General features: G+C 43.3%; 1 protein-coding gene across 3 annotated transcripts; it reads right to left on the reverse strand.

Annotated features, from left to right (window-relative positions):
• Positions 1-2044: 2044 nt before the first annotated feature.
• On the reverse strand, positions 2045-30512 carry runx3 (RUNX family transcription factor 3). 3 transcript variants are annotated; one of them, XM_053335261.1, is made up of 6 exons: positions 29745-30512; positions 28865-29021; positions 27142-27246; positions 13788-13934; positions 7639-7716; positions 2045-2538 (listed from the first exon to the last, which is right to left on the reverse strand). In XM_053335261.1, exons 1-6 carry the CDS (start codon positions 30000-30002, stop codon positions 2057-2059), a joined length of 1227 nt encoding a protein of 408 aa, XP_053191236.1. In that variant the 5' UTR covers positions 30003-30512; the 3' UTR covers positions 2045-2056. The 3 variants fall into 3 exon arrangements, with proteins under 3 accessions (XP_053191236.1, XP_053191237.1, XP_053191238.1); XM_053335262.1 differs by lacking the exon at positions 7639-7716; XM_053335263.1 differs by lacking the exons at positions 7639-7716; positions 13788-13934.
• Between the last annotated feature and the right edge of the window lie 41577 nt (positions 30513-72089).

The raw sequence follows: 72089 nt of genomic DNA on the forward strand, positions 1-72089 counted from the left end.
ACAGTTTCCTGGTAGACGTTAGACACCTGATGCATGCCATAAATGCCTTAGTGAGACTCATACCAGGATGATCTGTGCACACGTATGAAATATTGGCAGAGCTGTGAGCCCCTGGCACTGCTGATCCGTAAATTAGACCAGAACAGACAGAACCAAGGCCATAAAAGCTTCAAAGCACTTACTGATTAAACAGAACAAAGGCAAAATGGGTTTTTTTTTTTTGGTTTTTTGGAATTGCCCTTGGTGTTGGTAAGAAGATACCACTCTGACCCCACCTCTACCCTCTATCCCTTCATCCTTACTCTCTTCTTCCACCAGGGATAGAGGGATCACATGTGTAAATGCAGGGGAAAGGCCCTTAGGATGGGGGGGGAATGTGCACACACACCTGTGGTGCAGGAATGTGTGTGTGTGTGTTTAATCATGAAATTATTAATTACGAGATGAATCATTTATGTGTGTGTGTATGTGTGTGTGTGTGTTTGTATGTGTGTGTTTAAGGACAAGGACACTTGATGTGTGTTCAGCAAATACATGTGCAGGAATAGGTAATATTTAGGTCTACAGACTTTCAGATATTTGTAAATACATAACTGAAAATGAGAAATGAAAGTTCAAACATAGTGCAAAAATAAAGCGAATGGCTTTTTTAGCGCAGGAAGGCAATTTGGAAGTTGTTTTAAAAGATTGCGGCTCTAGATACACCATCTCACTAACAGAATCTGTTGGGCGTGTCTTATGTAATAAAGGTTTTTAGTGCATCAAAGCTACATTGGAAGACAAAATAATTACATTAAAGGTTTTGGTTTTTTTTATAATTTAGTAGCAATATATTACACAAATTCCAAATTTTACTTAACAACAAAACATGGTATATATACTGTATATATATATTTATATATATATATATATAAAAGGAAAGGAAGAGAGAAATGCTTATGGATTTTTTGGGTATATGCGTACATTTCCTCAAAATTTGGCTCAAATAAATATCAAAAGTAAACCATGTCATCCAGTTAAAAAACACCAGAGTAGGACATTTGTTTTTCAGAAAAGGGCTTGAATAAGAAATTGAAGGGAAAAAAAGGTCAAGAGTAGACACAACAGGACTTAACTATTCCTGCAGAAAAAGAAATCAATAAACACCCCTCTGCTTTAGTCTTTAGTACATTCTTCAAAATATCAGCCATTGTCCTGTTAAAACTTGATACACTGATGAGACAGCAGAGGAGATCAAATGTTTTTCTCTCAAAGATGAAGAGTTAAAAACATCCGCTGCTTACTGTAGCACCAAAGGCTGTCCATTCGGATAATAAATTAGGCAATAAGGTACTGCATAATTACTGTGAGCACATAAAACAGCCCTGGATGCAACTGAGGATGTTTTCACAACTTGTTTTTTTTTTTTTGTTGCAATATTAAAATTCAATAGAAATTAAAGCTTAAAAGGACCGATTGCTACAGCAGTGCAGCCAAGCCTTGGAAGAATGTCCGAGTCACTCGCGGAGCAAACATTCTGGCTGCTATTCTCCGCCTACCAAGTGAGTTGGATCAGTCTGAAGAGTCTGTTTGTCGAATGTCTGTTGTGGTTTTTACAGTTCATCAGCTGCACTGATTGAGCTTTTTGTCCTTTTGTCATCGATGAGAACCTGTTTACACCACACAAAGGATCAAGGAAACATCACTTATGGCTTCTCTGGTTTTTGCCTTCACTTCTATTTACAGTTTCAGCTGAACATCATCTCAACTTATATGGCTTTTATAGGCTAGTCCTTAAAGAGTACATGTCTTAGAACAGTGCAGGAGTTCACTCAAAATGTACAAAATACATGGAAGTCTTCAGAGAGATGGTAAAACGCTGAAAGTCTTTTAAGCGAGTGCTCGGGAAATTAAAGACAAACATGCAGCATTTCTCTTTTTTTTTTTGCTAGTTTTTTTTCTCCTTTTGTTTCAGTGTTCAGCTTTTTTGTTCATTATCCTCTTCACCTCCCCCACTCCAACCTCACCCCCTCCCTCACTTCTCTCCCACCCCTCTGATTGTCTAGCTGTCTGTCAGTCAGTAAGGCCTCCAGACGGACTCATCCAAACGGCCCGAGGCGCTCATGGCCGTGGGGGAGTTGCTGTGGCTGCCGTCGGCCTCCACGCCGTCGCTCTGGGTATTCAGGCCCGGGTTCATCAGGCTGTTGGTCCCTCCGGTGCCCGCAGCACCCGAGCAGGACAGCAGGCGGGTGGGAGAGCGTTCGCCCCCGGTGTTCCCCGGTGCCACCATGGAGAACTGGTAGGATCCAGAGCCTGTGCCGTAATACAGGTAGGAGTTGGACTGGAAGTTCTGGGTCTGGTTGTTTGAGTAGGGTGGTGGCAGGTAGGTGTGGTATCTAGAAGAGGCTGACATGCTGAGGCCGCTGATGCCAGTGCTGGAAGTATTGGCGGAGTAAGGAAAGGCCCCAGGGTAGTGCATGCGGGGGTCCGAGAAACGAGGGTCAGTCAGCGGCGACAGAGACGGGAAGGTGGTCCTCTGCTGGAAGAGATCTGTAGTCCCTGTCAGCAGAAACAAAAGATTGGCAAGAGTCAACAAACATTCGTCCATGAATGAAAACTGCTGTTGTGATTATGAAACAAGGGACTCAGAGAATTCTCATTTGCTATTATTTAAAAAAAAAAAACAACCCACATCTCTAGAGCTGCAGACCTTCCCAAACCCCCAATTCTCAGCTCAGATTTCTCGCGATATGCCTGTCTATGGAAATGTTTTCGCAAAGTAATGAACTGAGACATTTTTTGCTTAATAACAGTCATCAAGCACTGACAGCACATCATCCCACAGCCCCATGCACAAGACTGAAGTTATGAAAGCCCCCCCCCCCCTCCCCTCGCCACAGCCCTCCTACTATTCCTTCAAAAAGGAGAGCAATATACAGTATCTATCTTTCTCAGAGCAATGAAAAGAGGCATTGTCAGCGCTGAGGGGTGCTTTGTATAAGCAGCGACGGCTTGTTGCGATGTTGTGCAACTCATCATAAATCATACTTAAGTGACAGAGGCAGACGGTCACAATCAGACACAGACAGAGAGGAAAATGAAAGGGGATAAAAGGGAAGGAAGAAGAAGGAAAGTTTGCTTTTTTTGTGTGAATGTCCTCTAAACTAATGTGTATCACAGTCCAGGCCCTGTGGGGGGGGGGGGGGGCGGGGGGGGGGTCAACTGCAAAGTGTAATCTCACAGGTAACAGAGCACAGTGAAGCCAGCTGTTAGGACTTCAATTTCACTGAACACTTTCTAATTTATTCAGCTGACAAGAGGGAAATAGAAATATCGCTAGAGGGTTTGACTTGGCGAGTTTGCTTCTCTGAGATTTGGGGCCGTTACTGTCACCAACGTAGGGCCTTAAGTAAAACACCATATTGCCCCTCTCACTTAACTGAGGGGTATTATTGGCTGATTTTACATCCTGAGCTTTATATATGAACCCGTTCACAGTCGTGTAGGACTACTGAACGCTGCCTCCTGCCACCTGCTGTAGTATTTGAACCCTGGTAGAGGGGCCATTTTATTCTATATATACATATTATATATACATAGCATCAGTAGATTAAGTCATTCATCATTGTGTGGGTGACTTCTGCTTAGGAAACCTCTGTGTCTGAAAAGCCAAACGCTGCATTACAGTGCTCATTTAGAAGTGTGAAAAATTAAATCTTGTCTGACAAGTTCAACATGTCTAGTCTTTGTGCTACATGATACTGACATATTTTGGAAAAAAGGCAAGGTGGCCAAGGTTCTCTGGAACTGTAAACGCCCTTTACCTAATTTGACACAATGATGAGGGTGAGTTCCTCATACCTGATGTCCATGTACACTACGTTCACACCTGATACATGTAAACACACACACACATATACACACAAACGCTCAAACACCTCAACCCGTGGAAATTTGTTTGTCCGCATGTGGCGTTCATGGGTCCAATGTGCCCACATGACTGAGAGTGTAAAATGTGGATTTGGATGGCAGAGAAAAGAGAGCTTGTATTTGTGAAATAGCAAGCGCTTGCACGCCACAGCCCTGAGGGGGGAGAATGCCAAACTTGCGTGCCACAGTCTTGTTGAAATGTCTTTTCCCTATGTCTGAAGAACTGGGTCCATTTTCAGCTACAAAAAATCTGTTCCTTTGCAATTTCCATGGCCCCTGCTAGACTTTTTTTTTTTTTTTCAACAACACATTTCTGCAGTTGAATTTCCTCTTCTTTTTGGGATGAGGGAGTTTGGTGGTGGTGGGGGGGCTGTTTCTTTTTCCAGAGTCTACCAGGCACCGGAGTCGGGCTCCATATCTGATTTCACGCGAGGAAAATCCAAGCCTTCAGCTGCTGTTGATTCGGGTGAAGTGGAGTCGGCCCACTAATTCCTACCGGACTCCCAAAAAGCCTGTGCTCTCTCGCTCTCGCTCTCTCTCTCGCTCTCTCTCTCTCTCGTGCTCTCTCTCTCTCTCTCTCCCTCTGCCCCTTCATCTCTCTCTCTGTCTGTGCTAAATTTAGGCTTCAGGGTGAAACTGGGTAGGGGATCTGTGGCGTGGGGACATGATGGCTCTGACTGCTGCGGCCCAACCAGCTCATGATCTCCATTTAATTGGGCTGGGTGGAAACGTGTTGGCTAAACTGCGGTGGGGATCGACTCCTGTGTTCTGTCAGGGGAAACTGGACTGGACACTTATCACAACACCTTAATGGGCTTGTGCAGTATCAACCTCTTGGCTGTGATCCAGGTGGAGCCTGCCACCACCTTAAACTCTCTACAGTACAGTAGCTCCCTCTGGAGGAGAGGGCTAAATAAACTCTTTTGTAATTGAGAAGCAAAGTTTTGCAGTCTGCTTTTTCTCCCACTTAACCATGTTGCATACCTTACTGCATCCCCACCCTCCCCCACCCAGTATAAGTACAGGCCTTGCTGTTGTGGCTGTGGTAACAGTGGTGTATCTTTGGCAGAGAGGGTCTTCCTAACTGAGACGAGTAGTAGCTGCCTGTAACCTCTGCGGCCCAAAACCACACATGATCTCCATTAGGCTCATCTGAAACGTGTTGACTAAATTGCAGGGACAGGAGAGGGGATGGACCCCAGAGGGCTAGCTGGCACAGTCTACCGTCTGTGATGTTCCCAGTCTATGAAGCGAGTAGCTGGGAATCAGGGGTTTTATAGAGAACATAGTGTTCCAGCGCTCTTTTTCCTCCTCTTGCTCTGAAGCATAGCACCATGCATTTATTTAATTCTGCAACACCAAGGGTGGAGTCCTCCTCCTCCTTTTTGCTTAGCTCAAGAAGTCCACTAGTCCACAGTCAAGCGTGTAACCCAGATATGACAGGAGGTTTGCCTCATTTGCTTATGGGCGAAACTGATTTTGGTTGTCAACATAAGAGCAAGTTGGAGGCGGTCATGTTTGTGTGTCTAATTGTGCGCAGGTTATGTGTGTGTGCGCATGTGTGTGTCCGCATGTGGTGGCTAGCGATGGGGAGATGCAAATCCAAGCGCTCACCTGTGAAATGTTTACTCAGGCTTGATGCAAACTGTGACGGCCAGCGCCTAGGGAATGGTGTCTCAGGCAAATAAGTGGAGGGAAGGAAAGGGGAGAGAGAAAACCACAGATTCCCCCAGCTACATGTAAAGACACCATGTGCTGTGCAGGGAGATGGTTTTCTAATCTTTCTCCTCATATCTCCCCCAAAGAGACACTACTGCACTTTATTTTGGATCTTATCAATAAAGGATTTAACTCCCATCAGAGGTAATGAGGTTCTCTTTGATTTACTGACTGCTTTAGGTGGTGGTGGATGCCATAAGGATGAGCAGTCACTGTTGATAACAGGGTGATGATGACAAGGCAACATAATGCCAGGGCAGAGCAGCTGCTGCTGCGCAGGTCAACGAATAGGAGACCCAAATGAACACAAATGATCTCCAGGTGTTTATATAAGCACTTAGGCTTTGGGACCAGAGCATCATGTCGAATGCAAATGATAATCACCTCTGTTCTGTGGCACCATGGTCAATAGCCCCAAAGCCTCATCTACGTTAGGCACTTTATCATATGAGCGCAGAGGATTTTGCATGTTCCCAACTTGTGATATGCAATACAAGCAAAGCAATATGAAGTTTGTGATTACAAAAAACCTGAGATTTTCCTAATGTATCAACAAACGTGATTTATATGTTTTTGTTAAGTAAATCCTTATCTGTGAAAGCTTGTTGCTTGGCAGCTGTAGTCCAGTGATATGATTTGTAGTTTTGCTGACCTGAGATCACGTAAAGTGTTACTGTAACAATTAAGTTATATGGCTGTAGGTAGTATCACTTTCTTCCATCTCTTTCACATTTTTTGTACTTTTGACTGGAATCTCAAATGTAGGCTTTAAGATCTCAAACATTTGTTTTTGTAACCATCACAATTAATCACATTTTTAGAACCACTATGGATGTTTTGCTCTGAAGTGAATCTCTAGCTAAAAAAAATTCTTGCACAGCCAGTAATGTACTGTTTGTAAATATGTAATCCCATTCCAGTTTGTATTTCTGTTTTTCGTCCTCAGGCATTGAATCATATCTGATTAATTGTAGAGAAAAAAAAGCCAGATCACTGAGCCAAATCTAAAAGTCGTTTCATTCTTTCTTCTGTGTGTGTGTGTGTGTGTGTGTGTGTGTGTGTGTATGTGTCTGAATGTGTGTGTGTATGTGTCTGAATGTGTGTGTGTGTGTGTGTGTGTGTGTGTGTGTGTGTGTGTGTGTGTGTGTGTGTGTGTGTGTGTGTGTGTGCTTGTGTGTGTGTGTGTGTGTGTGTCTGAATGTGTGTCCTCATCACAGTGCGAGTGGATGACTCAGCACGTCTGGTGTGGTGTGGTGGTTTCTGTGTAGGGGATGGATAGGAGGGTAGGAGACTGAGGGGGCTGTTAGACAGCAAGCAGCAAAGATCCAAATCGCCAAGAAACAAATGAAAGAAAGAGGGAGTGGGAGGAAAAGAAGAAGAGGCAGAAGAAGGCAGGGTGGTGGCGTTTTAGGAATGTTCTGGGATGTAGTAGAGCCCTACGGGCAAAACGAAACAGACTCCAAAATTGTCACAACGAATGGCACGCCCTGTTTTATGCCCGCCTTTCCAGCTTCTCCACTTCAGTATTGTTTATGTCAATTTGAAACGCTGTCACACTATTATTTAAAATAAATTAGTTTGAAAATCCCTAGTTTGCTCCGAGGTGTTGTTAAGTACCATTTGAAAGGTGTGAACTGTTTTTGGCAGTCTAAAGTCCTGCAATTACCGCCTGTGTTTTTTTCAAGCCTGTTTGCTGACACTTAGTAATTAAAAGCCATTTCTTGCTGCTGACCTCATCTCACATGTTGACTGGACCTTACGTTATGATTAACTTACAAACACAACTATTATCTCATCAGCATACGCACATGCATGCACATACACGCTTTCTTAAAAGTCACAAAAAATTTGGGGTCAACTCAGGGAAAGTCTTGTTTGTGCATATATCCTGAGTTTATACCGAGCTATTTGTGTGAGGAAAAGTGAAAGAAATGCTTAAAGGAGTGACCAACAGCAGGGTTACACTGAGCACAGTGAACAGAAGTAGTAGAGGGCATGGCAGTGTTTTACCTGGCCATGGTCTTAGGTCTTCTTCCACCTTGCATGTCTTCAGAGCAGGGGTGTCCATTTGCTCTTGCCACAGGGCTGCTGTAACACACAATATGAACAATAGGTGAACACTAGGATCTGCTTATTAGAAGTAATCAGTGGAGGAACTGTGTTCATGCAGGAATGTAAAATCTCAATATTTTCTGGAATGCAGAGAAACTTTGTATATGTGCACAGCGCCGTAGAAATCTAAAGCACGATCCAAAAAACCCCTTCATGACAGACTTGTCAAAACTGTCTTGACATCTGGCGGTTTGGAGATGTGTCTTCCTGTCACAGGTTGGCCTCTGCTGACTGAGCAGTGAAGACTGGGAAGAGGAGGGGTGGTTTTCTCACCAGAGTGAGAGCAGGCTTGGAAAAACATGCTTGATGGGTGCATGGGAGATATTTTTGGGTCTTTCAGGCGAGACATTGGAGGGGCAGCGGAGACCTGTGAAGCGCAGGACACTCACTAGCCTGTCCGGCCAAGCTGTCACGAAGCGAAGGAGGGTCGAGGACCTAACTGGCCCAACGCGTGGGACCCTGCTTCACACTCAACGGACACACCGCAAGAGGGCTGAAACAAACAGGGGCTGTTTGCTCTAGGTCTGAGACGGTGCAGTTGTTACAAGACAACTTGCACGGAGCACTGTGAACATGGCCAGTCACAACACCTGAGTTGTACAGAAGTCTAGTGTACACGCCTCTGAACACTTTTGAAAATCTAAAATTAAAATATTTTCATCACACGGACAGAAACACGCAGTGTCTTTATACAACCTATTTATTCTCCACTCTAATCTTAATGACAACGCCAGTCAACCATGTGGTATCACTATGACTCTGCCCTCCGCGGTTGAGATACCGCAATATAGTAAACTCCTAACCTCCTGTAGTGGCAATTAGGATGGAGAAGGATTCCAGAAGCAGAGAGGGGGGTGGGGGTGGGGGTGTGATGCTGGGCTGTTCACCTATAGCCGCACTGGGCTCAGCATGTGTAAGATCTGTGCTTCCCCTGAGTCTCTCCACTTCCTTTGCAAAGGCCCAAATCAGCACTCAGTCACCGAGAGGTCCTGCACTATGCCTCACAATGGCAAATTCTTACACATAAATGGCCTTATTCAGAAAGGCTTGCAAGCAGCTGGTGCGATTCGCTCAAGAAAATAAACATTTCCTTCAAATATTTTGATTGGCCAGCAGACAACGTCAATACCAGAGGCACAGATTACCCCTGTTAATAAGAGGACCAACCCCTGGGCGGAGCTGAGGAGTAGGGAAGGCAGGGGCCGAAATGGGAAGAAGCAGCGACTGCGTCACTAATAAGTAGCTTTGGGGTGGTGCCAGTGAAGTTTTGGGGAGGACACAAATAAACACATGCGCTGCATTTGAAGTGCATGTTTAGATGAAAGGGGCAGCTGAGAAGATGTTTGAGCCAAAATGGCGTCCATCCTCGTGACTCCGGATCCAGCAACGCCTCTGAGACATGTAATGCGCCTGCCGTAATGAAGCGTGTCATTGAGACACAGTGAATGCCGGTCCTTGTGCTGGCTTCCTGTTTCGCTTAGGCCCTAGGCGTCGCAACGGGGAGAGAATGTGAGAGAGCAAGCAAGAGAGAAAGAAAGACGCCAGCGAAGGAAGGAGAGAGAAAGAGAGCGTGTTAGAGAGGGGAGGAACACGGCCTTGGCTCAGCTATGTGGGACATTTGATATGTCTTTTGAGCCCTCACTTATAACGTGAGCAAAAACAAACACATGGGCTGAAAAATCCTATGTTCTCTCTGAGAGCTCCCCCCTCACCCCCCACCCTCGCCCTTCCCCTCTCCCCAGACTCAATAGAGACTGTTCATGGCACACATGTAGTTTCTGTAATTGCTGAAATGTAAAACTCAGCCCGACTCTGATGTGAAATTATAACTTACACAAACAGTAGAGTCTGGTAAAAAACAACTCGCTCTCACTTCTCTTTTTCTTTCTTCTTTTTTTTCTCTTAACCAAGGAGGCGGCATCAAAAGATTCTCTTTTTTGTGTCAAAGAACAGAAACATTTTCAGTTTGAATTATTCATCTCAGGGTCACAAAAAGAGAGTAACCACAAGTGAAGCTTTCAGGCACCATAACAAATAAACTCTGTGGCGGCCATTGACATATTATGTAAATAGTGGAGTGCAGAAGTAAAACAGAGTGTCTAAAGGACTGGTCCAGATTCCTGCTAGTTTTGGTTGTATTGGCCTCAGAGGGCCAGCTTCCTGCTTGGGTTTGGCAGAAATCAGCATGAAACCCAACTAGTGTGACGGCTATACTCTAAAGTCCACACCACAGCTACCTGACGGTGCTAATTTCCTGTCTCGCTCTTGCTTCTAATTGGCTGATCATGTCATTCTGGATGTGTGAATTAGTGTGAGCCTCTCTGCTGCGGCAGTAGCGGAGTGCCGCCTCGAACCTGGGGGGCCGGCCAGCTTGTTTATGTGGAGTAAACAGTGTGGTCACTGTGGACGAGGCGGGAGGGGCCTGGCTACATTGGGCTGGTCCTTCATCAAACAGGACTTTCTCAAGTAAAGTCCAGTCCAGAGGCCACAACCTGAACATACTGAACTGAAGAAGGCCAAAGCACAGCTGCACCAGATGTGTGCCAGTGGTGCAGGAGGAAGCCAGCGGTACCAACATTTGTGGAAGTGACACTAATAGAGAGGTTTGCTCCTTTTTGAGACAGAATTTGGAGGATTAATGCTGAGTACATTTTAAAAAATGATGTGTGTAATATATTATTTCTGCAAGATTGTACTGACGTTTTTAATAACATCACCACATGAGTCACTCATTCAGACAGACAGGCACACACTTACACTCAAAAAAGACACACACACACACGCACGCACTCACGCACGCACACACACACTTTTGGGCCCTCATCAAAGCACTGAGCACTTGACTTGATGGCGGAACGTTATGCTAGTATCTGATATTCATCTTTAGAGTGGAACACACAGGTGTTGGAACAAATAACATGTTAAATGATACCACCTCAAAAGTGCCAGGACTTTCTTTTTGGATGATTAAATTGCTGCTGTATTTCTTTTTTCCCCCCTCCTCTCTCTCTGTTAAAACACATTTAAGTTAAAAGAGCCGCTTTCGTCTCGGCTGTCTGTTAGAGGCTGTGCCAAGGGCTTGTTGAGTTTTGTCTGCATTTAAAATGGAACAAGGTAAAACGGGAATCTGTTTTCCACTTTGCACTTTGAGGAAAATCTAATTTCGATCAGCTGTTTGCTATTGGTAAAGCTGGCGAGAACTGCGTATGTATTAGAAATGCAATGTCACAGTTAAGATGTTAAACGATGAACTACATTCTGTATCAAAAGGAGCCACACACAGACACATATAGTATACACATGTACCACACCTGAGGTTTTGAAAACCAGAATAACAATTTAGTACTTGATTGTCTGAGTGTCAGATTTACTTGACTGCACTAGTCAACCACACACACACACACACACACACACGCACACATACACATTCCCTCCGCCCTCGCTAAGAATCATTCTACATGTCTAGCAGGCTTACCTGTGGCCACAGAAGAACAAAAACAAGCAGCGTATACAGCGTCTGCCAGCGTGCAGGATTCCTGTCACTGCATGCACTGTAATGAGCTCTTAATTACCCTGTCTGTCTGGGGCACTAGCGGAGAATTTGCAACACTAGCACAGATCTATGTGTGTGTGTGTATGTGCGTGTGTGAATGTGTGTGTTTTGTATTTTCAATGAGCCTATGGTGCAATCGTCTGTGTGTGTGTGTGTGTGTGTGCGTGCGTCTTGTCTGATTTAAGAATCCTGAGTAGTGTTGAGGAGATGTCTGGAGACATGTCCTGTTGACAACAAAACTGAGACAGTATTTCATGCCTCAAACAACAAAATGAAGCAAGGGGGCTTTAGGAGGAGATGACACTGTATTTTCTTATTTAGTCGCCTTCAAGGGAAAATATAAGGTTCCTGCCTGGGATAATGGAAAACATCTTTTGTAACAGCGAGACGGGAATCCATTTAATTATAATGTGGTGATGGGCGATCTATCAGCCAGCAATTCCCAAACAAACAGGCCCCGGGATTAAAAGTATCTGCAAAATACAACAGTGTCTGGCAGAGCTGCCAACAGCACAGACGTGTGCGCTGTTTATATGTAAACACCTCCCTGTTTCTCTGAATGGGATTTATTACAACAAGCCTATTTTAGTTTGAGCTGCGCTTGTAATACTGCAGTGTTGTTGTCTGCGCCTGATTCCTTCACATATGGGAGTGCTCTGTGTGATCTTTGCCGTGACATACATCTCCAGTCTGCCTACTCCAAAGATAGACGAGGAGGTGGGAGGGGAAAGGGCCCTCTGCTCTGTTATTTAATTATTTTACCACTGTTGCCCTGCGGTATGCCGTCATGATGGTAATACCACAGATTAAGGTGTGTGGTTTTAACAGCCCTTCCCCTTCTCCCGTCTCACTCGCAGGCACCTCTTATACGCGGCTTCCAGTCACCGGCAGCTGTAACATGAAGCTCCAGCCCTTCGCTGCCTCTGACAGATCCAACTGATGTTAATGTGTTGTCTCTGCTCATAGTGTATGTACTGTACATGTGTGTGTTGCAACATCGCAGCCCTTTGAAGCCTGATAAATCTATGACGCTCTAATTCCTGCCTTAATCCTATGTTAGGCAGACAAGAGTAGAGCAAAGGACTGTTCCTCATCTGCTGTCTGAACCAAGTCTGTACACCTCTCTCTGCCGACCAGAGCACCCCCCCCCCCCCCCTCTTATTTAAGTCAGCCCTCAAAATCTTAAAGCTCCCTGTATAAGCTTAGCTGCAGGGGGCTTTTTATTGGCAGACGCCCTACAGAGCTCACGCCAAATGCTAAACCATCAAAAAATTATCATCACAGTGGCTGTATTGTGTTGAAGCTCCACACTGTTTATTTTCAGCGTAACCAGTCAGTGGTGTTTCTAAAAGGGCTGACATGTTTTCTGCTCGGTACAGGCTGTGCGAGGGAACAAAATCAATATCAACAGTAAGTAAGGACATGGGGGGAGCAGGGTAAAAGACCCTGTGTTCTCCACAGTCAGCTGTTAGATAGGTGACTCAGCACTGGCTAAGCTAAGTGCAAGGCCAAACTGTGGTGTATGGCTGTGATACACACTGATAGAGTTCCACCCACACACGGCCCAGCGCTCCCAAACAAGCCCTCCTGTACACAGCAACATGCTGATACAAAGGTAATGAGATTCATTAGCTAGCATGAGAACTAGAGCGTGGGCGGGAGAGGAGAGCATACTGTGTGTGTGTGTGTGTGTGTGTGTGTGTGGAGGTGTGTGTGAGCGTGTGTGTGTGTGTGTATGTGTTTAGTCTGCACGCTTCCAGACGTGGCATCCTGTTAAAGAGGTTGTGACAAATGACGGAGAATGAACACTCATCTTCAACTCCAAACTCGAACTGTCACCCACGCAGCTGCTTCACAGTACACACACACACGTAAGCTTGAAACAACCCCCTCCCCGCTATCGCACCACCTCAGTCTGAGCACTCGGCTTCACCCCACCCCCCTCCAGCCCCCACATTCGACCAGTCTGAGAGTGACGTGATTGCCAAGGTAGCGGGCGGCTGTTACATTCCTGAGGCTGTAGTGTGCGGTGTGCGGAGGCCAGCGTCAGCACCCAGGCCAAGCTCGGTTGGCAGCATCCGCCATGCCACCTGGCCACAGACTCAACCCAGCACGCTGTGGGGCCCGGACCCACCAACGCAGGGCATCCGGGGACAGAGCTGACATGAGCTTCCCCTCGAGCAGCCAACACATATAAGAGCTCCCAGATTAGTGGAACCGAACTTGAAAGCCCCCCGTGGAGGAAACGTACATGAAGGGCACTTGGCTTAGTTTAATGTTGGGTGAACAGTACGTACTGTGTTGATGTGTAACAGATTTGTTTTACAGATTACTTACCCTCCAGCCAAATAAAGCAAAATATGTTTGTCTTATTCGAGGAGTTATTTACTTCTAGGAAATAGCGGTCAATGTGAGCGGATTTATTAGCTTTACAGTGTTGTGGTGATTATGGGGATGTTGGTAGGTTGTGATTGTAGGTATCAGCGGTCCTCACCTTGTGTGGAACTGAGGTGGGTTTGGTGGATGGGGCGGGGATTATTGTTCACTGGGCCTATCCGCATAGTCCGCTGGTAGCGCTCGATCTCTGACAGCCTGTCCGAGAACTGCATCTTCTGAGGGTCTTCTATCTTCACTCTGTGCCCTGAAACAACCATATAAAGAGGACAGGTAAGAGAGGAGCGAAGGACTGCCAAGTTTACCTCCTACACAACCAGGAAAATGGCACCAAGTGGACTTTATATTTCCAGAGTTGTACCAAAATAGCAAAAACAATAACACAAGTCCTGTTGGAAAACCTTTCCTTCTCTTCTCCCCAAATTTCTTAATGGAGCCGGGCAGTTTGACATGTCCAGGCAAAACAACATTTCTTCACCTGTCTGAAGTGTAATTAATGTAAAATCACCTTGGACTGTGACCATCAATTTCCTCTATTGTAATTCACACACAGGATAAAGTTATATAAGGGGAGTCGGGGGGAAGATACACTGTTTCCGTGTTTTTAACCTCCAAAACAAAAATATTATTAGAGTGTTAGCAGACCTTGAAATACATTGGCTAGACACTAAGTGTTACCAAAACTGCACCTGCTGCCGCGTCATCAGCAGATAACGATAGCATAAGTGGTTGAAAATAATTGCTGGAGGAATGCTGTTTTTCCCAAAAGTGAAATAAATAATGAACAATGAATGGCTACATCAGGCATTTCCATGAACTGCTTAAGTGAAGTGATTTAAATCTTGCAATCTTGCTTAAAAAACAAGATATAGTGAGTAGATGTGACCCCACTAACTACCACACACACACACACACACACACACACACACACTGACTGACACAGCACTTAGTCAGAAGGAAACACCCAGACAAAGCTACCAGACCATATAGTCATCAGTCTTAAACATAACGGAGAGAAAGAGAAAGACCGAGAGAGAGAGAGCTTTTGTGTGTGTGTGTGTGTGTGTGTGTGTGTGTGTGTGTGTAGGAGGTGAGATTTAACTCTGACTAAGTGAATAAGTGAAGCATATCTTCTGCACTTCTTTTATCCAGACCCGGAAAACTAACCAACACACTTAGCGCTTCTTATCGCTTTGATGTCCCGTTCAGGGAAATGATAAGGAAAAAAAACAGCAACCTCTGATCATGCTTTTTATGAAGACACTCACATGTACGCTTACATGTACAAATACACATGTACACACACACACACACACACACACACACACACACATACACACATACATACGTGCACATGCTCTACATGTGAACACACCTTTAAATGTCAGACGTGAGTCCGGATGAGGGTTATTCCTCTAATGGGAGGAAGACATTTTAATGTAACTATCAATGCACCAAAACTGTGTGTGAACCGGCATGTATACATTCTGTGGTTTTCTCCCTGGCATCTCTACAGAGTAGCCTAATGTGAAGTAATGGCTGGATTTGAATATTTTATCACTATATAAAGGGGGCAAGGCAGACGGACCAATATGGATTTTGCCCGTCCTTTCTCTACACTGACCCATGGGCAATATATCTTCCCTCTGAGGCTGACCCATGGGTAAAGTTTCCTCTCGTTTACCGCTCTGTCCATTTGTTTGTGCCCACCGCCTCCCCTCCATCCTGTCTTTATGAACAATATAGAAATCTAGCTTTGACGCCCCCCAGCTCCACACCACCACCACCACCTCCACCACCACCACACATGGGATCAGACACAGGGTACACAGGCGCGCATGTACAGACACAATGTCTAAGTGCGGCCAGGCATTGAAATCATCTCGGATCTTAAGTCCAAATCCCTGCTGCCCAAATTCAAAACACCTCAGAACTTTTTCAGCAGTTAGCTTGCACTTTACGTGTGTGAGCGTGTGTGAGAAAGAGAACGACTCAGTCATGACTAATCTGTCTGAGCAGAGACAGCAGTTCTGTTGCTGCTCTCCAGCTGTTTGTTTTCCCAAAGAAAAAGACAGTGTGTGTGTGTGTGATTCCACCCACCGTCCCACCAGTTTTGCTCCGTGCCGTTACTCAGGAACATATCCTGGGCGGACTCACGCTCTGTAATATCTTTTTTATTCATGCTCACAGTCTGCCTTCTCTTTAAACAGTGATGGAAGGAATGAAGGCCAGAATTCTCACTCACTCACTCACCCACTCTCACGCACACACACTCACACACACACAGCGCCAGGTCCAGGCTCCATCACCCGCATAGACACTGTGGCTACTGTCTGTTCCAGTCCAGAGCAGGGGCGGCCAGGGGAAGCAGCCCTCCAAATATAGCCCCTATATGTGTCCTTGTGTAGTTATTAAGAGATTTACACCACCTCAAACGGCTGAGGTCAGGGAAATGATACATCCCACCGCTCACTGGTTGGAAAAAAAACACAGACAGGCAGGAAAAAAAAAGATAATTGGTCAGTTTTTCTGTGGCCAATGGTGGTCTAAGATGAATTGGTTGGCTCTTTAGGGATGAAAGTGATCATTCAGCTGCCCACAAACACACTGACACACACACACACACTTGAGTCTAGCTGTGGATCCCGTGGCCCCGTTCCAGCTGGCAGGGACACACACTACGTTTGGCGACACGCTCTACGTAGCTTCCAGTAGGGGGGTTTAGTGGGCTGTGAGAGGGTGATTTTTGGGGAGCAGAGGCTTCATTAGAATAAGGCCTGGAGCTCATTAACCCGAAGCCCACAGTTGCTGTTAACACTACTAATCAACTGGGAGACGGCTGTAAACTTTCTTTCTCCCATTTCTTGCGCTGCTTTTCTCTCATTTGTTGAAACACTCGTTCCTAACTCCACGCCTTTGTTTCTTGGATGCTTTTTTAATCAAGGCAACATGTGGGGAACACACACTCACACCACCTTCCCCTCATCTTTTTAAGACAGTTTGATTTGTATGTGTAGCTACTACAGGAAGGAACTTTTGGCTTTTGTGGCTACAACTACTGCTAGATATTGTGATGAGACTCCTATTTCCTTCTGCTGTTTATGTAGGTAGTATATGTTAGATAAATTAAGAAGCCTGGTATTCTGATTGATTTAAGATGTGAATACTGCTGTGGAGATAGCAATAAAAGGAAACCATTTACTGATTACTGATACTGAACAGCAGAGGAGTTTTGATAGCTGTCTAAATCATTACAGTCTCTGAAATAGAGCACCAGAGAAACTCCACCTGTATCTTCCACTTAAACCTTGTGTTAATACGCTGTCTTTGGCCGGCTGACCCTGGCTTTAGCCGCAGTGCGTTTTTTCCGACCGCCAAACATTTGACTTCGACTCCTGTAGGGCCGAGGGCCAGAGGGGTGCAGGCTCTACACACCAACCCCATTTCAGAGGGGTTTCTGTGGTCAGATGAATATTTAATGTGTCAGGGTGCACTTAGGAGACAATGCCTTATTTTTTTCTCATCATGATATCATAACCACAAGATAGAGCTGGGAGATGGGGGCCAACGCACACATGAGGCCTAAACAGCAGCGCTCAATACGCACCCGGAGCCGAAATGGACGCTAAAGGTTGTAGATTTACTAGCCTCCTCTCAGAGTAGCGGTCACATCATCTGAAAGCATTATGGAAGTCTATGAAGAACAAATAAAATGCTTGATATAAAATGTCTGGTATTAACGATGCACTGAAAGGCAATGGCTGTGTTTTGAAGGAATGGGTGTGCCTTTCTCAGACCTGCTTTGTTTTGTGCGTGCATGTGTGTGTGTGTGTGTGTGTGTGTGTGTGTGTGTTTGTATGTGTGTCTTTTTATTTCCTGATAGTGCTTTATCTTCGCTGCAGAATAACTTGAGATGAAGCATGCTGCTTTGCTCTTTTGCCCCGGTGCTTTGAAGCGCATGGAAATGGGTTGAAGTGGAAGTGATGCAAAAAGTGTGAAGTTGTTTTTCATGAGATTACACCCGGTGCTTTGAGACTAGACTCAGTCGAGCAAACTTGACTCGAGTCTTGCCCAGCCTTCCCTTCACAAAGCCCGTATCAGCTCAAAACAGAGACAGTGTTTGCTCAGTAAGGTGACAGCCAGGCCTTACACACTGACGGCCACAGCTGAACGATCACCCAATACGACCTGTTTCCTGCTTCATCCCCCACTTTTCCCTCTATTTCTACTCTCTTTCTCCTTTTCTCTGTCTGTTTGTCTCTGTCTCCATTGAAAGAAAGAACATATGTTCCCGTCCGAAGGGAGACACATTAAACACAAGCTCTTTTTAGTAAAGGGCTGGGCACTTTTTCAGGGGCAAACTGAAACTCTATCTGGACGGCAAAGGGCAATACGTGCTTTGGCCCTGACCCAAGTCTGCACTGAATATATTTGAAGTGTAAATATTTGTATTCGTCGTATAAATGGACTTGATAGGCCCCTGATAACAGACTAGAATTGATTTGGAGTGCGTGTATTACTCTTAACACTGAAAAGTATGTCTGGACTGTAAAGTCTATGGTAAGTATGGTATAGGATTACATACAAAAAATGTCTGCATGCATTTCAGATTCTAATTTGAAGTCCACAAAATGTCTGCTTAGTGTTATGTTTTTCTACTCAAGGAAGTTATGTTGTATTTGCATGAGCTCATGTAGACTCAAATCAATATTACCACAACTTAAAATGCATCCACCTTTCCTTTGAGGTCAGGGAAGCCCATGCAGTATACACTCATATAATGAAAGCTAAGAGTTGAGAAGACGCGAAACAACAGCAGAATCCTTATGTAGCTTTTGAAACCCTGCAGCACGATGTGGGGTGACAGTTGAACATATGTTGCAGCGAGGCCTACTTGCCTGCGAGCAAACTTCCGTTTGCCCTCAACAGACACTGAGGACGTTTCAACATCTGTTGAGCAAAGTTTTGCACACCTGTCTTCCTCTTCCTCCTCTCTAGCGGACCTGAACCCCTGATGTTCTTGTTCCCACCCTGCTTCTTTCCGACTCCTTTTCTCATACTTCCCTTTTCGTTCTATTAATGTTGGCATTGCACAGCTCAAAAAGCATCAGTGTGTTTGGCACCATGTTTCCCAAGGCCACCAATCACACATTTGGGTATTTAAAGTGGGGCGAATCAAAGTTCTTGTTTTGAGGCTGACCCTGAAGGATGTGGCTTTTACCCTTGGCTGGTGATTGTGGCTGTCTCGTCTGCGCCTAAATGAGTCGATACTAGCCACACACAGACATTACACTGCGTTGCACTCATTTACATAACAGTCTCGTAACACTTTCAGTATGAATGCATTAAATTTTACGATTGCGACATTACTATGCATTGAATCAACAGACTATTTATTTGTCGGGACATAAACTAAGTCTTTGTCATAAACATAGCGAGCACTGTAGACAGTCGAGAGGGGTTTTTTTTTTTGGGGGGGGGGGGGGGGACATGTCCGTCTTAGCTTTTGGAGGGAGATCAGTTTAAGTTTTGGCATGCTTTTATCTGTAGTTCACCCTTACAGGCCACAGCTGGGGGGTTGTCTGGTCCCACAGGCAGATGCATCAGTCTCTCTGGGGACATCAGCAGTGTGAAAATCCCCCTCGCAGGCCTGAAAATAAGCTGCTCACAGCGGAAGTTGCTACATGAGACTGTTTGAGCAAAGAGCACAGCCTTCCTTTTCTGATAAGGGGATAAAGCTCTTTGTGTGTGCGTGTGTGTGTGTGTGTGTGTGTTAGTGTGTGTGTTAGTGTGTGTGTATGTGTGTGTGTGCGCGCGTGGAACAGAAGCAGTGCCACACAAGGACAGCCCTACAGTGAGACAGGTTGAGGCAAGCAACAAGAGTGAAGGGGTGCCAAAATAAGGCCCAGTGCACCCGGATTCCCTAACAACACAATAAGGCCCATAGCACATTTGAGAGCAATCATCCCTCCTTTGTCCTGCCATTCTATAGTGTGTGTGTGTGTGTGTGTGTTACTGTCATCTAGTTGAGAGTTGAGGCGTGTTGGGGGTGATATGAAAGGGGATGTTTTTCAGGCTTTTTGGCTGCTTGCCTGCAGACATCGTATATTTCCCAGTTGTGCTGCTGCTGCTGCTTTAACCTTGTTGAGCACAGAAGGCCTATTTGGCTCCAGTGACAGATCATATTAAAGCAATAAGCTGCTTTGAGTATGTTATTTTAGCTCTAATGGTGAATGGGGTTGCTCTGTGTGTGTGTGTGTGTGTGTGTGGGTGTGGGTGTGGGTGTATGTATGTGTGCGTGTGTATATGTTTGTGTATACGTGGTAGTCAGGTTGTTCGAAGCGCCGAGGTGTCGGGGGGAGAAAGGTGGGGGCCTAGCAAGGCTGTGAGAAAGGAAAGCAAGCTGCTGCTGTCACATACATCAATGCAACGCCAGCAGATGTGTCAAACGGCTTCACGTTCACACCTCAGTGCATACTAGCTCGCACACAATAATGTGCATTTGCCCCCAAATGCGCACAGTTTTCCAAGAATGACAATTGATATTCCATGTGGCTCAAACTAAATGTGTGAAAATGTGAAATGTGTGAATGTTCCACTGTGTAGGCATGCAGATATTTCACTTTGAATACTTTGTCAAAGGTTATCGTGCTATTTGTGGATTGCCGCAGTAGTGACGAGGCTGCCGAGAGTGACCTCTCCTTCTTCTGTGATGTTTCCAGCCCATTTTGAAGAGGAGAGCCAAGGCTTCCCTCTGTGTTTACCCAAAGGATTACAACCTTCTCTGCTGCTGGAAGCAAAAGAAAGATCTTGCTACACCTATTATTTTCTTGCTGTTCCTAACCATTAAGGCCTGAAGAAATAAATATTCAAACCGCAGGGTGGTGGTACACAGCGTCTTTTCCAGTAACCAGCAGGTGCCTTCTTCCCACAAACCGCCCCACTCCACCCCCGTCCCCAATGCCCCAACACAGAAAACGGTTTATTGTCATAATGCAGCGGGGGAGAAAATATTCCTCCACTCATGGGCCATTTATTTTTCTAAATGCAGATCGGAACTTTTATTGAATTACGGCTGAAAGGTCGTAATGGCTCCCTCCTGTATGGGTCAGAGTAAATAAGGAAGAGTGAGCACACACAGAGTGGGCATTTTACTTCCCTTCATAGGTAGGTAAACAGGAAAGACGCTTGGTCGGTGAGTTTAGAGGGGAGTGGGTAGTGAGTAGGTGGGGAGACAGAGAGGCGGGGGGGGCGGGGGGGGGGCTGACGTTGGCCGAGCTTTGCAGTGATTCTCAGAAAATGTCTTCTTGCTGCCTCACTTGCATCATCGGAGTGAATTTAAAGTACTGTCTGGGATTGTCTGTGAATAATTTGGTAATTCCTACTGCGTCTGGGTGTTCTATCTGGCGTCAGCAAATATAGGGTGGAAATTTTAGTCTGAGTGGAAAAAGAAAGGGCATTTCACCCCGAGGCTATTGTGTGTCTCGACAGTCATCAACTGGCCTGAGGAGCAGACATCGCGCTGTTTCAAAGTGTTAGACAATGTTCTTCTTTTTTCCTGTTTTTAGCCAAGACTTGTGCATTGACGCTGCAGCAGCATGCCGAAGAGAAAATAGAGGCAGTGAGGAGAGAAAAGAAAAAAAGTGCCAGCAATAGACTAATGGGTATATTTTCTTTGTTTATATCTCTGCTTGGTTGAGGTATTTACACTAATTAGCTCTGCTTTCACAGGAAAGCCTAAGTACAAAAGCCCAAGCAGGATTACCAACAGCTGTGTGTGTGTATGTGTGTGTAGTAGCCCTCAAAGGGAGTTGGCCTCAAAGCTTCTAGATGTGGTTAAGGTGGCAACAGTGGTCAAAAAGCTTCTATCTCAGTCCTTTATTTACCCTCCCACGACAAAATTTGATTATATTACAGATGCTTTCATGTCTGTCTTATTACACTTTATTGACTCTGACAACAACAGTCCCACAGCCATTCATATCTAACATAAAAATGTCAAAAAAGTGATTTATAATGCAGTGTGCAGAGACAGTCTAAGGACAACGTCCTCTTCTGCCACCCATCACAAGCCTCTGACCTCAGAATGTGGTGATTGTTTTGCCCCAGAACACAAGTTGCTCTCTGAAATCAGTCCAGACCTATTCAACATACACTGCTGCATTCCAGTGGATTTATCAGTTGGCCAATATTTGCTCTACTTCTAATCACTGAGGCCAAGTATGACGCGTCTGGAGTGACCCCAGGGATGAGGAACGCCACAGACGCTGGCCTCAAGTCACGGCAGACGCCACAGTGTCATTTCTCCGAACACATAAAATCTTCCCTTAATCTGTTCCCATCTGTCTGTGCGTGGTATTGAGGCAGACTATCTTCTATGAAATCATAGATGAGATGGTCATGAGTTTGATTGTTGAGGCTAGCCACTTTGTGTTTCTGTGTGTGTGTGTGTGTGTGTGTGTGTGTGTGTGTGTGTGTATGTATGCGTGTGTGTGTGTGTGTCTGTATGTATGTGCGTGTGTGTGTGTGTGTGTGTGTGTGTGTGTGTGTGTGTGTGTGTGTGTGTATGTGTGTGTGTGTGTATGTGTGTGTACATGTGTTTGTGTGTGCATAGGCCACTATGTGTCCAGGTTGTAAATGTGGAAGTGATGGTAAGCCACTAGCAGTCAGGAAAGCACCCAGCGTCAGACATGACACTGTTTTTCTCCTCCCCTGGCACTGATACACCTGTAGGCCTTTCTTTCAAAGACACCCATCTCCATTTTCAAACATCAAAGTTTCCTTTGAGAGAGCAATTCGCACCAAGGGTGAACCTTTCATGTGATTTGTGGGGCATGGGCGTGGCCCGCAGGGGCCGACTTAAAGAGATGGACGCACCTGGCAGGTGCGTGAGCTGAGCACCTGCACACGCAAATGCATACGCAGCAACACACATGCATGCTATCCTTTTGTTTACTCTACAGAGAGACTGCAATATCACAGGAAAAATAACACAGCAAATGTCATTGTTTGTCTATTTGCATACTTTGTACAGTCTGTGTGCCAAATGCAAATAGAATCAACCCGCCAACTCCAACATGCGACCCCCCACGCCCGCCATTCTCCTCCTGTAGCTGTGTGAACACACCCTGCCGAATAAATAGAGGCAACAAAACACGACAGCACTTGTGTTATTTCGGTGGATGTGTGGGCCTGTGGGTGGTGTGAGCGACATGCTCTACCTCAGTGTATGCCTGTGTAATATATACACTGTACAACTGAGTTAGCTGTTATGTTGTTTTCATGTATCTTGTGTCATCAGACAAATTGCCACTCTGACCTCACTGAGGCATCCCACATCCTCATCATTTAACAAACTCTCTGCTTCTCTCTACTTCTAGCAAAGTTCTCACACTCACAGACCTGTGTGGTAGCAGAAAGGGTCTAAAAGATTTTGATGTTCAGAAAAAATTATAATGAATAAATGAAAAACTAAACATCTTGAAGCACTATTTGCTGAGTGGGCTGTACTGTTTGACTTCATTGTAATGAGTTTGAGAAAATTTAGATAGTCAAAAGTTTGTATTCTCATCTGCTGCTCAGGAAATAGTTCTTTGGAGCTCAAGTGTCACAGTTGACTTGACCTTTGCATGGTGATTTTCACACGCAGGCGGATAACCTCTACTCACAGATAGTGACATAGATGATGTTTTTTTCTACTTCTTATTTCTTACCTCACTTTCAATATCATTCATGCACAAATTCTTATCTTGATATGCTGCATGTTTTCCCACCGCATCAGCAGAGCTTTTCTGTGCATTTACAACTGCACTTTATACACTGACTAACTTAACTTTCTGAGAAATGTTTATTTATAAGTTTAAATACTTTCCAAAAAATTTACTCAGGCTCAAAAAAGTTACACACACGCGCACACACACACACACACACCCCATACTGAAAAAAAAGGAAATTATTTCTGAACACCTATTTCATAAGCTCAAAATATTCAGACCCTCTTTTGAACTTTGTAACCCTAACCCTCTCCTGTGGTAAGTTCATCTTATCTTCTTTTCTTAAATAGGCAGTGGCTGATGTCATATATAAGTGAGGGAGAGAGGACACCAAATATATAGTTGTGGGATTCATTGGTGTGAATAACACTGTGTCGTTGCGGTGTGGAGACATTTGATAGCATCAACAAGCAGGGAGGGGTCTCGACACTTAAGTCATCCTGCTATCATTTTTTGCGTTTCTCTCTTTTTGTAGCGCAGCGTGTCCTCTCTTGTCGTTGGTTTTGTTCTAACAGAAGTGGAGGCTGAGCTTTTAGTTGCGACAGTTGTGTTCCCAGTTTGGCCCCAGCAGAAGTGTGATAATATAGTATGACAGATAGATTAGGGGGAGGGGGGGTTGAGGAGGAGGGGGGCGGGGGGGCAGTGGCAGTGTGATGACGAATACCGGATGTGTGATGAGGAAATCGGCAGCATGAGAGAAAAAAAATACTTAGCTGAACATTTCATTTTAGCCTATTCTCTGCTCATGATCATAATGCTGTCTGACTGTGCGTGTTTATATCCATTGCGCGCGCGCGTGTGTATGTATGTGTGTGGAGGGGGCATGTGAGAATATGTTAGTCGAATATGTCGCCAATCGTGCCCATCTGTGCGTCTTCTTCGCTACATTGCCTCGGGCGAGAGCCGCCACGCTTTGGAGTCCTGTCCGTCAGGTTCTCCTCCTGACTGGATCAGTAAACATTAAATGAAACCTCCTCCTCCTCCTCCTCCTCCTCCTCCTCATCCACCACCCCCATCGGTGCCAGCTCCTGCCGTGGCTCGGCAGGCAGCCATGCAAATGCAGCCCCTACACAAACAGCCTGTAAAGCCCAGCGCAGGCTCACCCAGCAGACCTGCCAGCCTGCGGACAGGTGAACACTGCGCGGCCAAGTCAGGCTGTCTGCACTCTATGAATGATAAAACGGAGGTGTACAGATGATGTAAAAAAAAAAAAAAAAAATTAAATGAAAAAAAAAATACAAAACTGGATCAAAGCAGCGCTGGAATATGTAACTATCCCTAAGGATGCGAGTTATAATGAAAAAACGCTGTTAGTTTTATGTGTTGGCAAAAGTGCTTCTCTGCTTTGGCTCGAAACGTTGCACAGACGATATAATGTGGTGCCTTGTGGTTAGAGAAGAATCTAATTATTTTTATGGTCCTAATAATGTCTGAATGGTAGTGTGTGTTCCTGTGCTTTGACTGCAGGGACATGACTGATATTATAGGCTGCCCTTAGACTGGGCTCCTTTATCTAATCTTGCCAGCGATTTCTATTTCGAGGCCACGAGTCCTTCAAAAGAATAAACTGGACTGAAACCTCATCTCAGTCTCAGATCTGACAGCTCATTCAGACCAATATAATCAACAATATAAATATGCTGTGTCTCAAAATGCTTATTCTATTAACTGCGATCAGCTGTTTCCTGTGTGGTGCCGGCTCTGTTTTCATTGCGAAGTAACTGGATGTATTATTCATATTTCAGATAAGCTTTACCCATTTAAACATTTGCGCAAATCTAACAATCTATCAGCTTCCAGGGGGTTAAAGCTGAGTGAGGTACATATTGAAATAATATTCAGATGCATTAAAAAGAGAAAAAAACACCCATAGCAGAAGTTTATTTTCTGTCTTTCCACGAATTTCCTTTCAGCACAGTGTAAGAGACTTTAATGGAGCCCTAAATTCCTCCTGCCCTATATTAAACAGTGTCACCTTATAGCACCCAGCGCCAGTGTAAAAGTAGCACGGCCACTCTGACGCCTCAGCTGGAGCCGCAACTTGTTGACAGACAGACAGGCAGGAGACGTCCTGAATGCACACAGTTATTTCAAGCGGAGAGACACTTGCAGATGCACATGAGAATATGCGTTCATGCACAGACTGGCGCGTTCAGCTCTGTTCTTTCGTTCTGTCTTTCTTCTGCAAAAACCAAACACGATACAATTGAAACCATCCACACACACATACATACAGTGTTTATTATTATCTAGTCCCTCCCTCCGCGGCAGTCACTGTTCTCTGTTATGCCTCTGTAAATAGCGTCCAGTCTGGCAGGAGGGGTGATGTCCCCTCTCTCTGTGCCCCTCGGCCTTCTCTCTCTCTCTCTCTCTCTCTCTCTCTCTCTCTCTCTCTCTCTCTCTCTCTCTCTTTGCCATGCACCACCACTTCATGTGGCACTTGTTACCTTTCTCTGCTTTGACTGAGCTAAATTCCCCCTGTCCCAAATATCCTCCTGCACAGACATGAACACAAAGCCTCAGCTATCAACCCGACTAGACAACTCTAAAACTGTGCGCACTAGAACCATTCAAAGCTGGATCCATCAGGAAATCCTACCAATCTCGTCCATCCAAATTTGAGCTTAAAAAATAAAAAATAAAATAAAATCATGCGTGCATACAGATACAGCTCCAGCCATCAGCCCCTGATTCATCTGAGTAACACTACTCTCCCACACCAGCAGTATTAAACCACATGTAGCTGCGGCTGACTGGTGGTACTAAGAGCTTTTAGCTCGCCGAGCCTCACTGCCAGGCCTAACAGTGTCCCAGAGTCTGCCCCGTGTTAAATCAACGAGCCACTTATGTGGTCGGGTCAGGTACGACCCCTCTGACCAGCACTGGGGAAGGTAGGGGGTGAGTGGTGGGTGAGGTGGGAGGGAGGGATCCAGTGAGCTGAGCCACCTGCAGCTTGGAGACTCACTCAGCTCCTCTTAGCGGTCTTGGGTTATGCCTTAATATGCTTTACAGTTTCCTCTGACTGGGCCTGTCCCTGTGCCCCTACTGCACACACACATGCACACACACACACACACACACACAAACCTGCGCAAGCATACTAGTGAGGACAACATACTGCCCTACTTTTGTTCTGTAGAGGCTTACCATAACCACTACAAGACTAGTCTTAATCTCAACCCCAAAACCAAGTCTTAACCCCAAAAGAGATCTAGTGGAAGCATGATTGATCTTGATGGTGTGAAAATATTTTTTTTTTACCTCCACAAAGTGATGGATGTATAACACACACACACACACACACACACACACACACACACACTCTCTCTCTCTCGCTCTCTCTCGCTCTCTCTCTCTCTCTCTCTCTCTCTCTCTCTCTCTCTCTCTCTCTCTCTCTCTCTCTCTCTCTCTCTCTCTCTCCCCACATGCTCACAGTGTTAGATATTCATATATTATCTGCATATGACTCATTCAGCTTGTAAAGCCACTGACAACCCCCACTTTCAGAACCAGTAATAGCAGCTCCAATTGGGTGACTGAGGCGCTCACATCACATCACAATGCATTTCAGAAACAACAGTAGCTATGTGCTTCTGTGTGTGTGTGTGTGTGTGTGTGTGTGTGTGTGTGTGTGTGTGTGTGTGTGTGTGTGTGTGTGTGTGTCTATGTGTGTGTACTCACTGCGTGGTTCTCGGGGTCCATCCACAGTGACTTTGATGGCGCGGTGGTAGGTGGCCACTTGCGGGGGTCCGGTGAACACGGTGATGGTCAGAGTGAAGCTTTTTCCTGCACACACACAACATCATTGCCCATGAGATTTACGAGATTCATAAAAATGTTTAATGTCACCTTCTTGAACTGCCTTTTTTTCCTATTTATTCATGAAAAATTGTTTTCTTTCCTCTATAACAATACCTCACTTGTTCAACTTCAAATCATCACCGGCTTTTCTCCCACTGAAGCCTTTGAATTAAAAAAAAAAGAAGAAGCAGCCACGGACCACCTCTTTTGATGCGTCTGACTGTGGGTATGATTTAGATTATTGAGAGAATGTGTTCCAGATTGTCCGAAAAGGCTTACAGCGATAGTTTATTGTTCAACAAGACAGGATCTTGCTCCCATCTGCATCAAAGTCCATGCAGCGGGAGGAAAGCTGCATCATACAGCGGGTCCGGTGCTTGTCTCCAGCTATGAGAAAGGCATCTCTTGTTAAAAAGAGACTGCGTGGGAGGAAAGTTTAAAAAGAAAGAAGAATCCTCGGGTGGAATAATTGACTGCAGAAATTAAGGGTATAGACTACTTTTTAATTCAGAGACAAGCCACATTTTCTACTTTTCTGTCTTTATTTCTTTTTTTTTTTAAACCAGCAATTATCCCAACAATAAAATAAAAGGCCTCACAAAGGCCAGAAAAGGCTCCGAGGGGAATAAGAAAAATGCCTCTTTTAGTAGAACAATTTTGGGAGCAAGCTGACTTTTAAAAATATTCTCAGTTCGTTCCATCTGAGTTTGAAAATGTAGAGCTTTTGATTTTCTCAATACAGCAAAAACAATTACATCAGCAGGCCCGTGCAAACAAGCCTGCTTGTGTGTGTCTGCTCCTCAACAATTAAACACAACAGCCATGATAAATACAGTATTACTCTATAAGCTTTATGTATCCTAAATGGTGGCGGGGATTGTTTGACAAATTGCCCCCGGGGACATGAATTGCGTGGTGGGTTTTTTTTTTTCATCCATCCCGCAGATCCACACCACGTGGATAATTATCTGTATTCCCTGGATTAAGAAAATTACAGCCACATCGCAACCGTGCACCGTGACGCAGGCCAGATGTTTCAGATGACACCCATGAACGTCAGTTGGCACAATGAGGGCACTCGCCGTACCCATACCTAAATGATTCCACATTTGGTCTTCTTGCGGTTTTTATCTTTGGAATAACAGAAATGAGGCCCAAATTTATTGAAATTATTCAAAAGCCATATTTTCAGAAACACATTGCATCGCTGTTTCCTATTTGAATCTCTGTGCAACATATTTGGTGACCTAGACGCAAAATAATTTATCACATTCACTAAAAAATAATAACATGCTGTCAGTTCTCAGTCACCTAGACGCAGAAATATGAGAAATATGATCCACTGTAATTATTATAAGCGAGTATGTTTCTGCAAATGGCATTACAGGCAGAATCTGTGCCATTCTCTCTCTCTCTCTCTCTTTCTCTGTGTGTGTATGTGTGTGTGTGTGTGTGTGTGTGTGTGTGTGTGTGTGTGTGTGTGTGTGCGTGTGCGTGTGTGTGCGTGTGTGTGTGTGTGTGTTTGCTGGTCGATGTATGTGTGCCTATGTGTGAGAGAGGGAGAGAAAAAAAAGAGAGAGAGAAATTCAGAGCCTGAGCTCACCTCGTCCGCTCCTGCCCACGAAGCGTAGGTCGTTAAAGCGGGCCACCTGGTTCTTCATCACGGCGGAGGCGTTCCTCAGCTCGGCCGAGTAGTTCTCATCATTCCCGGCCATCACGGTGACCAGAGTCCCGTCGGGGACCTCACCTAGAGCCACCACCTGCATGAGCAAAGCAGAGAAAGCAGGCGGTCACTCTGGGTCACCAAACCAAATGCTCACACTGCGCGCGTAAAACAGCATCCGCCTCCAGTAATATTAAGCACGAATATCTTTTCAGTTTGACCACAATGTCAACAACAAATACTGCATAAATTAGAGGGAGGGCTCCAACGTAGCTTTTTAACATTTAAATTTCAAAAATGTGTAAATTTCGTATGACATGCATTTTATTACCTACTCTTGTCCTGTTATTTATTTTCCTTGTTTTCTTATCTCAACTCAGCCAAGCACAGAACATGACAATACACATAACTAATATGCCACAGATATAAAGCATCTTACTCATATATGGCCTAATACAAAATAATTACTCAACAATTATTCAGATCTGTTGTAATTTCAAACATGTTGTTTACAATAATTTATATCCCGATTTATGATATTATTATTCAGGATGGTGCAATTTACAGCCAATAAATATTTAACTTGTCTGTACATTTTAATCTATACTTCAACCAACTACAAAATGCAAAAAACACAAGTTCTAGAGCTCAGTCTGATTTATAAATAAATGAAACTTAAAAATCTCCCTAAAAAAATCTACATTGTTTTTTTTAAATCCACAAAGCGTTTCTCACACATAAACTACAGTCAGAAAGTCAGCATGTACGTCATTTAAAAATAAAAATATTATAAAGGACAAAAAGAAGCCATGTGTCTTGCCTTGAAAGCCACGGGGAGCGTCTTGTTGCACCTCCAGTGAGACGGGAGGACGGAGCAGAGGAAGTTGGGGCTGTCGGTCCGGACCAGCTCGCCGGCGTGGTCTGCCAGGACGTCCACCACGTTCCTGGGGTCCGGTCTTGACCTGAGGGGCCCCGAGGTGGCCATGGCCCCGTTTCCGTCTCCAATCTTACTGCAGGGGAAGGACGTGGAGGGCGGCGTGAACCGTCTGGTGGTGGGCGGCTCTACGGGAATATGCATCACAACAGCTTGGGTCAGTGCCACCTGACTGGGTTGTATCACACGTGCGGGACTCTTTGGGGGGAACAACAGTTTGTTTTCCTCCGGACGCTGATGGTCTCAGGAGTCCACAGCGCAAAAGGATGGAGGCGAGAGCGCACTGAGTCTGAGTGAAAGAGTCTCGCTACCTTAACCGAAACAATCAACTGATAGCTGTGGGTTAGATCATCTGCACAGGATGTCAGCCCAGGAACACCAGGGTTGCTCTGTTTTTTTTCACAAACGCACAAACAAAAGCTCTCCAAACTCTCTCACAGTTCTGCGCTTGTCTTAGATCAGCGCTCTTATCTATCGCACGCTGATGGACACTTTCAGTCGCGTGTAAACAATAAATCAACACTACACACACTACTGGAAGCCTTCCGTCTAAATCTTAAAATGAATCTCTTAAATAATTTAGTCTCGACCAGGAGCGATCTCTTGGTAATGATCAGGTAATCCAGCCGTGATGTAAAAAGTAAAACAATCCAGCTGACTGGCGTTCGCGGCTAAACTTCTTTATAAAAAAAAAAAAAGAAAGAAGTGATCTCGACTAAACTTTGCCAGACGCCTCTTCAGATCTCACCAGCCTCCTCTGGAAATGCCGAAAAACTCTTTCTCAAAGCCGAATATCTAGAGTCAAACTGAAGCCGCAGACGTACATCAATGTCCTTTTTTCCTGCGTTAAAGTTCTTCCAACTTTATCCTCGTTGGATCTCCTCCTCTCCAAAAAAAAAAGCCCCCTCAAAAACACACACAACAGCGTTATTCTGGCGTTTACAGGAACTGTCCCGTCACTCCAGATGGATTTCCTTTAAAGTTATCCTTTAGAGCGGGGTTACAGGGCGCAAGAAGGAGCCGTGAGGCTGAACGGAGTGCAGAGTGCCGCGATATTATTTTACCCGAGTCATTTTAGTGTTTAGTGGTTGGGAGTGTGGAGATGATTTCCACCAATGAATCTGCTGGGTTGGGCTTTCATCAGACCAATCACACTCTGGTGCAGCCTTTTACTGTTGTTACACACTGAGTTGAATTATTGATACAGAGACACATTCTGCTTTTCTTTCTGCTTTTATACACCATACACATATATTAACAGAGAGGAAGAGAAACGATAAAAAAAGAGAGGATTTTTAAATTGTATGTATGTATTTATTTTGTATATGTAGTCTATTACTGAATCTGAATATAATTTGCTTTTAATATTCTCATCTTTGGACAGCGTTAGTATGAGATGAAACAACAGTGTGAGTTATTAAATGTGATTTTGAATTTAACGCTTAAAAAAAGAATGAATGCAAACCCACTTGTGCGTTGTGTGTGGGTTATAAGTGTGACTGGGAACATATGAAATAACTAATATAGATGCAGAATGAGCTGCACATGTATCCTCGTCACTGTCACAGCACCTGCTCTGACCTATTTTTATTAGAGCTGTTTATAATACATCTAGAGAAGAGTTTGGACTGCAGAGACCTGTGTTGTTATTGTCCTTTACTTCTTTTCAAGAGCTGTCACATCACACCTTCACTCCAGGTAAATAACATTTTTTCATAAAGTGAAATTATGGGCGTAGGAGATAGATCCGTATCGTTTTAATTTACGGGGTTAATTTAATAAGACAATCAAAACAAACAGACAAATGTCTTTTTTTTTTTTTTTTTTTTTTTTTGATACATCAAAGGACACAACAGAGCAATAAGCGTGTGCCAGAGGCTGAATTCATTAGGAACCTGAATGCTGCACATCAAATGACGGCACACCCTGCGCGCCCTCGGCCATGCTGCTTTCTGACACTAGTTGGCGCATTTGCCTTTTCAATCGCTGTCAGCTCAGTCAGACAGTCTGAGGCAGACATTTCACATCTGCTGCAGAGAAAAGGAAACTTTTATCTGTGCTCTAAGATAGACGGAAATCTGAATTAATTTCGACTTCATCCAAAACAGTAAAACGAATCCAGTTTTTTTTTTTTTTTTTTTTAGATATTTTTGTGATTGAAAGAAAGCCTGATGTCAGTTTTTAACTTCTTTTTTTTTTTGCTCTAATCACAATAAATTTGATTCTTTTTTGAGAAATGATATAAATATGAATGCGTTGAGGTTATTCGTTTAATAAGCGCTGTCTGAAGCCATGTGGTGTATTACAGTTTATATTTCCATCGCTGAGTGCACATTTAGAGGATTCAGTGGCTCCTTGTATTGTGTGACTTTTACTGCAGATGCTTCACTTCATTTATCTAGAAGTAAACACCGATTAAAATACTACTTATTCACTTATCTTTTTAAGGTCTGTTATGTTTTAAATTATAACAGTTTACATGATTTTTGGAAGTTTTTGCGACTTAACTGTTGCAGAAATATGTAAAGAAATCCCTTCCAGATTTAATATTAAAAAATACTTATATGATGAAAAATAATAAACGACACAAATTCAATCAAATCAAAACGGTAAATTAAAAAAATGAAAATAAACGTTTGAATCATCCATCTGGAATTTCGTTGTGGCGCGTTTAAAAACCATTCAATCAATCGATAACGCGCTTAATTTCCATGCGCGTGCACGTCTGCATCTGTGTGGTGGGTTTGAAGCTGTTTTTCAATTGAAGGAGAATAAATTAAAGGCAGGTAATTGGCGTCGGAGGGGCTTCAGATTTTCCTTTAATTTCCCCCCATCACACTGATCTAAGTCAGAGCCACAGACACACACACACGCACACACACACACACACACACACACACAGAGTGTGAGAGAGAGAGAGAGAGAGAGAGAGAGAGAGAGAGAGAGAAGCACACCAAAGATTACACAGCTTTAAAACAACATTAAAAAAAATTAGAGAACTGTGAACTGAAATTTCTAATTATGGAGGTGACGTTCAAATAACGTTTGTGCGTCATAGCTTGATTTCAAAGCAGTTTACGTGGGATCACACCTGTCCACAAACTTCACTTCACAGAGGTGATGTTTCAGTCCAGAATGCTCCAACACTTTAGTAAGAAAAGCAGAAAAAAATGTACATTTTTAAATATAAACCACATCTGAAAAATGTTTATCCAATTACTTAATTAAACATTTAATCAGCAGCATCTACTTTCTTCTCTTCGAACTTTTTTTTCTTTTTTTTCTTGAGCACCTCTTCAGGACTTTTGAGGTCACAGGAATATTAGTCTATAAGCTCATTTAAACACTCAGACACTCCTTGCTTATTATTTTGGAGATTCTAGGACAGTGGTTCTTGATGTGGGGTCTGATTGACTCAAGGGGGTTAGCAACAACATTAAAGAGACTCACTATTGTAATTGATTACACCAATTAAAGAATCATTAAATCATGATAACAAAGCAATTATCATTATCTCCATCTTCTAAATAACATCACAAGAGGAATTCTACTTAATGAGGTCCCTGAGGAGAGACGATGAGGCCTGAGGTGTGTCGATTTAGGTGTTTTTGACTAAAGGGGAAGCCCAAATCATTGAAGTGTATCCAACACTTGCACTAAAACCACTCTACATAACAAGTAGCAGTAGAGCAGCAGCAGCATCCCCACAATCTCAACTGCAAGAAGAAAAAAAAAATCACCTCTGATCAGATCACCTATGTGCAACCTCTATTTCAAATAAAGCTCAAATGGGACAATGACAATGCCGCAGATATTTTAGTCGCCCTCCTGCCCTAGTTCATTATTAATATGTGACCACACGCCCTAGCTATACCCTGCTCAGCTGTAATGTGCGCTCCGGGCGCCTGTCACATTTAGACCTCTGCATTTCAACATGCAGTTTCTACAGTTTCAGCCGCACAGGCATTTAGGACAGAGCCCGCCGTGCCCCTGAACGATTTTTAATGATCCGGGTGGGTTGAGCTTGAAATCAAGACAGAACTCCTGGAGGACACGTGAAACCCCAGACCCACCTCAAATAGGCCTCAGCATATACAATTTGTACCATCGAAGGATAAAAAAGGAAAATGGATCCTTCAGATATAAATCAAGAAATCACATCATTGTTTACTGATGGTGACTCTGTGAAAACTTGAGACTGAGAGGTTGCCTTCAGCTCTCTATCCCAGGCCTGAAATCTGAATGCATGCTCATAACAAAAAAAGGGCTCCCTGTGGTACCAGAAAGTGGTTTGTTGGCTATAAAGACACCATGAAGTCTTTCTGCAGTACCAAAAGCAATCTAAAAGGGACCTTTATGACACTTTAAAGAAATGTACAAAATTAAGTTTAACTAATAAGATTACTTGGAGTCTGTACAAAGACACACTTGAGATTTCTCCTCTTCTGTGTGTGTTTAAAAGCAGTGGAAACCCCACTTACTTTAGGTTACACATGTAATGAGTCAGATTGTAAAGGCTAATATGAGTATGATCCCCATTAAGCAGAGAAACCCATGGAAGCCTTTGGGGTCTGTAAACTTATACCTGACTCTAAATGCCACCCACACAGCTTTCAGTGCCACTTAAAAGTCACTTTGAAGATGGGGACAGTCTCCGATATGTGGAGATCCCTTTAAAGTTTTTCATTTTTTTTATTCTGAATATGATCCATTAGCCTGTGTAAACTCCTGGGCTATTTTCAGACTTGCACACATAAGCCTTTGGATGGGTAGCTATTCATTTGGAAAGGGGGCTATGGGGGCAATTAGAAATAGTTTGAGGTTCGGTGATGACATAAGACAAAGATTTCTATCTTTAGAGAAGCTGTGGCGGTCACACATTTCTGTACATTCACAAATTACAGGGCAAGCTTTGGCCCTCAACCCACCGAATGCATTCCTTCCGAAAAGTGTCTGCTCAAATTTCATCCGGGGGTTTCTGCTCAGTGGAAATATGAGTGTTCTGAATGGACGACTTCTATGAAATGGAGTTTTATTCCTCTCGGATTAAATTAGCTCCACTTTGGGGCTCGGGGTATTTTTTTGTATGAATGATGAATTCTGCGGTGGCTGTGGAACGCCAGGCTTGTTTACCCTTCCCTCCTTTTTTTTCTCTTTTTTTTCTTTTTTTTCTTTTTTTGCTGAAATGTAGCTCACTATGAAATGGACTTTTTCTGGTTGATATGACAAGAGTGTCTGTGATTAGACTCACAAGCATGATGTAAGTCACCAAAGCCATTTGTGCCAGTCCCCTCAAAGCCAAATCATATTCTAGCGTCGGAGTGTTTATATACACAAGTATATGGGGAAACTTTTAAACAACAGTGAGTGGGTACAGACTGTTTGGGTTTTGGGCTCTTGCTGCTCTGATGCCTGATTCTCTCTCAAATTTTGATTACATAATGTGTCAGCACATCACAATTGGTGGTCACTTTTGTCCATTTTGATGTTCAGACAGGAAAATATGAAACACATTGACCAATTTTGATCATATAAATTTGTATGTTATTTTTTCTCCACCAAGGCTGTCTGTGTTAGTTTTAATGATCACTGGAATGCATCTGTGTACTCAAACTTTGTTTTAAGTCCTAATGACCCTAAGAGACTTTATTTTTATTTTAATTTCTGTAGTTTTCCTCTACAGTTCACCTCTTGTAGCACTTTATATATCCAGTAACTCGTGAGTGTAGAGTGTCAGGCCCCAGTTCCAGATCCTTGAAGGCGTTCAGAGTATATATTACACTAAAAATGATGAAGAGTATGGTGACATTTCCAAACCCAGCAGCTAATTACTATGCAAGCGTGATGAGTTGAGATGCGGTAAGTCACCAGAGGAGACAATGAGCACATTCATCTCATGCATCTTTAATACTCTGCTTACATTTTATAAAAGGTGCAGAGTGGAGCCAAGGGCTTATTAAAGCCTTCTGAATCAATTGAGCAACATAATGGCTGTTGGGGGACGACTCCGACTCTGTTTTTATTTCTGTCTGCTGAATGTAAATGGGCTTCTTAAAGACTACATTCAATTTCAAACATGCCAGTCGCGTGTCTGTCTATCTATCTGTCACTTCATTTCATATTGAATGCATTATTGGAGAAGTTTGGTAGCGTTGCCACTTTGATGTTTCCCAATCCTCCAGAGCAGTAGTGGCAAGTAACTAAACGCATTTCCTTCAGTATATCCATTTGCTGCTATTGACAGCTGTTCTTACTGACTACTTTTCAGATTGAGATTTTACATTTAAAAAAACATAAAAGCAGAGAAAATACAATGCATTATTAAACCTTTTTGGCTTGTGTCTGTCAGATCAGATATCCATGAGTTGTTAGCAGAACCACCAAAGAAAGATTTCCCCTCTAAATCTCTCAGATGGCTTATTTTTGAATAGCTGTATGAGTCCCAAAGAGGTCAAATTATCCAGTATTTAAAAGATACTTTTTTTTCTGCTTCCCTAACCTTTTACCCATCTCACGACCCTACACATTTATCTTGTGACCCTTTGGAGGGGCTAAACCCTGGTTGGGAACCAGTGGACTTAACTAACAGTATATGAAATGGTTCAAACTAGCTCCGCATTGACTTAATTGATACAACAGTAAAATGCCATGTATGCATTGATGCATCACTATTAACAGTCTGATAGTGTCATATATTATAACATAACAGCCACAAGGGACATTTTGCTGCTTATGCTTCTTTTACTACTGCACTTGAACTGGTCACTTTTATCACACTGATACTTAAGTAAAGGATGTGAGTACTTCTTCTATCACTGCTCTAGAGGGGGCTGCTGCAGATCAGATTTGGAGAGTTTGCATATCTGATTGCAAGATTAAACACACCTCTCTAGCTCTTAAACTCTCAAAATCAGGACGTACTCCTTTTTTCTCCTCAGAGTAAAACGCCACGAAAAGACACAAGTGAGACAATCTGATGGGTTCACTGCGATCGGCTGTTCCGGGGTTGAACGTGGTCAGGCACCCCTCCTCCCTGTCCTTTCAGTGGCAGTTCAATGGCGCACACCACACCCCGAGGCAGGCGAGGGAGGCGAGGGAGAGGAGGGTGGGGGTGGTGGGGGGATGAGGGGAGGGGGGCTCGCTGTAAACCCCGGTGTCACGGTCGCTCCGCCCTCACATCATCCGTCGGGTACACTCACCCAACGATGACAGTCAGCAGCCTGTGATGTGGTTCGCAGGGCTGTTTATTCTTTGGAAACCCACTAAAAGTAGCATTGGATGGTAAGCTCACCAAAAGGCCCCAGTGCTATTATAGGAGCACTTTGGGTTGAGTTTTGATCTGGTGAGTTTGTAAATAGGGCCCTGCCTTGCTGCGGGGCACCACTTTTGGGTTATATTGTTTAGTGTGACCTGAAGGAAGCTTTTTGATATTGAGGGTGATTTGCAACCTGGAACAAAATGCAAAGTCCAAACTTGATATAACTTGTGGCCTTCTCAGTTGTATACTCCATGTTGAGATCAGTGTATGTTTTTCATAATACTGATGATGATGGACAAAAGCATACGAAATATACCCCGCTCTGCTTTTCTTCATCTCACTGAAGGACAGATTGTATTTTTTTCCAGGGTCCTTATTTACCCCAGAAAGTCAGTATAACTTTTAAATCTAAATGAGTCCCATAAATACGTCAACTCCCCTATTTTTTTCAGTTGTGGTTTTTAGTGTGAGCTATAATCATTTCTCATCTTTCTTTGTCTCTGTGTCTGTCTGTCTATTTGTGTGTAACGACGTACACACAGACACACGCAAATCCACATACACACACACACAAATGCACAGTGTTTCTCCTTTTTCTGGCGAGAGCTTCTGATGCAAGGACGGCAATCTGTAATCTGTAGTAATTGCATGTTGCAGAAAAACATTTTTCCGCTGTGGTAATCGCTGCAATATGTGCAGTTGCGTTGCCAAAGTGACAGCACCCCCACCCCCTACAGACACACATACACACAGGCGCGCGCACATGCACACACACACACACACACACAGTATCCTGACTCACTCTGACTTTGCCAAATGTGTCCAGTGAAAAATTTGGATACCGCTCCTCAGGATGGCTGAGGGACACAGACAGTAAGAGAGACAAGCAACTGTTGCATTGTGACAAACTGGTGATTGGAAAGCGTTACACAGTCACACACACTCCTACACACATACACATACACATACACACACCCACACCTGTGGCTCTGTCATGCTGCATTCACCTTCTGCAAAAGATTTACAGTTCCTGCCAGTGACAGTTTAACTGCCATGCAGCCCAAGTGCCAGAGCGCTGCCAGAGCCCAGCTGCCACACACAGATCAGGAGACCAATCTTTCAGAGGAGCCACATCAATTCACTCTCCCTTCTCTTTTAACAGCGACAGTATCAAACAGTGCAAGCAGGTGATAAAATTACCCCGAGCATGCCTATTACTAATGCACTAATATTTCTCATAAATACATCTTGGAGAATTGAGTCATTGAGTTCCTCCTGATTAGTGGAAGTTGAAGCCACATTAAATAGAGGGAGTGTAGTGACGGTCTGTGGCTGAACCATTGATGCATATTCATCAAACCATCGTCTACCATTTCACCACTTTGACACCAGTATCTACTCGGTTGGACTGCGGCGCAGGTTTATGAGGTCATCACCACTATGACACTGAGGGAAAACTACGGTGTGTGCTGAAGAAGACAGCACGGTTGACTTACTCATCTCATTCAGCAAATAATCTCTCTCACTCTCTCTCTCTCTCTCTCTCTCGCCCTCTCTCTCTCTCTCTGTCTACCTCTCTACCTATCTCTCTGACATTGCAGCTCGACAGCCCCACACATTTATGATATCATTACCCACTGCGTCATCACCCCTTTGCCCAACAGAGCCCCAAAATATGCCAGCCCAGTTTGGCTTTGTTACGTTGCTCTCTTCAACGTGTAACCACACACACCTAGTATAAGGACAAGTAATGCTCAGAGACATTTATAGATACACAGCACAGACACCAAGATTGCAACCAGACTGTGTGTGCAAACCTTTTCCTCTCTGGGCTGCTACTCTGACTGCTGAAGCCATCCAACCTCCCAGCAGTTGAACTTCCCTGTGTCTCTAATGGAGTCTCTCTGTCAGATCAAACAGCTCCCACTGACGAGGAGAGGAGACAGATCGCAGCGCTGGAAGCCGTTCAGTCTGACAGCCCGAACACGTTTGACTGGCAACGCAGCCTGTGTCTACTCTTCCATCGCTAGAGATCCCACACAAATATAGTAGCGCCACCAGAGAGGGGAAGAGGGGGTGAAGAGCGGGGAGGGGGTAAGGGAGCCCGAGCCTGTCGGCTCAGAAAATAAGTTGTGAGGCGTCCCTCTCACACAAAGGCAAAGCCCCATAGCTCAGTCTTTTCTCAAAATGAAATCGCATGTGAGCCGAATATTAGGAAGTGCGCATGGCTTCCAGCAACCACCAAGCCATTATAGCAGAGCCTGTAAACCACATTTTCACCAGCAGACAATGCCCCTTTGTGCTTGTTGTGTGGCTGTCCCCTCTCACTGGAACCCGAAGAGAAACCCTGCACATTTTAAAAAAAAACTGTGGAGATTAGAGTGAAGATGTGAGAAAAAATGACGACGAGCAAGATCCAGAGGGATGAATGAAGAGGAGTGTCAGTTTTAGATCTCTGGTTAATTAGTGGCAGTCATGTCAGGAGGGGCAAGTAGGACAGTCTGCCCTCATTTAGCCCCATGGTGAGGAGGACCTTTGATGTGGTTGCACATGGAATGCTGTTGTTCATTCCTCCCTGCAACAAAAGCCACGTTTTTATTTTTTGAGACTAGGTCGCAGTTACTTCAAACTGCGAAGGAACACGGTGAGGTATGTAATGTATGAAATGTATGGTATGAACGCTAACCAGCAAAACACAAGACAGAGAGATGAGAGTCTGCCAGCCGGGCGCTGCGCCAACTGTATTGTTTTAGCTGTATTGTGTATTGGTATTCAAATGGTTTTGAGATGGAGACAAACCTTCTTATTAATGTCTGCCGTCTGTGAATGCGTGACACTACTGCATACACACATTCAAGCGTTATATAAACACATACAAATACACAGCATGTACACTTTTCCAACTTTTCCAACTACACTGTTTGTCCCTTTCAACTCTTTTCATCGCCGTTAAGGGACCCTTTCAACAGGGGTCATTCCAGGTTCTGTCACACTCATTCAATTGCAAATGGACTTCAAAGAGGCCCCAAATATTACATTTGCATTTATTTCCCTCTTCAGAGGGGTTCAGCCTCCCAAACACCATCTGACTCACCGCAGAATCCAACTAGATTCAAGCAGGAACCTGGTTTCCTGACAAGTGTCCATGCCACTTTCCTCTGCAGACGTGAGACAACTCTTGGAAAGTACTCGGCTGGGCTTTGGGGTTTTTCATCATAAAGAAACAAGGGTGTGGTGACTCTCAGCCTGCAAGCCAAGGAGCTCAGGACAGCACTCAGATGCATAATACTGTCATCCCCTATAAATCCACTATTAAGCACAGTAGGTGATTATTGTCAATCATTCCAATTGATTTCATATTAAATCAGACGAAAATGAATCACCTCAACATGCAATGAGCCTTTCTGGAGCAAGTGCAGAGTCGCTGTGTTGCATGCAACTGTTTTTCTGTCATGTTTTTGGGCTCGATTCCCAGTTCTAGATTAAGCAAACCTAATTGGAGGCAAAACCTTATTTTCAATCTCTCTATTCAAATCATTGCAAGAGTCAAAGGCTTGACTTCATCGGAGTCTAGGAAACAACCAGTGTGTCCAAAGCGACTGAATGTTTCCTCTCATCAACTCTATCACTAATCAGTAGTGGCGTTGCTCATGTACAGTTAGCACCCCGGCCACGTGGAGCTTGAGTAGTAAGGCAGGACTTTTCTCTCTTTGACTCAGAGCTTGAGGCGTCCATCGAGGCTTTGCTGTAACTGCACACTAATCCCCTGATTGCTGTGTTTAGGCCCGGCACGTCGCTGCTCCACGTCAAGGCGGCCACGGTTAACGACGAGCTAATGACACAACGATGACAAGGAGCGTTTGTAAACCCAATCAGTAGCCTGGAGTCTGGCTGCCTGGTGATTAGGTTAATCAAACTATATACTGACTGAATGACTGGCTCACTGTCTGCCTCTTATGTCATCACGCTGATTAAAGGGGAAAAGTTGTGTTCAAGTCCGTCAGGCCCTCTAACACAAACGTCTCTCTGCCAGGTTGGCAGTGTTAGCGCAGCTAGCTGTCATGCAAGTGTGGCTCCAAAAGTTGGGGGTTATGGGACCAGAGGGGACTCCCCATTAAAGTGAGAAATTAAACCAAGATTTCACTCATTTTAACATGCTATCTAACAGCAAAAATTGAGCTCCTTACTTCTTTTTTTTTTTAAATCAAACGGTGGGGTCATGGTTAAACCTCTAGGTCACACTTAGATTTCGTGGACAGTAAATTCAACAAGGTTGTATCTCACAGGAAATGCTCGCTGGTTAGAGTCCTGTTAGTGTAACCGCAGGACACAGTAGTCGGTTAAATATTTTTTTAAGCGCAGGACGCAAATTGGCAGTTTATAAAATCAAGAAAGCAGTCACTGATATTTTTCAGTTAAGTCCCCTGCTGTTTAGTCACCATGTGGGTAATTCTGCTGGACTAAGGCATCAGGAGACCATATGTTAGTCCTGACCAGCTATTACGGTGAGGTCAGACAGGATTTAGGAGGGGGGAAAGCGTCACGGTCATCATGTTGACATGCCCTGCTCCTCTCTGACTCAGCACTGGGAAAAAACATCATGCGATGACTTTACTGCGTGTCTGTGAGCATGTACACACAACAGTTGCAGTTTCATTTGCGTATACCATGAGGGACCTTATGTGTCTGCACATGTGAAGGCCACGTCTGGGACCGTGAGAAGAGTGTATGCAGCAGACAGAGTGACCTCACAGCAGACAGACTATGGTGAAGAGATGGAGGGGCCACTTCTGCTGCGCAGCTGACGGGGAATCCCTGGCATGGTGTTTCCTACTGAGCTAATACAGAAGTGAGCAGCTGTAGAGAAAGTACAAGCTGGCTGGAGTTTACTTCAGGGCAAAATCTGCTGCAATACTAGGATGATAGATTGTTTTATGACTTCTGCATGTTTTTTTATGTGTAGGAAGGTAGAAAAGAAGCAGCGTAGAAGTAAGATATGCAAATATGGGTGACACTTGTGGAGGAATGAGATAATTCCGTTTTATACTTAGAAGAATAGTTGAATATTTTTGGAATTGTGCTTATTTGAGACAACAGAAGAATAAAAATGACATTTAGTGATTTTTATACTTTAGTTTAAACAAATGAGATATAGCATGATAATATGTGAGCTTCAGAGATGCTGATAGGTTGATTTTGTTAACTTTAGATGGGGCTTTCCTGTCTTTATGCTAAGTTAAGATAACCATTTCCTGCCTGTAGCTTCTTATTGAACTTGCACATAAAATAAGTGATATCAATCTTCTCATCTAACTCTCAGTAAGAAGGTCAACATTTCCCAGAATGATCAATCAGTGTTTAGTAACAACACAAATGATAATGCTAAATGCTTAGATTTGCATCCTGCCTCCACAGCGCTTAGTAGGAAAGTACAATTAGGTGGGCCATTACTGGTGCAGTTAGTAGTGCCATCAGTTATTTGTAACCCCTGATGAATAGGACAAGAGAAAACTGAAATCCCATTTTTGAAGTGCTGTCTCTACAAAATCAATTCCCTGTGGTTAAAGTTGTGCTTGAGGGGAGGGGAGAAGCAACCCAAAAACATGTTTTATTGCAGCAACGACAATTAACTGTATGTAAACAAGTCGAAAAAAGAAATCTGGGAAAATAGGAGGAAAATGGAGAATCAGAAAACATTTCACAGCCTGCAGCCTCTCACATCCTATCATTATCTGCATTTTTCCTCCACCGTAATTAAGTTTTTTCTTTATTGCTTATGGGAAGAGGGATAGGCTATAAGGATGTTTTGAGCATGATTAAAGTTAGTCATAATGAAGTGAAGATTCAGTCTGGAGGAAGGATTTTTGTCTGTGAAAAGCATTCCTTTTAATCCTTTGATGGTGACAGAATGAGTTCCTCTGGGCCTCAGATCTTTGCTAAACTTTCACACATGATAAAATAAAAACCCTGCCTTCCTCCTGTGTTCCATCTAAGAAGAAAAAAAAAGAAAGGAGAAAAGTTGCTGTCCGCTGATATGTTTCTGAACATGTGGGATCTCCATAAGTTTGAGTCATTTTATGTGCTGCCGACGAGACCCATGCCTGCCCATTAAAGTAATTTGTGGCTTTGAATGTAACTGTAATGTTAAAAACAAAAGTGCACTGCAATCGACGTTGTGCTTAGTCACGGGCAGTTTTTGCTTTTCCTTCTCTTGCAGCAACAAAAAAGGATGTTGTTGACAACATCTGTACAGGGAGGGGTCTAAACAATGAGTCTTCTTCATCTGAGTCAAACTCAGGTCACAGCTCTCTAATTGTAGCTGCAGACCTAAAACCCAACTAAACATACGATGAAGCAAATGTTTTATGCCAGGTTTCACTATGCATTGTTTATCTTTTTTCCCGCTTTGTCGAAAATTGCAAGCAAATTCCATACACCAGAGTAATTGCTGCATAAATTTAGGTTAATAATACATAAATTAGCTTACAATAATACTTGTGTTTTTTCTGCAAACCCAGCCTCACCATATAATAAGCTGTGGGGCAGGCCTGTGGTTTAGGGCGTAGGTTTAAAACAAAATTAAGAAACAGAAAATTGAGAGAAAGGCTTTCCCTTAATTTGGTTGTCCACCATGCAAGAGCAATGAGATCATGAAGAGTCCAATAACAGTGATGTGGATTTAATCATTTTAACGTAAGGCTTTATATGAAATATTATCAGCTCATAAGTGAAGCAAATTAACCGTAAAGAAATGACTCATAGACGTGGAAGAGCTTCATCCGGTATGGGCATTACTTTTTAGAAATCAAGCTAAAGAAGAATTTTATATTCTGATCATTTCCACCTCGTTATCCAATTATACAAGTTTTTTTTTTTTTTTGAAGTCTGCATATTTTCCTGCCTACATGGAGTTTGTTCCTGAAGGTCCCAATTAAAGAAACTGGTCTAGACATAATAAATTCCTCTAACATCACTTGCATTATATCTGGACATTTGTGTCCCTCATACCAATTATTTTTAACCGCCACTCTCTAATTATCATGTAAGACTATAGGACATATTCACTGCTTTTTCCTGTTTCATCTGAGGATGATCTCAGTGAATGTGTTCCGCATACATCCACTGAGTTCAGCTCTCTCACAGCTGCCACGCACAATCAGATCACAGAGTTTAACATGCAGACTAACTCTGAGTGAACTGTGTTCAAGGGGCTGCGACGCCGAGCTGGCTATTCTTCTTGCCTGCTTGGCTCGACACCAGCTTCAGATCACATTTGCTGCGTTAGAATCGTAGGAACATACGGCGCTATGTCCAGGCCCCCCCCCACCCCACCCCCACCCCTCCTCCTTCAGCAGTGTTTGTTGATAGAAGTTGTTCAACCTTTCAAAACACTTTTTTCCCCCTTCCCCCTCCAAGTTAGAGAAACCTTTACAGCATAAATCTATATTATCAGATTGGCTGTAAAGAATCTGGCCCCTGTGGTTGCTTGCCGACCACCAGAAAATTGTATTTACTACTACACTTAGCACGACTCTAACCTTGACCAACGCAACACTAAGCATGGTGGTTAGAGCCAAAAGTGTACAGGGGTGGAGGAAGGTTTGGAATTAGTCGACCACATAATCAGTACACCCCTTCTGCATAGTCTACCTGGAAGCCATCTTACTGGCAAACCCTGAAAGTGTTCCCCATAAAGTCGCGTTGACAGACGGTGAAAACGGCGAGACGGACCAAAAAGTAAATAAGTACCTCCAAAACGTTTACAGCCCTAATCAAGTCCAGAGCGTTTCTTCTATCCAATATGCCTTCAGAGTTTTATAAATAGATATTATGCTCAGCTAAATTGGAGACAGGATTTCGCCGCTCTGTGGCTGTCATGAGTTTTCTATTATTTGCTTTCACTTTAGAATATTGAAACTCTTAATATCTGGTTACAGATTTCAGCTCGCTCAGCCAGTCCTTGTGTTTTGGCGTCACTCGGGGGCCTCACACTCAGCGGGATTTTGAATGGGCTCCAATCAAGCATGTTAATTTAAGAGAGGAGAAAAAAAATCTTCACCATATGACTGTGTTATTAATAAATTCACCAGAGGCCAGCCATATGCTCTGTCAAATTTATTGCCTTTTTCTTTTTAGAGCTACTGTATAGTGCCTTTTTATTTGTCAGTGGTTGTGAGCTTTGAAATTCATCTTGAGCTTTATCCGCTGTTAATGATTCATTTTAGCGCTGCGTGCATTTAAAGTGTCTTTTTCTTTGCACTGTGCATGTGTCTCTCAGGCTTTTCCCTCCCCAAAAAACGTGTTGAACAAACCAGACCACCTCCCAGAATCCTCCAAAATAACCTTGCTACAACTGTGGTGAGGCATGGCACGTTTCTCACACACAAGCCCTCACTTCCATTCATGCAGCGCAATAAGCCAAACATATAAAACCATTCCCACCCTAATAAACCAGGGCCTTTTTCTTTGCCACAAAGGGAGCTGGCTCCCAAGAGCGTAACACTCTAAAACGGACCCCTGTATAAAACAGCCTGCAGGGAACACGGCGGCCCTTCCAAGCGGAGGGAAATGCGGTGACAGAAACCGAGCCAAGGATATGACCCACCACACCGGTCCAATCACAGCTGCTATAAACCAGGTACCCCACCTGATGCAAGCACTGCCAATATGTCAGGATCAGAAAACTCTGTAAACTTTATACAATTCAGCTTCACATGGGGAAAGTCCGCTGCTTTTTTTGGAGCCTCATGCATTTTTTAAAAAGAGTGTAAAAGTGTCTCAGAAATGTTGCTTTCTGATAAATAGTGTTGCTGCTGTGTGGGGGTTAGCAGGTGTAGCCTCATTGTGGTTATTATCAGTGAGCTGCAGCAGCACTGTGAGTCTGCATCAGATTAACGCCTGGTTGACACAAAACTCTCCATCTCTCTTTCTCTTTCTGTCTGCTAACGGTCAGACTATTAACTTTGTCTTGTATGCTATACTGAGCTATGAGAACAGCAGATGATCAGTCTGCTCTCTTAGTGACTTGGTGTGCATGTGTCATATGTTTTATGTGAGTGTGGGTGTCTGTCTGTCTGTCTGTCTGTGTGTGTGTGTGTGTGTGTGTGTGTGTGTGTGTGTGTGTGTGTGTGTGTGTCTCCGAGCTTTAGCAGAGGACTGAGGTTTCTGAGGTGAGGCGTCCTCTCGCTTCTCACGCGAAGTGCATCTGATGTTGCACATCACATGCTTACATGTGTTCTCTGCACTGTGAGATAGGCTGACATGTGTAAGACTTACTAATATAACACCTACAGACTCAGGGTGCTTTTACTGTGCTGCTGATATATATTTTAGATAGTACTGGCTTGTTATCATAAATTAAATGTCAAGGTGTCACAACTGACAAAGATCAAAATTGTTTTATTTTTTATCAAGAATTCTTTTTAGATTTTTATTTGAATCACTCTTCATTATCTTTTTTTTTGTTCCATCTCTTAAATAAATGAAACGTTGCTTACAGCTGTATTTCCTGACTTCTGAAGAGATGAGTACATTATTTCCATGAGCTTCATGTCACACAGTATTAAAGTCAGAGCTCGGGCAGCCAGACATTTAACAGTCTTCTTGATTTTCTGTAACCATTCCTCTTAATTTCAGTTTGATTTGAGTCTAAAAAAGAGAACTTTAGCCAAATTGCTCTGCCTGTGTAATGCAAGTTGTTAAACTAACCACTGGGGTATTTTGCTTACATGAGGTAGTCCCGATTCGAAATGCTTTCAGATTGAATTGGAGGATTTAATGACTCTTGGTCTTTGTACTCTCGCAGTTCGGTTTCAGTCTCCTGACAGAATGAATTGTAAAAGGATATTACATGTTCGCTAATGATTTCCAATGGTGATTACAGCTTTAAATGCTTGTCTCTTCTCTCCCCTCTTGCCCTACTGTCTCACATGCCGTCTCTGTGCTCTGGTGGGGCTGAAAATCAAGCACCCCCCAAAAAGCACATAATGTTAGAAGTTTAAACTGCTTAAAAAGCCTGATGGACGCCATCCATGAAACCTGAAGTCAGTGACACACTGATCTGTAAACAGTGAGGAGATAAAAGGATGCAGATCCAGCGGTTATAGAGAAGAAAGGGTGAAAAGGCCTGAGACTTGTCAGGAGGAAACTATAAATGCCTGGGTGTCTGTAGAAGCTGTGAGAACACTGGAACATCATCCGCTATCACTGCGGTTCCACCAAGGATATCAGAGGATTGTTCTCATGTGAGCCACAGATGTACTATATACTGTGTGTGTGTGTGTGTGTGTTTCAACTGACTGTCTGTGTCTGACTGTGTGCTAGTGTGTGAGGCTCCAGAGATTTTAAGATATTCTCTGCAAACAATTAGGAGCTGGTAGTGTTTCTCCTGTGGCTGTCTCTAATTAACACTGCAACGAGGCCTTAATTGGGAAGGAAATTTTGTTTTTTTCTGCTGCCATTCGGTGGCTGTATCAGCGGTTGTGTGAGGAACAGCAGGAATAACTGTCCACCATCACACTAACAACTTGTTTGTCAAGGCTGACTACTTAATGTTTCACTGTTTTTCAAAGGGGCTTATCATCAGTTAGAAGGAATTCAACACAAAAGAAGTTCAAATTGAAATCAAGTATTATTATTACGCTTATTTCTCATCAATATTTCTCGCCTTCGTCTTTGCGCGCACTCAAGAGCTTCCCTATTTCCAAGTAAAAGCCGCCTGATTGGAATTGCGATGGCAACAAATGGCTTCTTCATTGAGGGCTAGTGTTCAGCGTCGCCAAGTATAGTGCACTCACCTCACCACATAGACCAAAAGTACCTCCTGGAAGTAAAGCAGAGTGCGAGAGCTTAATACGTTTTTTGTTTTTTTTTCTCTTTCTCTCTTTGCTCTTTTATTGTATTGGCGTGTTCCAGTAAAAGGCCCAGTCACATGGAGCCTCTGAGCTCGTATTCTCACAGAGAGCGCCGAGTTATACTTGATAATGAATGTCTGTGGTGAGAATCCCATTATGGTGCTACTCCATCAAGCCTACAGAAAACACAGGAGCAGAGAGGCAAAGGCCTTTAAGGGCCCTATCAGTCAACTAGAGGAGGGCTACCGTGCAAATCAGATCCTCCTTTATAAACCTCCCTCAGTGCACATCTGAGTGTGTGTGTGGACAGATAGACAAATGCATTGACACTATGAGAAGCGGCAAGCTGTCACATTTGGACGTCTTAATGCGTTTTTGTCAAAACAAAATAGACGTACAGTTGTCAAGCTGACAAATGCCCATTCAAAACAACTGAACAGAAGGTGGGATGATGGAGGGAGGAGGTGGAGGAGGGGGGGGGGGGGGGTAGAGTGGAGTGGAGAGAGAGAGAGGGGAGGATCAGCACTCACCTCTGAGTAGACTGCTGCTGTAGTTGGAGAAGGAGTCAAAGATGCTGTTGGATGCCATGACAGGGAAGCCAGAGCGGTGTGAAGCCCTCACTGCAGTTGATCTCCACCGACCTTGGAGAGGGAAAGCAGGATTGAAACACAGATCGAAAAAGAGCACAAGAAAGAGAGAGAGAGAGAGAAAGAGAGAGGGAGAAGGAGAGCACAAGAGGACAAAACTCCTGGAGCTCAGAGCCCGCTTGCAACCAAGAATCTAGGGTTTGCGACTACCGCAGGAATCCCAAGCCACAAGCCTGCAGAGAAAGAGCAGCAGCATGTGTTAGTAGCAGCACCAGGGGAGATTTGAGAGAGAAGTGGGGAGGAAAGAAAAGAAGAAGCAGAATGAGGAGGCAGTTGAGAGAGAGAGGGAGAAGCAGTGGGCACTTTAAAGAAGCAACAGCAGCATTTGTGTCTTCAGGTGTTTGAGGTGGACTCACCAGGGCTGGAGATGAGAGGGGGCCCTCCAAACGGAGACCGGGTGTTGGAAGCAGGCCGGTGAGGAGGGCTGGATTTGTGGTCCTCTGTCACACGGCGTGCTGAAGGTCTGAGGTTAGCCAGCTAGCCTGATAGCGTGGTCTGTCTGTCTCTTTCTCTCACACGATGGTGGTGGCCTGACTGGAGCGTCAGTGCTAGTAAAAAGCTAAAAGCCACAGTGTATCTGCATCCTCCTCGCCATCCTCCACACAGACGCACACTCCCCTCCGTGAGTGGTGGAGCCCACATCACATGTCACGTGAGGTCACCGGGCCTCTCCCTCCCTCCCTTCCTCTCCTATCGTCTTTGCTTTTTCTCTGGTTTCTCTGCTTCAGTTTTTACTTTCCATGCTTCTCCTCCTCTGACTCGCCGTCTTCCCCTCTCACTTTTCATTGGTCATCCAAGTTTTGGAAACGTTCTATTTTCTTTTGAGTTCAAACCAGGCAGCGGCCTACGCCACTGTGGCTCACTAAAGTTTGCACAGAGCGCTCAAACCACTGCAGAAGAAGTGGAGAGAGGCATTAAAATGTATTGAGCCAAACACAAACACATGAAAGAGGGAGAGACAGAAGCGCATGAGATGAAGAGCAAGAGAAAATGAGAGATAGCTGTGGCTTTTGCCACTGCCGGGAGACAGGAAAGGAGCAGAAAGTGTTGAAGAAAGTGTTGTGTCTCTAACTGCTTTACAGCACTGAGCGAGTTGTTCTTTACTGTGTATGTATGTCCTGTGCTAGTTTTATGTTTGTGTGACTCACAGCACATCTGTGTTTGTAAGAACCGGTGGTTTTGGGCCTGCAAAACCTCCACCCTCACTTACCACTTGATAGTATCATAATCTTAGTCTCATTAGAAGCAGCAGTTCCAGTTGCTCGACTCTGACTGGCTCGTCTCCTCTCTTGTTCCCCCTTGTTTCATCTTTCTTTAACTTTTCTTATCTTCCATCTCTCACTCACACCTTTTTTTCTGTCTCTCTTTCTCAATTTCTTTTATATTTGATCTTATCATGCTGCCACATGAGCACACCCCAAGAACATTTACTTCAGTTCGACTTCATCTGTATTTTGATTGAAAATGTTCTGTTTTAATTATATCTTTCTATATTTGACCTGTGCTTCCCTGTGCTGTATAAAAAACATATTTGTGGGCTCGCTATCCCACTCTGAAAGTGCAAAGCGATTTAACCTGATTGTGGTTTTCACACTTTTTCATTTTCTGGGTTAAATTTTAGAACGGAAAAGTTGTCACTGATGTGGCTAATACTTATATTACTTGTACTGTATCAGCCAGAGATTTGATTTTGTATGAATGTCATTCTTGCTTTCAATTTTTGGTATTCAAGCTATTTAGCTAAAAGATTGCAGGTTGTGAGAAAAACAGGAAATGATTCATGATTCTTTAGATTCATATAGAAATGAAGTGACGCGCAGTGACAAATGTACACTCAGAGAGAAAGACCGACTTGTTGCTGAGATGTTGTTAACCTGACAATCCTGCAGTACTACATGTGTATGTGTCTGTTTGTTGTGTGTGCAAGTGCACAAATCACTGGCATTTGCAAAGCTGTGGTATCCACACTTCCTCTCTCCTTTCTCCTGTCTCTCAGTGACACACTGACCATGTCTGGCCACGGGACAACAGACCCAAACCACTGTCTGGTCACTCATGTGACCCAGTTGCTTTCCCTAGAAACCTGTGTGTGTGTGTGTGTGTGTCTGTGTGTGCGTGTAGCTGTGTGTATGTTTCAGTTTCACACTGCTTTGTGTATGGATGTAAGCCCACGTTGTCCTCTGCTAATTGCCGGACAAATGTGCAACATGGACCACAGCAAGTGTTTGTATGTGTATATACCGTACCATGTTCTGAGTGTGTGTGTGTGTGTGTGTGAGAGAGAGAGAGAGACAGAGAGAGAGAATGAGAGAGAGAGAGAGCTTGCCGCTCTTCCTGGTAGCCCGCACTGCCCTGTAAATGAGCAGTTGCCGTTGAGTTAGGCGGCAGCGCGGGCTAAATGACACGGCGTGTCGGCAAGTGTGGCCGAATGCTGAGGCCACAGCCGTGGCCCCAGGGCTTTTATCAGTCCGTCCACGCGGCCACTACAGGCCTCTGACTTAACCTCACACACAGCGAGGCTTCCTCTTCTAACACCTCTGCTGCCTCTCGACATGGCCTCGGCCCTGGCCTGCCAGCCCAGGGACAGATTACAGCTCTGTTTCTCTCTGCTGAACAAGAGGTACTGCTGTCATACAGGCCCACATGGAAACACTGCTGTCTGCAAGGCCACAGACATGATGACTAAACCTGTGTGCTGAATTATACTTCAGTCAGTTTCATTAGCTAATGTCCTGAGGAGAGAAATAGGAAGCTGTAAACATTTGCAACTTTGTTTTTTTGTTCTCAACAAGCCGGATCCAGTCTCTTTATATCCAGCCCAACTGGTATAGTTGGTCTGGAGTATTTGGAGTGGAGGGTCTCTTCAGGGTTCAGACCTGGTGCTTGTTTAGAAAGGGGGATGCTCACAAGTGCAGTCACTGGTTTTACAGTTCAGAGGCTTGTGGTTGTTTCAGTTTATAATCATTTAACATGCATGTATTTGTGCAAGAGATTATTTGAGACATGTTGCTGGTAATAATTCATGTTGTTTTGTTTTTCAGATTTCATTTAAGTGAGAAATATATTTCTGTGCTTGTTGTCTTCACAAGAAGAGGCTGTTTCGGATTATTGTCAATTTCCTTATTTTTGTCCACTTGTGGAGAGAAAAACGTTGCATCTGGATTTTCAATGAGGAATAGAGAAAAGCAAAACAAATATAGGACCATCCCACAGCATTGTGCAAGAATGGGAATTGGCTCCATTGTAGTGTAGTCCAAACTTGACATTTGAAGAAAGCGCTGGAGTCAAGGCCTTTTCCTCAGTCCTCAGTTCGCTCTGTGTTTTTCTTCTTTGTCTAGGTAAACATCTGCTTCATGTTTTGAAATGTATCTCATGGCTTTGCACTGCCCATGACCGTGAGGGGAAAATAGTCTGAAGATCATTGTGGCCGTCTTTCACTCAATTCTTTTTTTCCCCTGCCCAGGCCTTGTTTATCAAGCCCCTGTATTTAAGCTTAATATAACTCCTGTTTTGCTGAGAAAACTGTGGTGGTTTAATCACTGTCAGTGGTCCTACGCCTCTCGGGTGTGGCTCGCGAGGCAAAAAGGACCCAGTGCGGTCGTGCGTCCAGCTGCAAAGGGGCTTATTTTGTGGTCTAAAAATTGCAGGCTTCCCCATATGTTCCCCATAAACGTGGAATGCAGCGTGGGACTTGAGGAGGCTTTTATAATGAAGTGGCCGTCATTGCATCAAACACCATGGTCCTTCCTGCCTCTCGGATAGGCCATGAGAGCCCGTTTTTTGGGCTGCATGCACAGGTCCAATGTCCTCACTACTCACTCACACCTCATACTGCCCATTTTCTTCAAATTATATTACACAGGCTCATTTCAGTTCACTTTCACTACCGCATACTCATAATCTATTCTTATAACTTCCACAGGTTGTAAAATAAACAAGAACAAGAATAAAAAAAGACAGATTGAAGTGGAGTCCCAATTCAGTTCACTTGAAACTTTTATCTGTGACGAGACACTTTTAAAATCTGGAAATTCTTGAGTTAATTCTCTATTTGTAGCAGAACTGGCACCACCAAAGAAGAAGTTGGCAAAGGTCAATGTAAGAAACAAAAATATAAAACATAAAAATTCCCCAACAAGTCACGTTTGAAATAAAGTGCTGAGAGAGAACACAGCAGCAGACAAACAGTTTAGACAATCAGTTCTGACAAAATCTTTTTGTCGTTTTTGGAAAGTTGCAGCTGCATGAGAAATTGGTTCACTGTTACCAGCTCAGCATTAATTTGTGTTTGTGCGTCCGTACACATGTGTGTGTGTCTGTGTTGTTGTTGTCATTGTAAGCGAGGCACTCCCAGATGCAGTGGTTTTAGCGTGCAGTATCACGGTTGGAAGTGATCACCGGGCCCATTATTTATTTATTGGCTCCAGCAGACATGGAGACTGTGGTAACCACACAGAGAGGGGGGGGGGTGGTTGTGGGGGCGGGGGTGGCGCGGTGTCGCCACACACTGCGCAGGCCGTATCCCAGAGTTCCTGAGGAGTGCTACATGTATACTGTAACAACTGAAAGCCTGTGACGTGCCACTACAGATATAGCTGTATTCCTTCACTGTAACCGGCACCTCTGGCACCTGCCGCTGCTCTTTCAGACAAATTTACCATGTTTACAGGTAGTAAGCCTCCATCCTACCCGCTTCACCCAAGCTCTTCCTGTTATTCAGAAACCGTGCCAACACAAAGACCGAGCATCCAGCTTCCTTTACAGCAGGTCGATTCAAAACCCTCACAACCGCTGGCAATGAACTGTGTAGGCTAATTCAACAATTTATGGCTGTCAAATAGTTTATGAAACAGAAAATAAATTAATTTCATCCCATCAATCACATTACATCAATCTTCAGTTACACAGATGTAAATATTCAAATTAAGGCATTCAAAGAGGAAGAAATTAGTTCAAGTTTGAAGCTGTAATCTGCTTTTTTGATAGCAATATGTATTTGAAGGTGTTGTTCTGTTCTTTACTATGAACGTTTCTCTATTAATGAGATAATGAGACTACACATGACAATGATGCATGAGAAGTATGTCTGCTAAAAGAGGGGAATCTTTGTCATCTGATACTCAATGTAAAAACACAAGCTGGTTCAACTTAAAATGATGTGGCTGTTGGAGTTTGTCGATCTATCAATCTATAATCTATAAATATAGCCATGATATAAAAGTCAATGAAACAACTAGGAAGTCAGCTTCAGTTTTTCATAAATAATTTACTCGTAATATAAACCAGAACCTTGAAATGTATAATTGTCCAGCCAGTTCTCTTTGTTCTTCTATTTATTGCAAGCAAATGTAATATGTAACATGTGTTTGATATAGAAATGTTGGTGATTATTACTTTAAACATAAGGGAAGCAACGTATAGAGTACAATTTATATACTGTAGTTTATTTCCTTATTTTTGACAGGGTTAGACAAATGTGATTTGTTACACTTGAAGTATTTGTAATAATTTGGATTTCCTCTGTTTTCTTTATTTGATGGTAAGTGGTGATAAGTATTGTAGGCAAGATGTGATATATGTGATATACTGTATGTGTTTGCTGCCAAATGTGTGTCATATTCAGTTGCTATTCTTTTGAACATCAGATCAGGAAGATGAGCTATAAAACAAAGTAAACACTCCACTGAGCGCCGTCTAGTTTTATTGTACTTTGTTTCACAATGCTTATCGCATTGTGCTTGTGTGTTTTGTGAACCACTTGTCTTCACCAGAGTGGTAAATTTACACTCAGCTTTGAGGTACACAGAGGCACCACATCACGGCAACGGAGCAGCTGGAGGGTGAAGTGCTGCAGCCTCACATAAAAGCACCCGTAAACCCGAGACCTCAGTTACCCCAAATGCCCCAACGCTCAACACACATACACACACACATACACACACACACACACACAGCTCGTCCCCCAGCCAGACCAGAATAGAGCAGACCATAGTCTTTCCACAAACCCAACTGATCCCAATGACCTCACTGCAGCATCAGGATCTGAGTTTACACAGGTGCAATGTTGCAGCCTTTTTTCTTTTTCTATTTAATATGCCATTGTTGTCGCTTCCACCACAGAAATGTAACTCATATGGAAATGCAGATTTTTCTGTGTGTCTCGAGTTTCACTTTGCAGAGTTGCAGTTAGTATGTCAGACTGCTGCTCTCACCATGTTTTATTACCTGTGCGTGTCTGTGCGCATGTGCTTGTGTATTTGTGTCTACATGTGTGCGCATACGTATTTCCTGTGGTTCAGACATGGGTTTGGATGTGACAGACGAGTTTTCAAGCATGCTGGTGTGTGTGTGTGTGGGGGGGGGGGGGGGCAGGATGTTCCTCTACAGCAGATGCACAGTGGTTAACTTAGACACTGTGTGCGTGTGAGCATGTGTCGCTGCATTGCTGCGTGAAACGGTCCCTTCGGTATTAAAGTTTGTTGAAGAACTGTTCAAAGGAAACATGTCCAGTGTGTGCATGCAGCGTAAAGGTTGATATTAACGCTGAAACAATTCACATTGAGATTCAGCTCAATTAAAGTAGCAATTTAAGATTTAAAGGCAATGGCTTTATGGCAATCAGCTTATTTACTAAAGTAATATAGCAACAACAACAACAACAACAAAAACTGATGAAAAAATGCATTTAAGCTGCATTTTAATGTTGTGTTTGGTCAATGTGAATGTGGTCAAAATTTGCCTTATTCACATATTGTTTGGGCAATTTAATTAATAATAATGTATTGGATTCTATAAACTGATCAGATCTTGTATGTAAAATATTAATTAGTAAAACCACTAATGCCTGTTGCTCTTTAATAAATGTGGAGCAAAAAGTTGACTATTTCCCTCTGAAATGTAGTGAAGTATAAAGTAGCATAGAATGGAAATACCCGAGCAGAGCAGTAGCTGCTAGCGGTGTGACGATACACACAGCTCATGAGACCAGACAATACACAACGTTGGGTGCATGAGAACGAGACGAGACAAGATTTTAACACTATTTTAAAGAAAACCTTTAAAGAAAATATATGACTGAAAGTCATAAAATGCAAAAACAATGCAGGTGCATTTTCAAATGTAACTAATAATCTTGTAATGAATGTCACTTCAGTTCTACTTTCTAAGTAAGAATTATAATATGCAGTATGCAATATGCAAGCACTGTAAAAGGTTTCCCCTCCTCCATCTCATATAGATAGATAAATATAACAATCACAAGTATATGAACTATGAAGAATAGAAACAATTCTAGTACATAAATATAAATAAAATAAAGAATCAAATTATCACAAATTATTACATATTGCTGATTTTTTTTTAAACACAGAAATAAAAGTAAATTGCACAAATCACACAAATACAACATTTGAACAACATATAATTTGTGTTTTAATTTGTTAGTGTGACTAATTTTACTTTTTGCATCATTAGGCTCTCAAAGCTGTACTAGATTCCTCCGCTCCTCCTACCTCAGGCTCTCAGTGGAAAGACCTGAGGTCAACCAACCGCTGCTCCTCTCCCTATCTCTTATTTCTGACTGACCTTCTCACTCTAACAAGGTTAATCATCTACACTGTGACATTATAAACAGAAGACATGACTTGCAAATGAGTGATAGAAATCCAATTATCTATTTTGCTGATGTTGGGTTTTTTGGGGGTTTTTCAGTGTATGATGCACATATCACCCATATCTAAATCTGCCACTTATGCTGGTTGCAGCTGAATAGTGCTTTGCAAGACAGCTTTTGACTACGACGAGAAATATCGTCACATCCCTAGTAGCTACACTTATCAAAAATATATATTTCAGGGTCATTAAGATTTGTTATCTAGTGTGTATAAGTGTGTGTTTTTCAGTCTCATTGACTCAAAGCAGTAACTTGAGCATGTGAGAGAAAACACATGACTGTGTGTTTTGAGAGACTAACAGCTGGTTTAACCAAAATCAGTTGTGCAATTTATTTGTTCATATCTGAATCTAAAAACATCATCATCTCTAATATTAAAATGATTATTTTTGGGTTGTAATCCTAAAAGTGGTTTGTTCGAGGTTATATTTCAAATTCAACCATCATTAAAGCAAAACAACTTGTGATGTTGTTCTCTGTATTCAAGTAACTAACACGTCATTACTTGTGTGTTTAACACCAGTGCCACGTAATTCCGCTACTTATGGACCCCAAGGGCCCCTGCAAAATCACCTGACCTTCAAACTTTAGTAGCAGTATGTGAAGTAAATAACTGTTTGTCATCAAAAATAAAAATGTTTTTCTTCCATTTTTTTCTTACCAGGATTTTTTTTTTAACTCAGTGTAATGGGTTGCATCGAAACCGTACCCCTCACACATCAATCTTCCACTGATTTCTGTGTGTGTGTGTGTGTGCGTGTGTCTCTCTCTCTATATATGTGTGTGTGTGTGTGTGTGTGTGTGTGTGTGTGTAGCGGTGACCTGCTTTCATATGGCAGCCATATCAGTACTTCAGTGGGTTTTACTGACCTAGAACAAGGGAAGGGGGCTCAGGAAACTCACGACTGTGTTTCAGTGTGTGAGTGTGTGCACTTGTGTCTGTGTGTGTCCGCGTAACTGTAAATGTAGGCATATGTGCATAAGCCTTTTATAGTCTTCTGAAAGCCAGTAACATGATAGTGCACACCATTTTTCTCCAAAATGTCATTCTCACTTTCTCTTTCACCCCTCCCTCGAGCTGCCTCTCTTTCATTTGTCTCTCTCTTTGACAAATAAGAGCGACGTCCATTAGGATGCTTTATGAGGTGATGGTGACACAGGGCACTCTTGACGGCCCCTAACACTGTCTCAACTCCCCAAACACACACTCCAAAGTCTCCCCGTCTCGCTCTGCCTCCCCGTTCATCCTCTGTGCTCTTTAATATCAGAGCTCATTGCTCTTTGTCATCCATTGTAATGCATGCATGTCTTTGCTGCCTTTGTGTATGTGTATGTATGTGTGTATGTGTGTGGGTGCGCGTATGCAGCTGAATCCTTCAGCTCCGACAGGCTCTCCTCACAAGTCGAGAACCAGGCAAGGCATACCCTACACGTCTGATCTATGATCCAGGGCTGGCTTCTATTCTGACGGAGACATACAGTGTTTCCTTTGTGGGAGGGAAGTGTGTATGTGTATGTGTATGTGTGTGTGTGTGCGTGTGTGTGTGGGTGGGTGTATGGTGGGGGGGGGGGCAATGCTGCTCCTAATGAAGGCCACTCAGGGCGGCCTCTCCCCTGGCCTCTAATGCATCCCAGGCCCCCTGGACTGGCTGGCAGGCTGGATGACTGGTGGGGCTCAAGGGTGCACAGCAGCAGTGTAGGTGGACTGCGTGAACCTCTCCCCCCAGTCTAAGACCTATATGCTACATAGTGCCTGTAGTGTCAAAGAGCACCTTGAGACCACCTCTAATGAAATTCCCGCTCAGACTGATGCCTGATAAAGAACGAGCTACTTACCGCTAAATTCAGAATTGAAATTTGCTCGTACAGAGAAGGAAATTGTTATTTATAAAATGTGTATAAGCTTGCCTCATGCACACCATAGATTTTTAACCACACAGTACATGAAGAAATGCCCCTTAACTGCTCCTTTAAAGTTACGACAAGGAGCGGTAATGAAGCGGTAATGTTTCCCAGAGTGAAGACTACATTACCCATGAGCACCACCGCCTCATGTTGTAAAAATCTTGATTTGGCTAGCATGTGCAATTGTTTCAAAAGCAAATGGAAGAAAGACTACTTAATGTTAATATTATTTTTGTTTTTTTAAACACAGCTGTTTGCAGAATGCACAGCGATGATGTAATGTATATGTTTGTGGCTATGTATGATTAATAACTGTAATATGACCACGGTGATAGTCACATTCATAAACTTTGGTTACAGGTAAGGCTACATTCACACTACATACTGCAATTTGACACCTTCCCCTGGGTTTGTGTGGAGGTGTCAACGTGTTTTAAAACATAAAACGAAACAGTCGGAAAGATAGCGTTTTATTTTTCTGATTCAACAACATTCACGCTCACACTCTTTCCTTTTTAAATGAGTCAGGAAGCCAACAATGAGTCTAACATTACTTTTAACATTATCATAACATCTTTGTACTCCCTCATCCTACAATAATTCATATAACTTAAATCTTCCAGTAGACGTGATGTCAATCAATTCATATGTATCTGACCCAGCAGCAGGTTTAGAATAATTACATAGAAATGGCCAATCTTCCCAATGATGGTCTCATTTGCTTATGTAGGTCATACAGAGGCATCAGGATTAAATTGAGACTGTTTCATTTAATTTTATGGTTACCAGTTAAAAACTCCTTTTAGTTGCTTTAAGGTCACAAACGTATCCCAAAGTCACTTATTACTGACTTTCAAGATGGAGAAGTCAGACAAACAAAACAACCCAATTTGAACAATGGAAATTTCCTACAAATCCCATTAAATGGGCAAAACCAGAACTAAAAAGTATTGTTTGTGTAGCCATGCAGTGTCTGATATAGCTTAGTGCTCTGTCATAGATTTGTTCATCAGTGAGCCACATTATTACACAGGGTGACAGTTCCCTTAAATTCAACTAGCATGTGAGTTACTTTCACATTCATTGTCCTTCTGATGTACATGCTCATAGTGCAACAATAGCAGCTGAAAGTACCCCCCCCCCCCCCCCCCCAACTGATAGATAATACTGTTTCCTGTCTAATAAAACCCTCATTGCCCAGATGTTTTTAAGAAGTTATATAGCCTTCTTGAAAATGGGAAATATTTATATGTAACACATTTTAAGAATTACATCCTCTGTAGGAATGAATGGAGTTGGAGCTGAGTATCAGAGACAGACAATAAAAAAGAAAGAGATGTACTAGCACATTGCTGGTTTTGCTCTCTTCATGGGATTTGCTGACAATAAGAAAAAGTTAAATGTTTCCAGCCTTTCATGATCTGAAGCTAAAATAACTACAATTTTGATTTTGCAATGTAGCAAACTTCTTTTGCAAATTTGCCAAATTCTATCCCATTTCAATTTTTCAAATTCCAAAAGTGGTTATTTATCTACAACCCACATTTTAGATAGGTCACACAACCAAACTGCCAAATGAGATTTCCAAACAAGAACATTTTGGTGGAGGATGTGGTTTCTTTGTTGGAATCATGTACAACTTAGAAAGAGCTAACATTTTTCCAAATTATTTGTGAGTTGGCAGTGTTACTCTAATTTTGTCCTTGAAGTTTGCAAGTTTACTAAACAAGTAAAACACAGTAATTTACTTTGAACGTGGCTTTGGACTACATGTAATTTGGAGCATCTTGTTGGCATCACTGAGTTGTGTCTTTCTGTCCCCCTTTTTATACCAACACACACACACACACACACACACACACACACACACACACAGAGATAGCCCCCTCCACACACACACTCACACACACATACAGACAGAGACAGCCCCCTCCACATACACACACACACACACACACACACAGATAGCCCCCCTCCACACACACACACACACACACACACACACAGATAGCCCCCTCCACACACCCACACACACACACACACAGACAGAGACAGCCCCCTCCACATACACACACACACACACACAGATAGCCCCCTCCACAACACACACACACACACACAGACAGAGGCACCCCCTCCACATACACACACAGACACACACACACCACACACACACACACACAGATAGCCCCCTCCACACACACACACACACACACAGACAGAGGCACCCCCTCCACATACAACACACACACACACATATAAAAGTAAAACAATACTCAGATTTAAAAATGTTCACTCATTCACACAAAAAATGTATTTATTTGCATACATTTCTGTTTATATAGAGCAAGTATATCATTAATCATTATTGTGTCTTAAATGAGGAATAGGACTGTCGTTTAACTGCTTAAACATCTCCAACAGAAAAGTGCTACAGATGTCAAAGACAGGCAGAAAACACCACTTCATTTGATAATGTTAGTCGATTGTAGTCTTTTTTATGGTGCAGACCAACGTGGAAATGAGAAAGTTGTGAATATCCATGTGGTTTTAACACCTTTGGCCTTAAACAAAAACTGAACGCACTGATAAGGAACAAAATAGACGTAGCAATGAAAAGGTGAGCTGAGTTAGTCAGTGTGTTTTTCTACGGGTGTAAAAAAAAAAAAAAATTCAGATGGTGCTGAGATGATGGCAAACATTTCCACTGTAATCTACTTCATCTATCTTGTTATCTACACAGACTAGCTTGTGTGCCCATATCGAAGTACTGTGCAGACACGTGTGCATGAATGTGTTAATGTAGTAGTAGTACTAGCTTGGAAATTAAATTTAAAAGTTTTCAAAAATGTCAGTATTAGGATGCTTATACCAATGCTCTGCCATGATAATTATTCAATAATTACACAACAAAGTTTTACATATCCATTTTAATCTAATATGTAGGGAAAATACATCTCTCTCTCTCTCTCTCCCTTTCTCTCTCTCTCTCTCTCTCTCTCTATACATATATATATATATATATATATATATGTGTGTGTTTTTGTGTTGTATATATATATATCTATATAGAGATACGTCTTCTACCTACGTCTTTATTTATATAGACCTGTATATAAAGATATGATAAAGTACTTTATATTATAATAAAGATGTGATAGACAAATACTTTATACATGTATGTATATATAATATGTATAGATGTAATAGACAAGTATTCTATACACATATTGTAAATAAATATGTGATAGACAAATACTATATATGTGTATATATATATATATATATATACATAATATGTAAAGATGTAATAGACAAGTACTTTATATAAATTATAAATAAAGATGTACTAGATAAGTACTATATGTGCAGTATATTTAGGTATTTGTTTCATGTACATGTAATACATGGTAGCGCTTCAGTACAGTCTCTCAGTTTTGAAGACAACACTTTTGAAGTTGTTTCCCACGCTCATCGCTCTAAATAGGTCTAGAAGCTGCTGGGTTCATGCATAACACACACACACACACACACACACACACACACAGAGACATGCACGTACACGCACACGTTGACAAAGAAAATGTGTGACTTCTGCTATGATGTATGCATTGCTCCTATATGCTGAACATTATAGAGTATATGCTTTGAAAGGAGCAGGTGCTTTTTGCAACTTCTTCCTTAGAGGACTCAGGAAAAGTGCATCTTTTGCTGCTAGTGTGCAGATTGTTGCGTGTGTCTCTGTGTGTGTATCTGCTGCCTGTCTGGGAGCGAGTCTATAGCCAGGTGCTTGCTGACATACTGGGGCTTTGTGGTTGTGGTTGGTGGCTTGCTTGCTGTGCAGACAACTAAGAAGGAACTGTCTCTTTTTTTGTATTTCTATCTGCTCTCTGTGTGTGTGTGTGTGTGTGTGTGTGTGTGTGTGTGTGTGTGTGTGCACATTAATGTAATGTGAATATATATTCTATACTATACTTGTTCACAGACTGACAAGTGGTTTGTGATAAGACTAGGGAGAATTTGGTTTCTGCTGTGGTGCCACTTGAGTGCATTTGAGTGCATTATGCCTGTTTGTTTCTTTAATTCTACTAACACATGTTTAAACAGTGAATGTATTACATGTGTCCAATGCAACATACATGCTGTTAGCCTCGCATACAAAGTGTAGCATCATAGCGTCTGTTTTCTTTTTCTGGCCTCCACAGTGAATCTCTGTGTAAGTCATTTTCAAATGTAACTGTACATTTGCACAAACAGTCGAAGGCAGTTTTAGAGGCAGTAGGTGATAGATCAGAGGGTATAGAAGCATTGGCTTTATCAAAGGCCCTGCTCCAACCCACATGAGGAGCTTTTTGTGGGCTCACTACAAAGGAAAACAATGGTTGGAGTGGGAGTAGATAGCGCACTGCAATTCCCGCAGCCTTGGCTCGGGACTCATGGTAGTATGGTGTCACAAGATGCCCGAGGTGAATATGATTGTGGCCTATGGGCTTGAAAGCAGCAGTGCAGGTCTGTGGGTATGTGACATGGGTGTGGTATGGTAAAACTTGGCTAACCAAGACTCAAACACTGTGTAAACAGCTGCTTTTATCATTAGTCAGTGTGGTAAAACAACGGATGACTTAACTAGGAAATACTGATTCTATTTTTGACCCATCATGATAGGCTACATCACTCACTCACTAATCAGCAATTATTTTGAGTCACATATGTCTGGGAATTGTATTGCTTTTTTTTAGGTCCTTTGGTCAATTCATGCTTCATCCTGATGAATGATGCGCTACCACACCCATGACAACATCTAATTACATCTCAACTGATTTGTTTGATTGAATACAAAGCAGATTTTTTTTATATATGACTTTAAACATAGAACTTTGATCTTTTCACACTATAAATATAAAGACATACATAAATAAATATAACTTTCTTGCTGAGGCAGTCTAATAGCTTTTTTGCCCATGTATGCAGAGAGAGATCAGCTCCCAGGCTGACGTTGCCACAGAACAGGACATACAGTATGTTGCCACATTCTCACGGTGTTGGTTAGCCAAACCTCTTTACCCAGAACCCTTGGCTAAGTTCTGCTAAGTTGAGTCATCTCAACACAGCTAAAGACTTCAGCTTCACCCACACACAAACCACGTACTATCTGAGTCACAGAGATGAAGTTCTTCAACCTGCACACATACATATTAAATACACAGATTTAGCCATTGTCAAAGTCCTGATTTGACCTCACGCAGCTTTGGATTGGTTGATTGGAAAATGTCATTTTCCTTTCAGTTAGATATGAACATCATGAGACACAAGTGAAACTGCAGCCACTAAGAGTAATTTGTGAAAGATATATATTTGTGTGTGTGACATCAACCCACGTCTGCTATTCAGTTGCACCTTACAAAATTAGCAAAAAGCTAAAAAGTGGTTTCTTCAAACCCACACACACACACTCACATACACACACACACACACACACACACACATACACACACACAGACACACACACATACTTTCCCACTGCAGCATCAACCTATTACACATCACCTGATTTCAGTGAGCTATCCTCTGTCATGATTCATAAGTGTGTGAGAATGACTTGTCGCATTACTGGCGCTGTGTGTAACCCACTGAAGAAATAGTGCTGTTAGATTTGATGTAGTGCACATTAAAACAATTTTGGCAGGAAAACGTACTGTACACTAACTTATTCAAACCATTCCAAAAATAATTACATGAATATTTTTTGGAATACATCATTTTGAGACAGACACTAAAAGTAGTTGCAAAAATGTGACGTAAATTTTTAAAGTGTGCCAGGCTTTGAATCATTTCTGAGTACTTCTTCTTCCTCTTCTATGTCTGATTAACCAACTATGTTCTCAAAGCTGGTTAAGATACAGTAGCCACTTAAACGATAAGATCAGCGACTAATCTTCCTGTTGGCGAATATCTCTTATCAATACACAACACACAACACATTTGAAAGCACTCTTCCACCTGACTTAACTTTACTTCCATGAGCCATAATATTTAGCTCTGGGTTCTTAAATTTCATTCAAGTTAAAGTCCAAATTAAATTTGAAAACTAAATGATGTTAGCAAGTGCATTTTCCTTTGGTTGGCATTTGTTTGGCTAGCTTGTCATCAAGCCAGGTCACAGGACAAAATGTGCTCATACATGTAAAAGAAGGAGGCATTATATTATGGCTAGTAAGCTAATATTTGGCGCACAGATCACCGGTCTTTTGTGTTCATTTCTGAAGCTGCTGTCAGCATCACTGGCCCACAGCACCAGCAACCTTTACAGCTGCATAGAAATGTAGTTTAAAATAAAATGTTTGAATTGGCCACCTACAAAACAAAGAAGTATGCATTTTACTTTCAGCTGGTCTGAGATATCCATCATTGTGAAAGAAACCTGAAACCTCTTTCAAAATAACATAAAGTGCTGGTGTTGGAATGTCAGTGACCTCTGACAACTCGAAACTTTTGCTTATAAAATAGAAACATGTTGAAGGATACAATTTCTGCTCTGAAGTGATTTTAAATTTTGCTGAAAGGTTTCAGTGTGTGTGAATGTGCTTTAGGTTTGTTTGCTATATGCAGTGTGCAGACCTGACTGCTGTAGTTGAGTGAAATCAGAGACAGGTTGGCATGAGGAAGACTTGCCTTGGCACAGCTCAGGCCGCAGACGGGTTCCGGTATGAGTTTACAGTGTAGTTTGCCTCTCTGTGGCTTGACGACTCTGTGCTCTGAGAGAAACTTAACCATGCGACAGACATGCTATGCACTTTCCCACAGCCACTGAGCAGCTAAGGCTACTCTTATGGTTGCTTAACATTTACACTTGGCACCCTAATATTGCAGAAGCTTGTTTTTTTCTTCTTTTTCTTCCTCTTAAGAGGAGAACAAACCTTATTGTGTGTTTTAGACAAGAGAACTGTGGTTTTCTGTCTCATCTTTTTAAAAGCCAGTTTTGACACTTGAGGTAACTGACTTAAAGGTCAAAGTTGATCAGTGTGGGCATGTTTGTGATTGCTAATCCTGCAGTAACCATTTCATATTCAAGATTTGAATAATGCCTCTACTGAAGGTCCATGATCTTTGATTGGTTAAATATAATGACAGATGGAGCCTCACTCTGCATTTTTAATTGCTAGGTTTTCTTCAGGCTGCACAGTTATAGTCGGGTGACTCACGATTTACATAAGCATCGACAAAGCCAACAGTCAATAGCCTGGAGATGAGAGGCGCGTATGAATCACCTCATCTACCATTGTGGTTGTCACAATGTCTCACTCATTAGCTGGATGTTTCCATTGTGCTAATGAGGAAAGAAGACCTGCTTCCAAGCCCACTCAGCTTGGTGACAAACTCGTGTATGCACACAAAACGACAGAAGCATTTGACTAATATCACTAATGAAGATGATACTGTGTCAGTTACAATAAAATGCAGGTATGCATTTTATTAGGGTAATCGTGCATTTCAGTGCATTTCCTGCATGTTCACAGAAAGTTTTTCTACTTTCAATTTGGTCAAAATTGCTGAGGAAAATGAATCATCACAATTACACATCACATTGGCTACATCAGCATTAATATTATATTTTTGTAGACACAGACAAGCTGTTTTTTTCCTGGGGGGGGGGGGGGGGGCAGGCTTGTGTCACTATGGGGAGTTCAGCTGTTCCCATTCACTGTGTATTGTGTCTGCATGTCTCCCCAGCCTTCCCTAAATCAAGAAGGCAGAAGTGAGAAACGGTTGAGAAGTACGACAAGTGTCTTCCTGTTATGTGTGCGTGAAACCCCAGACGTCTGTCTAAGTTGCTCGCACGCAAACGCTGGCCCCGGAACCATGGCAACGGCAGGTCTCCACGTACAGAAGGCGGAAGTGAGTCGACGCTGAGGAAGTTATTGGTTTTTTGATGGCCATGGCCGTGGTTTCATGAGAAAAACTGTGACTCTGCCTTTGTGCTGCGACGACGGTCAGTCAGCGTGGGAATGAAGTCTTTATGATGATGACAGTGGTTGCGCCTATGACCAGAGGCCACGTCTGTTAGACTGATGCCCTCAAACATGTGATTTAGGATAAGAATCAGCCTCAAAAAGGAGGAGATAGATTAAAACATAGATTTGCCAGTCAGCAGCAAAAAGATTCTACTTGATAAATCTCCAGCATTGCCCTAGACTCGTGGCATTTCCCTCACAGCTCTCATGAGCACGTTATTGCTGCAAAACTGCATATCTGTCCTGCAAGCTCTTCCTGACGTGTAAAGAGCCAGTTCCGCCGTCACTGTGTCCGTATACTGCCATGGAAACAGTGGCGTAGGTCTTACAGTACCTGGTCTTAGCAAACCACAGCAACCTCACCCCGTCCTTAACTCCGAAGTTCTTTCTCTGAAGTTTCTGTGGAGGTTTTAAGTGTAGGTGGCATTTACAAGGAATCAACCACAGATATTCATCAGCAGAAATATACTCATGTCAGTGTCTTTATGTTTAAACATAAAAACACTCACACAACCAGTAGGATTTACCACCTATGAGGCCTCCCAGAGTGGTTTAAGTGGGGTCACGCTACAATGATTTGACGTCGTCTGACCTCCTGTTGGTTAGACCCAACGTGAGGCTTTAATAGTCACTTTTTATGTTCTCACCGGTAGGTTGCCTAATGACAAATGACCATTATTAGATATTGAGTAAATAAGCTCCAAGTAACTGCAGACTCACATAGGCTGTGGTGTCTGGCCCTGTGTGTTCTCGTGGTTGTCTGGCTCGTGCCCGGTGTCTCCGAGAATGAATATCTTACAACACAGATGAAATTTCATCTTCAACTCTGCATTTCTCCTTTTTTTCTCTCCCTGTCTGCAGATATTTAAGACAATTTGCTTTCTGTTTCAGTTTATATCCATCTCTGCAGGCTATGATTGAAGTGGGTAATAAATCCAACATATGTCCTTCACTGACTTACACCATCCCTGTATGCCAGGCCATGATTTACATACTACTGAATCGCCTTTCTATCCTGCAGGAATTCTGTAATACCTAAAGTATGCAGCTTTATTGTGACATGAAAATTATATCCTGCACACAGCCAGTAATCAACTGTGCCAGAATAATCACATTAATGTAATAAAGCGTCATTAAAAACTTGAGTCATGCACATGAACTGAATATTTGATCCGTCTTGTACCCTTTTCCTTTCTCTTTTTTTCTGATATTTGCTGCTGTGCCTTTAACTTTGTCAGTGAGCATGACTGCAGGAGTGTGATAGATTTTGTGAGGTGTCAAATATGCCTTTGGTTCTCTATTTAATCTGGGACATAAATCTTTGATCTCTATGAGCAATGAGTCCTCAGTAAGTTAAGCATGTTACACATTTGCATGTGTGTATGAATTATGTCATGTGTCATTTTATTACTGTGTCTTTTGCAGAACACAGGCGGCAGTGCATCTTGCAGTTGCAGTATGTGGCTATGCAATGTGGCTGTTTCCTCCCATATCCCATAGCCACACCTGCCACAGCCTGGCTTCTGCTTGGCCTCAAGCCTCCTCTGAGCTGCGCTTAGGTTGACCAAGCATGCCACCAAGCACCCTTGGGGACAGGGCTCCCCTCAGCCAGAACCCCACAACCCCCAGGCCTCAGCGCGCCCAAGAGCTGGAGAGGGAGTTAGTCTGAGGTGACTGGGGGAGAAACCACCCTCGCCTCTAACTGGGTTCTGTGGTGCTCAGACACGGGAGGCTGAAAGCACTGCCGAACTGGGACAAAGACGAAACTGGAAACAGATCACATGGAAACAAGCACCTGATACTAGCTGCAGTGCGTCTGTGTGTGCAAAGTAGAGAGAGAGAGAGAGAGAGAGAGAGAGAGACAGAGAGAGAGACAGAGAAGGGGAGAGTGAGAGCGAAAGAGAGAGGGGCTGTGGGTGAAGGAGAGAAAGAGGAGGGAGAAGTTTATTGGCTGCTAAATGCCAGACTCACCACAGGTGGGAGCTCCTCTGTCAAGCCCATTAAAAGCAAGCAAAATGGAGGGTCTGTTCAACAACTCTGTGACTTGACATCCAACAATGCTGCAGGCAGTGGTCACAACAGCACAGAACAACAACTCAGCAATAAGAAAGCGCACTCGATCCGTTTTTTTTCTGTGTGTTGACACAGTTGTAAATGCCATGTGGTTTGGTTAGGGGAGGACAAACTGCTAGGGTCTTCTGGGAAGTCCCCTGCTGCAATCATGAAGGTCACCAGTAACGCCGTCTTCCAAATACAAGCGCAACACAGGTGACTCACTCATTCACTGAAAAAGGGAAAACCAAAAGTCACTGACCTAAATGAGAAGTGTATGTTTTTTCTTGGAATTTGGGAGTGTGAAAGTCCCTCTTGAAAAATGTACCTGCTGCTCAGCTCAGTGTTAGCGTATGGTTAACGCAAGTGTACAAACTGTCAAATCTAGATGTTGCTCATCATGTCAAAACTACTACACTAAACTCAAGTGATTCCTTTTAGAAATGTTATTTATTTTAATTACATATTTGTCCTATATTTTACAACATTTTCAGTCCACATTGTGGCCGAATCTTTTCAATGCCTATGATTTTGTGGTAAGGTAAGCAGATCCTATTGAGGTCCATTACATTGTCCAGTAAAAGGCCACTCCTGTGCAGCCTGGTTTTAGGGCCCTGGTAAAAAACACAAAACCAAACCAGGCTTTTAGGGTTGTTGCAGAGGAAAACCACCACTCCACGACAATGAATATTTTACCTTGCTACCGGTAGTCCAGCAGCATTTAGTGACCACAGGCAGTGTTAAGTGTTCCTGACCAGAGGCGAAGGGGGCACTTAACAAATGATAATGCCCACTATCTGTCAGTGCTCTGGGCTGCCACTGCAGCTTGAGAGCTCCGTGGTGGCTGGAGCCAGACCACTCTAGGCCCACCACCAACCTGCCAGCTAACCACACACTCCACAGCCTCCAACACACACACACCTCTACTTCCTGGTGGAAAGAGGGACTCTGGTCATCAGTCAAACGACAGCTGCCACTCCGGTGGCTGGCTGACCCTCTGACCCGAGACATTCGTAAAAAATGACACCAGCTTGACCTCCTTAAGAGGCTTTTTACAGTAACAACAGATACCGCAATTGCATTCAAGGAAATGGAGGTGGAATAGAGGTTGACATGGGGTTAGCAAGAACAGAGGATGCCACAGTAATATTAAAGGTTTTTCAACCTCAACAGAAAACTACATTTGAAACATTTCCAGTCCCATAATGAGAATATGTAACTAACCCCTGCTGTGCTTTACAAGCCGGCAGCTGATGATATATTCTGCACACAATATTTCTACCCACAGTATTTCCTCTAAATCTACTATATAGAAAAGTCAGCTTTTCAGGTCAACATGATTAGAGTGGAAGCAAATCAAATCTGCTGTGAGTGTGTTTCAGGGGTGGTTGGGAGTGACAATATCGGCCCGTGTGGGATGCTGGGCAGAGGCAGGACAGCCAGCGATAACTCTTGCCTGATTAGATTTGCCACCCAGGAGGACTTCCAATGTGCGCTAATTGTTGACTGGCAGTGTGCCAGATGCCCTCGGCCCACTCCGATGGTTTCACATGACACGATAACAGTCGGAGGTCTCCGGGGGCCGAGGTGCTGCGGGCAGAGTGGACATGTGAAATGATGCTTATCACGCATTGGTCTGCTCTTTAGAAGTCGTTGTGAACACGGGTCTCTTACTGAACCAGCAGTCAAGACCTGTGTGGGTTTTTGCACATTTCTGTACAGTAGTATATAAAGTAGTTGTACTGCGTACTGCAACCAATACATCTATGCTGTTTTATGATTCCAAGATATGGAATTGAATAAACAGAGGTGTGTCAGTTTGTTTTGAAAAAAAAGACACAAACTACACATCTCACTTTCCTCTAACCTCAGCTTGAAAAGCAGTAACAGAAACATTGAGAGCAGACCAAGTAGTGAGGGGGGGAAAGGGGAAAAAAAGGAGAAAGAGTAGCCAGCGGGCCCTCTGTGTGGTCCTCCTTCAGAGCGTGTTCTGTTTAACTCTCGCCAAAGTGTTTTAAAGTGTTACAAGTGCATTAGTGCCGTGGGTCACGCCTTTGCTTGGCTAACCTCTGACCCCCCCCCCCCAGCCCCTTTAGCAGCTCCGGGCAGGAGAGTGAGCTCATGTTGAGGGTTTAGGCCCCACTGTTTAGAGAGGGGGGTCGCCCCAGGGAAGTGGAGCGGTGGCTGCAGAGGAGAAGGCCGGGCGGCGGCCTGTAATGATCTCCTCATGGATCTTTAATGGCTCCCCTCCGTTAGTGTTAGTGTTCGCACTGGGGGGACACTGAATTATTCAGCAGGCTAAAACTGTGATCACACACACAGACATGCTCACAGATATGCACCCCTGCACACACATAGTCACATCCTTGCTTGAATGCACACACACACACACACACACACACACACACACACACACACATATATATATGCCTACATGACTGTGGACCTTTATCTGTCATTTTTCATCATTCTTCCTCTTCATGATTTCATGCAGCACCAAAATAACTGCTTTCTTTCCGAGAATTGTTGACAGAGTGACTTTGCTGACTGTGCAGGTTACAGTCACACGGTGAGCAATGTTTGAAGACATAACATCCTTTGATGACAACATGATGTTTCTTGAACAAAAACCAGCGATAGACAAAATGCATATCTGTGTTATTTTCGAGATATCTGATGGATCAGTTTTTACTTTTCACATTGTGCTCTGGAACTTCAGATTCTGTTTTTGTCCTAATGTGTGTCAGCTGTTATCTCTCTATCTATCAGATACTCTGCAGACACTTCTCACTAATCAAACTGTGAACATGATGAAATGTGACAATGCTGCACATCACATATGAGTGTCTGGGTTTGCTTTTTGTGTGTGTGTGTGTGTGTGTGTGTGTGTGTGTGTGTGTGTGTGTGTGTGTGTCTTCAAAGTGACCATGCCACCTAGTGGTTCTCCAGCTACAGGTCTTTCTTAGCATGGGGTATGCTTACACTACCTTCCACCACTGAACTGCACAACAAAGTCAGATTGACTGAAGATGAAGGTAAAGAGCTCTGACAGGCTGCAGAGTTGATAGCGGGGGTTCAAGGCTCGTCTGAAGTTTACAACCTGAGCGATCAGGCCCGTGACGATCCCTCTGTTTCCTCCTCTACTCTTGATCCCTAAACCAAAACCTCTCAGCATATGAAAATACTGTCAGGACCCACAGACCGTAACCACCCTTGTAAAACACACACATTCTCTGACCCCTGTGTCATTAGGAACAGTGTTAGGGAGAGGCTTCCACACGGGCCAGCTGTGTGCATTTCCAGCCTCGCAGCCTCTTGAGCAGCTCTGGGCTGCCTTAACTAATTGCAGAGAGTGGGGAAGCAGGGTTACCCCACTGTCTGAGCTTCACAACCTGCACCAGAGCTCTGACCTTTATTAGCCAAGCTGCAGTGGACTCTCAGGACCTAATTCTACCACTCTCACTGAAAGGAGACCCGCCACAGTTTTTAATGACCGAGCTGTCAGTTTCTGCGGCTAGAGCCCCAAATATCTCACTTTCTCTTCTCAGTCAGCGTATTTCCTGCCGCACCGACACAAGAGCTGAACACATCCCCTGTTGGACTGCTCGATATATTATAGAGTCATATTGAAAACATATCTTGTAGGATAATATCTGTGTCAAAAGCCTTGAGTGTACACAGGGTTTGATATAAGGCTGCTTTCATGAGGCTGCTCACTGTAGCATAAATGCTGCGTTGTCTCCCCACTGTGCTGTCTGTGTAAAAGCAGCACTCACTGTTCAGTATCATTTCAGCAAGTGTGTGTTTTTTCTGTGTAGAACACTATAAGCCC

Source organism: Scomber japonicus, chromosome 16 (assembly GCF_027409825.1).
Source record: "Scomber japonicus isolate fScoJap1 chromosome 16, fScoJap1.pri, whole genome shotgun sequence".
NCBI classification, from domain to species: domain Eukaryota; kingdom Metazoa; phylum Chordata; class Actinopteri; order Scombriformes; family Scombridae; genus Scomber; species Scomber japonicus.

Bases quoted from the DNA above. Each gene is read 5' to 3' on its own strand.
- runx3 (XM_053335261.1), bottom strand. From the start codon at position 30,002: ATGCATATTCCCGTAGAGCCGCCCACCACCAGACGGTTCACGCCGCCC. The intron at 29,022-29,744 runs GCAAGACACATG...TTGCTCATGCAG, and splicing joins CGCTCCCCGTGGCTTTCAAG to GTGGTGGCTCTAGGTGAGGT. The intron at 2,539-7,638 runs GTAAAACACTGC...TTCTGCTGACAG, and splicing joins AGACCTAAGACCATGGCCAG to GGACTACAGATCTCTTCCAG.